Source organism: Mesocricetus auratus, unplaced genomic scaffold (assembly GCF_017639785.1).
Source record: "Mesocricetus auratus isolate SY011 unplaced genomic scaffold, BCM_Maur_2.0 Super-Scaffold_100694, whole genome shotgun sequence".
In the NCBI taxonomy this organism is placed as follows: domain Eukaryota; kingdom Metazoa; phylum Chordata; class Mammalia; order Rodentia; family Cricetidae; genus Mesocricetus; species Mesocricetus auratus.
The window spans coordinates 5,284,573-5,356,661 of record NW_024429268.1 but is presented as its reverse complement, the minus strand read 5'-3'; the positions used below and the strand labels follow the sequence as shown (position 1 = coordinate 5,356,661).

At 43.5% G+C, this 72,089-nt stretch overlaps 1 protein-coding gene and 2 gene segments (V, D, J or C); all 3 read left to right on the top strand.

Moving 5' to 3' along the window:
* Positions 1–44,842: 44,842 nt before the first annotated feature.
* Positions 44,843–48,194, top strand: LOC101835879 (anionic trypsin-2). The gene is made up of 5 exons (XM_005083087.4): positions 44,843–44,930; positions 45,892–46,048; positions 46,952–47,205; positions 47,584–47,720; positions 47,991–48,194. Exons 1-5 carry the CDS (start codon positions 44,891–44,893, stop codon positions 48,138–48,140), a joined length of 738 nt encoding a protein of 245 aa, XP_005083144.1. The 5' UTR covers positions 44,843–44,890; the 3' UTR covers positions 48,141–48,194.
* Positions 48,195–53,323: 5,129 nt separating this feature from the next.
* On the top strand, positions 53,324–59,632 carry LOC101836143. The segment is given in 5 exon segments: positions 53,324–54,024; positions 58,174–58,551; positions 58,913–58,930; positions 59,022–59,128; positions 59,381–59,632. Coding segments are annotated over 4 exon segments (450 nt in total).
* Positions 59,633–62,350: 2,718 nt separating this feature from the next.
* Positions 62,351–69,416, top strand: LOC101841750. The segment is given in 8 exon segments: positions 62,351–62,433; positions 62,793–62,854; positions 63,342–63,452; positions 63,600–63,620; positions 67,045–67,422; positions 67,894–67,911; positions 68,790–68,896; positions 69,190–69,416. Coding segments are annotated over 8 exon segments (801 nt in total).
* The last annotated feature ends 2,673 nt before the right edge of the window (positions 69,417–72,089 follow it).

The window sequence follows — 72,089 nt, the reverse complement described above, 5'->3', positions numbered from 1 at the left end:
AGTTTAATTCAGTGTTAAAGAATAATAATGTTTTTCACAGGAAAAATGAAGGGAACATGAGATTTTTTTCATGTGAGTGAAAGAAGCAAGCCTAAAAGCCTCAAATTCTACGTTGTTCACTCATAAGATAAACACACGCATGAAAGTAGAATGGAGATGATTGGAAAAAAGAAGGTAACCAATGGTAATGGAGATGATTGGTATAAGGCATGGACAATGATATACACGATTGAAAATGTCACAGTAAAGCCCACAGCATGGCACACTAACTGTAAAATTTTAGAGGGGGTGAAAGAAAAAGAAATGTGGGAAGGTGATTAAAATGATGACTCAGCAGAAGTACCCAAGCTTCGTCAGTGTCTCTCTGGGCTAAAGCAAAGCAGTTTTGTTAACTCCTCAGTGATACACAGCAGAGAGGCACCACAAAGAAAGAAAGAAAGAAAGAAAGAAAGAAAGAAAGAAAGAAAGGAAGGAAGGAAGGAAGGAAGGAAGGAAGGAAGGAAGGAAGGAAGGAAGGAAGGGAGAGAAAGAAAGAGAGAAAGAAAAGAAATGGAAAAAAGCCACCACATTTGTTTGACATCCTATCTAGATGTTCTGAACATTATAGTCATGAATGATTTTGTCTTCATGGATATTCAATTTAATGACTTGTCAACATTGTTTCTTCACCTGGTCCACTCTGCTGCCTTAATGCTTTTCACTGTCTTTTGTGTAGTTCAGTTTTTGTAGACCCAAGCTTAATTTTCCTTCCCAATTTCTTGCACTTTGTGAAATTTCTTGTCTAGTCTTGAATTGCCTTTACATCATCAGTTCTTTTTTTTTCCGAGACAAGATCTCTCCGTGGCTTTCAAGGCTGTTGTCCTGGAACTAACTCTTGTAGACCAGGCTGGTCTCGAATTCACAGAGATCCTCCTGCCTCTGCCTCCCGAGTGCTGGGATTAAAGGCATGTGCCACCACCGCCCAGCCATCAGTTCTTATTTTAATCCACTTTATGATGATAAACAATTTTTATGTAAATATTTCATACAGGTTATTTTGATAACATTCTTTCTCTAACATATCGTTCTCACCTCTCATTCACCAGACTTCATTTTCTTTCTCCTTTCCAAAAACATAAAACAGAAGGATTGAATTCAAACACAAGTGAACTATAATCAGAAAACCACTGAGAGAAACCAAACACCAAACCAAAACAAAAAGTACAAAAAAAAAAGGTGTTTTATGTGATCTTCTACTCATAAGCATGTGGCCTGCCCTGGAGTTTGGTTGGAATACTCAGTGACACTTCACTGGAGTAAACTGATTTTCCCCTTTCCCAATAGGAACCGCTTGCAAATAGCCACTTGGGTAGAAGCCATACACTGTGTCAACTTCTCCCTCCCTGTGCTTGGACCTTGTTTGTTACAGACCTGTGCGGGTCTATTGGGTGTGGTCACAGCTATGTGAGTTCCTATGTGCGTTAGTGCTTGCATATCTCTAAGGTGCTCTTTCCTTGGAGAAATCCACCACATGTGGCCCTTAAGACATGCCGGCTCTTCTACTACTACGTAGATCTCTGAGCCTCAAGAGGAAGGTTTGATGAAGACACTCAATTTAGGGCTGGATTTCCAAAAAGTTTCTCACTCCCTATACGTTGTCGGGTTGCAGGTACCTGTGTCAACCAAGGCAAGATGAAGTTTCTCTGATGAATGCTGAGTGATGCTCTGCTCCGTGGGTGTAGAAACATATCATAGGAAGTCATTTTTTATTGGCCTTGTTCAGTTAGCTGAGTTGCATTGCTGGGTTCCCCCTGGGTCATTAGACTATCTATTCTGGATGCTTGAACGCTTTAGATCTGAGTTCAGCCTCATGGGGAGGGCATTAAATCTCATCAAACTGTGGCTGGTTGCATCTGTACCATCGGTGCCTCTATTGAACCAGTACTTCTTACAGGCGCACCACTTTTGGTGGTTGCAGGGTTGTGGACCTAGTGATGCTGATGATAACTTTTATCCTCTGATACTGTACAAAGCAACTTCAAGCATTGCAAAAGCTAGTCCGTAGGGGATGAAGCTTCTATTTTGGCACTAGCTTAATTTGCCTATGTTTGAAGACAAGCAAGTGGCCTCTTCACTGATGGGTTCTTACTGTCAGGTTGCAGATGGTAGCTAGTAGCCTTTATGATAGCTTTTGGTGTTTGGGATGGGTCTATGGACTCAACAAGATGCAATTCGAGGAATTCCTGGAACTGAAGGTTTTGTTATGTGGTGTAAAATGTCCATGTGGGACATTGCCTCTCATATTCTATAGTGACTTCAGTCAAATTGCTTTCATGCATCTATTTCAGGAAGCTTCTAGAATAGGAAATTTATTTATGCAGTAAAAAGGACTTTAATGTAGTTGTCCCTTTCTACACTCTGTGCTTTAACTTGACTTCCAATCCTCTCCGCGTTTAATACTCCTATTTTGGAATCTCCCTTTCCTCTTTGAAAAACTATTCTATTTACATTTCCACGAGAACCCATCCTGCTTCCTGATTCCTTATACACTGCATGACCTCTGTGGTTATTCAGATTGCAGTACACATGCTACAGTCTTAAGAGCCAACCTCTACATGGAGTTAGAATTATGCAATATTTGTCTTTTAGTGAAGATAAAACCATGTAATTAAAATGGTAGAGCAAAACAAAAGAAAAAGAAACTGGTGAGGATAAATAAGACAAGGAAATTAGGGAAAGCATGTGAAGAAAAGAGAAAGGACATAAAAATTCAAATGTAGAATAAAGGCATATGTGGGTGAAATTAGATATCAGTAGGAATAAAGAATATAAACATAAAATAGTTGCTGTGAAATAATAGTAAAAATAAAAGTTTTAGAAGAAGATAATGACAAGAAATAAAAGGCAAACAAAAGACTTACATATGTTTTCTGATAGGTATTCTGATACCATTGTTGTTGGAAGGAGAGTGTTGATTCTCATGGGATGTTGCTACTATACTTCCTGTCAGTTACCAGCTCATTGGTTAGTGCTTTTAGTAGAATTCTGGCTTCCCAGTCAAGGTTATATTGTTATTATCAAGTCTGCATTTATTTTAGAGCTTCCTTTACTTTGATTACATGGATCTATTAATGGGACAGTGACTATGCACTTCATCAGCTGGGAAGTGTCTTATTCTTATTAGATGCATCCTTATTTACATAAAACTGTTTTTAAAAACCCAAGGCAAGAGGTGTGTTGAGTGTAGGTAAGGGGAGAAAAGATGACCAAAGCACTGAGGTCTACTCTGAAAGGGGAAAGCTGAAGGAACAGAGATTCTGCTGCCCAGTTTCCATGCATTCAATTACTGCTCAGCAATAATAACACAGCGGATGGAGAACTCTATGGAAATTAGTGACTAAAGGACATAAGCCCAGAAATCTCAATGCTTCCTTCCAAAGTTATCTGTGGGAAAAGAGAAACTCATGGACCTTGGAGGTCTTCCTGCCTCCAGTAACCCCCATATGAAAGGACTTACACTTTGCATTAGAGGACAAGACCAGAAATTGCATAATCTTCCATAGGCTCAGTTTCCTGCTGCTCAATCTATCCATTTTCCTTAGAGCTCATATATGCCTACTTAATGTGGTTATACTCTATCCAGACTATGAAGCAAATTGTACCTGGATTTGAAAGTTAAGACTGTTAACCCTATTTTCAAATCCTCCTAAAGGCTCAATATCAAGAATTAGGTAACTTCTCATGAATTGTGCCTAGCTATAGCCCTATGAGATATGGCCGTGGTGGAAATCATATCTTATCCATTACTGATTAGTTACAAAAGTCATAACTGTATCAAAAATTAATACAAGCAAAGATGTAAACACACACTGTGATTAAGTATTAAAAACAACACAGGTTTTTGGGGGTGTATAATTGTTGATATTTTTTGAAAAGCCATCTGTTTACTACAGGCTTGTTTTTTAGTAATTTTTATAAAGATACTCGAAGTTATATAGGGAAAACAATATATTTATTTACCAGAGAGAGAGAGAGAGAGAGTCGCACAGACCAGGAGTTAGAAGTGTGGCTGGCTTCCAGGCGAAAAGGGAAGCCACTTTTCCTTTCACTTCCTTTTATCTCTACCTTGACCCCGCCCTATTGGGCAGATAGCTTTGTGGGGTTCACTCCTACAAATTTTTGATGCCCATATGTATTAGTCAGGCTTCTCTAATGGACCAGACCTGATAGAATGACTATATACATATTGAAAGAGGATTGGTTAGAATGGGATGCAGGTTATTGTCCAGGTAGTCCAACCATGGCTGTCTAAAGTCAGAAAGGCCAAGAGTCCTATTCTATTCATTCCATGAGAATTGATATCTCAGCACACCCAATATGCAATTGATCCTAGCTCTTAGAGAAGTACTGGTTTTGAGTCACTACTGGACTCCTGACTTAGTTTCTATTGTTATAATGAAGCACCATAATCAAAAAGCAAGTTGGAGGGGAAAGACATTTTTTGGCTTATACTTCCATTTGACTTCACACCCTCGAAGGAGCACAAGGCAGGAACCTTGAGCAGGAGCTGGATCAGAGGCCAGGGAGAGGTGCTGCTCGCTGGCTTGCTTCCCATGGCTTGCTCAGCCTGCTTTCCTACAGAACAGAGGACCACAGCCCAGGGATGGCATCCCTCACAGTGGAATGCGGCCTCCTCCACCAATCACTAACTAGCAAAAAATGTCCTACAGGCTTGCCTACAACCTGATCTTATGGAGGCATTTACTTAATTGAGGTTCCCTCTCTGACTTTAGCTTGTGTCAAGTTGAAACAAAACTCTCCAACACAACTCTCAAGAAGTAGGCTTTGACATCAGTTAGGTAATACCTCAGATAGTACAGGATATGAAAACTTGTCGGTGAGTGAAAGCAAACAGGAAAAAAGAAAAAAAAATCTTTCTTCTATGTCTTTTTTAAGTGGGATGCCACAACAAAGTGTGACCTAGGCCTACAGTGGGCTTTTCCAGCTATCCAATACAGAAACTTTCTCATTGGCATACGCAGCTGCATGGATATGGTTTTAGTCAATGACACATGAAGTCAAACTGCCATACATGACAGCACCCATCTCGTCTTGGAGACCCAGCCTCCGAGGTTTAGCTTCCTCATCTGTCAATCCTTTTAGTGTTCTTTATCAATCCCGCCCCATGTGACCTTCTGCATTGCTTCTTTTATTCAAGTTTTGGAATGAAGACAGCCATTTGTTAACCTGGCTGATGAATTTTAGTTGTTTGGAGGAATCAGCAGTTGCACCACCTGACCTAGTAATTCCAAACAGTTCTTGAAACTTTAAAACCTGAAAAGTTCTCATTTAGCTTTAGATGTTAAATAAAACACTTGAATAAATAAAATTCCCAAATGACCTGGGCCATTATGATTACATGCCATGCACACATTCAAGGTGAGAAGGCACAAGAGGGATAAAAAGAATACATCTAAAACTACGTGGTTACCAATGAGCAGCCTTGGGATCAGAGGTATTGACTAAGATTTCACTATTGAAAAGGAAGACACAAGGGATTTCTTCACTAAACAGAGGAGAGGAGAAGGTGTCATATCCTGCGAGAAAATTTCACTAGATGAAAGTGTGACATAAAATAAATAGTAGCATAGGAAAAAATAATGGAAGAAAATAGTTAAGAATAGAGGGGAACATGTTCTTGAATTACAAAGTGGGCATATACTGTAGAAAAAGATGACAAGAAATAAGGAGTGAGTAAGGTGATCTGAGAAAACTGGAAAGTAGTTTAAATATGAAAACAACCATGCAGAGTCTATAAACTTCTGCCTTTACTCTACAGATGTCTCAGAGAAGTACCACTTAATGGGACCAACATAGGGACAATCTGGATTTCACACCCTCTGTCCTCAGATCGTCCCCTTTACACAGCGCGGCAAGAAACGGTGCACTATTAGGGAAAGTGAAAAAAATCCATGTTCAGGTTCTTCTAGAAAGAAAAATGCTGCAAGGAAGGAAAGTAGGTGTGTAGTTTGTCCCATTTGGGACTTCTGATTTGATTGTCAGCAGAACATTTCGCTGCCACCTGCAACCAGTCCCACACAGCTCTAGCAATTTCCGTATCTTCCTATGGCCTTGGGGAGCATGCCAGTTTTAGACAGTTTCTCAAGTGGAAAAGATTCCATCCAAATCATGTTTCTGAACACCTTGCACTAGCATGTTTGTGAAAGTGAAAGCATGTGAGTAGTCTGAGAAAACTGATAGACGTGGCAATGTGACAGTCCTTCCACTTAGGTATGAGGCCAGGAGGAAATAAACGAGAAACAGGATGCAAAGATGACAACTCTGAACAACTGTTTTGGTGGGCAAAGCTCACCCAGCCATGCCGGTAATAGGACCACAACATATGCTATGAATGCCATGTTGGCATTTCCTGCAGTTTCTTCTGAGTCCAAGTCCTCCACCTTCAAGTCAGTTTGCCCCCTCTAAACCAATTGTCACAATGGTAGCTAAGCTTCTCCTACACTACTGTGTAACTCCAGAAACATCACTTATTTTTAGAAAACTCAGTCATGATCTCACCTCCAGCATATATTCTCTGTATCTTGGATCCGCAGAGAGAAAAGCATCAGATAGGAAGGACCCTCAAATTGGGTCTTACAAATAGGCACAAGCTGACACACCTTCAGGTATAGACCTTCTATAGCTGGTATGTGCTCTAGCAAAATGTAAACTGTGTCTTAGCAGTGATTAAAGTTTAAAAAACTGATTCAATAAAAGAAGAGTCACCACTGGCTGAGCACAACATTATACTCATCTTACATAAATAATAGAAATATCCATAATCTTCCCATTTCTACTTACACCTCATTGCTGTTTATAAATCACATTGAATATTGCCCCAAGTCCTTCTCTCCTTCAGGGTGAGTCTAGACTTCTGGCACAAGCTGTTTCTCTTAGAATATGGGGCAGTTTTGTTTAATGTATCCAGGGAAACACTGACGAGCCTTAGGATCATCATGGTCTATACTTACAGTATTGTTCGTATACTCCCCATGATCCTGGGCGCCCTTAAATATGACGCGAGCATGGGAGGCAAATATCTTGAAACTGAGATCAAAGTGGGGCATTGCCCTCATGTTGTTACCTACTCCACTAACAAAGCAATACATTTTGTATGCAACCCTCGCCCATTTCCTTCCACTACGTCTGAAATCCAAGAGCCTTGTGAAAAGGCAGAGTATGTAAAAGCCCATACTTGTTAGGAACTCTACCACCTTTCTTAACATCATTGAAGTTCCAGTTCTGGTCCACAGAGTTCTTAAATTCCCATTTCCTATTAAACGGATTGGCCGGGTATAAAGCAAAGAAGTTTATAGAACTTCTGGGCCTGGGGTTTCACAGAAACTAGCTGTCTACCAGAACTAGACCGTCTTCAAAGTTCCTAAAAGCAACCTACATTCGGTTTTTCTGAGCCTCCCACAGAGTCTTCCTTTCCTAACACCCATGAATTTAGTCTAGTACCACAGAGCTGCATGGAGTTATTGACTATCACCGTTTCCTCCATCCCAGCCTCATTTTAAAAATCAGTTGTTTGATACTCTCTTTCTTGAGAATAAGATTTTTTCCTTCATACTTGAAGGTCTCCTACTGCCAAGAAGGCATAGGAGCAAAGGTGATGTAAGAATGTAGGAAGGGGAAATTTTTTGTGTTTACTAAGTTAGAGGTAATGAGACCCTACCCCCACTTCAACGAGCAGCCTTCTGTCACGTCTGCTGCGCAGTCTGTGTCCGAGAACGTGCGGAGGGTGTCGGGGATTGACAACACAGAGACTCGTTCAACGATATAAAGAAAACTTTTAACAGGCTCCAAAAAGGTTCAAGAAAACCTCCTAAGAAAAGCTCCCACCAGAGAAGCTTCTGCTCTCTCCTCTACCCTGGCTGGTTTTGCTCTGACTCCAGAGGTGGATGTGTGTGGGTTTTGAAAGTGGGTCTCTGCTCAAGGTCTGGTGTTCCCACAGCCTTCTCACTCTACAGAATTATAAAGGCAGGATCTCTTTCAGTGGTCATCACTTTCTGCCATAACGAGTGTGCTGCTTTTGGCTATTATGGAAGCTGTTGGTGAGTTCCATGCTAAACCTGGACCAGCTTTCCAATTAACTGGAATACATATACTCTCTTCCATCACAGCCAGCACACATACCTTCTCTCCAGTAGTCAAATTTGCTCTTGGTATACTATCTCTAACATTTCTAATCCCCCAGTCCCCACAGTCTCCAAAATCCTTTGTCAGATCCATGGCTGTGATCACTAAGGCTAAAATGCAGCCCAAGGAGAGGTTCCACAAAATGAACTGGCAAGCGCATTTCTCCACTGAAACAGCTCTGGAAATCCTTCACCATAGACTCTGTTAAGGGAAATGTGTCCAAAGGCATTTTAAAACTAATTCACCAAAGTCTCAAGCTTAGTAATTCTGATGAAAGTGGTCTTTTTTTAATTTATTTTTATTTAAATAAGAAACAAGCAAGCTTCACATGTTAATGCCAGCTCCCTCTCCCTTTCCCTCCCCTCCTCCCCTGCTCCCCACCACTCTCCCACCCCATCCCCTCTCTCCTCCCAAGGGAGATTGAGGTCCTCCATGGGGGAATCTCCAAAGTCTATATATCATCCAGGGCAGAGCCTAGGCCCTCCCCCATGTGTCCAGACTCAGAGAACATACCTCCATGTGAAATGGGCAACCAAAGTCCATTCTGATGCCAGGGATAAATACTGATCCACTATCAGAGGCCCCATAGATTGCCTAGGCCTCCTCACTGACACATACACATTCAGGGGGTCTGGATCAGTCGCATGCTGGCCTCTCAGCCATCAGTGTGGGGTCCATGAGCTCCCCTTTGTTCAGGTCAGCTGTTTCTTAGTATTTCACCAGCCCAGTCTTGACCCCTTTGCTCATTACTCCTCCCTCTCTGCAACTGTGTTCTAGGAGTTCAGTTCAGTGTTTAGCCGTGTGTGTCTGCGTCTGCTTCCATCAGCCACTGGATGAAGGCTCTAGGATGCCGTATAAGGTAGTCATGGGGAAGGCATTTACGGTAGCCTCCCCACTGTTGCTTAGATGGTGTGCCTTATACATAGGAATATAAGTTCCCAGATGACTTTAATATTAGCAGGTTGAAGTCAAAGTTAGTAACTACTGTTATTGGCCAGCTTCTGGGCACTCATCAGTTCTGCATGGCTTTCCTTGGGAACACCTCTCTCCTCTGGCCTCACAATACACATTTCAGTGGTGCAAGGAGCTAGGAACAATACAGTCTGTGTAACTTCAGCATTTTCCTGGGTAGCAATATCTAAATGATACCCTGAAAAGCCCACTTTCTTGTGGCATAAACAACTGATGGATTTCAGACTGAAGCAAACAATGGGTTAGAAAACAGACACGTAATTAGGCGCCACAGAGTTTTTCTTACGTCCTATAGTCTCTTCCATTCCGGAACCTTAAATTCCACGTTTCTTATTGCAAAGTGTGCATTTCCCAATTTCTCTCAGTCATTCTGTTCAGAAAACAATGCTGAAACATTAGGAGGGTGGTGTAGATCTGAGGACTCTACCATCTAACATCTATCTTATTGAGTTTGCTTCTCCTTTTATCTCCATTCTAGTGGGTTTGCGTGTGTGTGTGTGTGTGTGTGTGTGTGTGTGTGTGTGTGTGTGTGTGTTTTAATAATTTGTTTCAAGATCACAGAAGAATACACCTGCTGTTAGGGGAATTCTGTCTCCTACCAGTGTCCTTGAACTCTGGCCACCAATTCCGTGGAGGCTCCCTCATCAGTGACCAGTGGGTTTTGACTGCGGCTCACTGCTGCGAGATGTAAGTGATGGTTCCCTCAATGCGGCGCCCAGAAGGTGGGCATCTTTATGCCTGGCATGAGTATGCACAATCAGTAAAGTTGTAGGGGAGAAGGTAAAGACGTGTAAGAAAGAAGTCACCAACAGCCACTGATATCCATGGTGTTTGGGTGGCAATATACACACATTATGAAGCTTGAAACAAGGACACGGAAACAAAATATGGAGAAGAATGTGCCATGAAAGAAACCCCATTGTGGAAACCAATGAAGAATCTGGCAAGGGTTTTCACAAACGCTACAACATGGGTGTTATCTCAGGAAAGTGCAATCAAAGTTTTCAAGAAGAGGGCGGAAGACAACTTTATTCTTTGCTTTCTTCTCCTGTTTCTTTTGTTCTGTATTGGGGGAGGACAAACACTGCCCCCACAATTGGATCTTAATCTTTATAGTGAGAAAGATTTTTTAAAAACTTGTTAAAACATAGTCACACAGCCTCATAATATAGATTTTGATGTGTTTGGAGTTTGGAGCAAAGAATTGAACCTCTCCCAAGATCACGAATCATACTACTGCTGATTTCATGTCCATAAGATCTTACCCCCATGTGACTGAGGCCCAATAGTATAAGAGTTCTTACAAGAGAAAAGGGATGACTGAAAGTTCCTGTGTAGTTACCAACAGAGGATGAAGTTCACTTCAAACAACTGCTTCAGTCCACGCAGGTGGATCTGTGAAGGGCTTGTGGTAGCATAGAAAGAAGACCAATCTATACCTGCAGTCCTTCACTCCATCTCCTGATACCATCTCTCTATGAGTAATAAAGAGGTACCAAAAAATTGATGACCACTGGTACGATACAATATTTATCAGTCTTCAAGCCCACATATAAGTGGGCAGTTTCAGAAAGTTGGAGTCGGTTCCACTATAGAGAGAGCCTCTACTGTCTTTTCTCTTCCCAATAGCTGCATCAAAGTGAGACTGAGAAAGCATCTTGACCAATGAGCAGTTTGTAACTGCTGCCAGTATCATCAGGCACCCCAGCTTTAATGGGAAGACCCTGAACAATGACATCATGTTGATCAAACTCTCTTCCCCTGTGATCCTCAAAGCCCGGGTGAACCCAGGGTCTTGTCCATGTCTTGTGCACCTGCTGGCTCGCTCGGTTAACACCCAGATTAGGACCCACTTCCCTTTCTTTGTATTCCCTACACAACCAAGCAAGTACCCAAAATTATCCCACTGGCTTCTGAACTGCAAGTATTTTGAATTACGTGGTACACACAGATTCTGCAGGTATAAGAGAAAATTGTGCAGCAAATAAGCTGATCCCCAGAGTGGAATCATGACACATGCAGAAAGTGCTGTGGTCACTTCAAGGAGGGATATCAGAAATGGGTATTCTGGGATCAAAAAGCCATAGTTCCTGACTGGAACTTAAGATCTTTGGGAACACTCCACTGCTTGTCAGCTGTTTCAACACTGGACTGTTGCCTGTATACACATTCTTTCCGTTTCCTCACAGGCAATAAACCAGACATACTATAGGGTTTGGATACCCTACTGCTGCATCAGGCTGGCTATGAAGCCTCCTGTCCTGGAAAGATCACCGATAACATGATCTGAGTTGAATTAACATGATCACAGGGAGGGCAGGATTTCTGCCAGGTGATTGACTCTCTTCACATATCCAGACCCCTGTCCTCCAGGGATGTAAATGCCCTATGTTATGAATCAGAAAGGTTCCTGAAGTGGTTTCATGGTAAATAAGGTCTACCCTCAATGTCAATTTTTTTGTGAGGGTAGAGGATTATTCCTTGAGAGACAAATGAAACCACAGAATAGGGCATTAAGTTCAGAGTGAATGTGTCCCTATTTCTACATGTCCCTTCTTTACACAGTCTTCCTCCTTCCCAGGCTGCCTCTGGCAGCTCTGCGTCTCTGCCTGATCTCTTTAACTCCTAGATAGTAAGGAATATGCTTCCATTGGGGTTATCCTACTCTTGAGAGATCTCAAGTGCATTCTGTATCTCAAAATAAGTTCCATATAATAAATAGTTCAGCAGCATGTGGAGAGATGAAATGCTAAAGAAACATTATATAACAATGTCAGAGTGGCTGATTTTGGTCTTTAGAAAAATGCATTCAGAAAGCTGATGTGAAAAAAACATCTTCCAAAATAGCATTTTACAGTTATGTAATTTGTTCACAGTTCTGTTTTGCATTTTATTTATTATTTTTACATACCAACCACGTTTCCCCCTCCCTCCTCTCCTCCAGTCCCCCCATCTCTCTTCTATCCCTGCCCCATCCATTCCTCCTGTGCCTCCATTCAGAAGGGTTAAGGCCTCCCATGGGAGTCAACAAAGCATGGTATATCAAGTTGAGGCAGGACCAAGCTCCTCCCCCTTGCATCAAGGCTGTGTAAGGCCTCCCATTGTTGAGTGCAGCCCTCCAGCCAGCCTGTTTCCAGAGCCTCATCAATCCCAAATAAACACACAGGAGGCTGTATTAATTATTAAGCTGTTGGCCATTTGCTTGGTTTCTTGCTGGCTATCTATGACTTAAGTATTTACCCCATAATTGTTAATTAAGTATTTCTCCTACCAGAGAAAGGGGTCCGGACCTCTTATTTCTATGGCGACTACATCATGACTGCCTGTGTCTCTCTTTCCCAGAATCCTCCTCGACTCCTAGTCCCACCTATCTTGCTTCCCTATTGGCCAACAGTGCTTTATTGACATATACACAGGACTTCCTCATCATCCCATCATAAGGAATAGGATCCAAAGAGCCTGCTCATGAGTCAGCAGCAGGTCCTGGTTCCATTGCTAGGGGATCCACAAAAGACCAAACTACACAATTGTAACCCATCTGCACAGGTCAGTCCCATGTAGATTCCCTAGCTGTAGGTCCCTAGTCTGTGAGCTCCTATAAGCTCAGTTTAGCTGTCTCTGTGGGTTTCTCTATCATGATCTTTACCCAGCCCCATATAATTCCTCCACCCTCTCTTCAACTGGCCTCCCAGAGCTCAGCCCAGGGCTTGACTGTGGATCTCAATATGTGCTTCTTTCTGTTACTGGATGAAGACTCTGTGATGACAATTATGGCAGTCATCAATATGATTACATACAGTGGAAGGCCAGTTAAGACACCCTCTCCACTGCTGCTAGGAGTCTTGCCTAGGGTCATCCTTGTAGATTCCTGGGAATTTCCCTGGCACCAGTTTTTCTCCCTAACAACATAATGGCCCCTTCTATCAAAATATCTCTTTCATTATTTAATGTAATTTTTAAATGAACATTTAGTTGCATACCATAATAACCCTAAAGGTGCAAAAGGTGAACTCATATCTTGTTGATAACCAAAAGCTGTCTAATTGGACTTAAGGCTTTCTCACAAAAGGGAAATCATGCCTGGTACTAGCCAACTTCCCATGGCTAGTGAGATAATTTATCTCATAAGAAAACCACTGCTGCCTTACTATAGCTGCGCAACTCCAACTACATTCCAAAGTTTATTCTTAAATGAAGATATATGCATAGCTCTCACTGCCTATCAGAGTAGTTTCTCCTTAGAGAAAATACAGACAACTACATAAAAACATATGTGGCTACAAGGCAGACATCAATGGACCCTGAGGTACTTAGCCTCATTTTCCACACAACTAGTTCAAATGAAACCTTGGCTTTTTTCAGCACTGTGGAAGAGGAGAGTAGGGAATTGTAAAAGCCAGAGGACCAGGAAATCATCTCTGAGTCTGTGTCCTCCGGAACGGCTACCTGAGCAGGACCTGAACAATGACCATGAGAATAGACATTCCAATGGGAAAGAGAGCAGTCTGTCCATTTACCAGACCACCAAGGTCTTCGTAACCAAACCTCACTTTGATGTCAATGTCTGGGCTTGTTTTCATTCTGCTCTGTTATAAGCACCAGTACCAAAAGCAACTTGCAGAGGAAAGGGTTTATTTTATCTAGTGGTTACAATCCATTTTCATGAAAGACGCAAAGGGCAAAAACTCAAAGAAGGAGCCAGGAAGTAGGAACTGAGGCAAAGGACATGGAGGAATGCTGATCACAGGCTTATTCTCCGCGGTGTTCAGCTTGCTGTCTTATGCAACTCATAACTGTTAACTCGATTTGGCACCATCCACCGTGGCCTTAGAGCTCTTGCCTCAACATTAATCATGCTCCCATAGGTCCCATGTTCGGGATAGTTAGCAAACACAAAATTAATCCAATGGCATTTTATAGACCTTTAATCACATTTTGTATTTACTTGGGCAATTTTTCTTCCTAATGTGTCTTTTCCTTGTATATTTTGGTGTCCATTTTTGTGGGGTTATTGTAGGTATTTCTTGGTTTTGTTTGTCTTTTAAAAAGAGAGATATTGAAAGAACTTTAAGTTTGGTAGGTAGGGAGGTGTGGAGAACAGGGAGTTATTCGGGGAGGTGAAGTCATGATCAAAATATATTGTATGAAATTTTTTCAGTAAAAATGAGAGGAAAAATAAAATGTCCTCCAAAGAGGCCAGTCTGATTAAGGTGGCATCCCAATGCCCACAGATCAAATTTTTTTCTGATTTTTGTTTCTAACTTTCTCCAGGGGAAGAAAGTTTTGCTTTTCTTACTATTCCATTTTTCAGTCCATCGATAGTGGGAGTTCAAGGCCAGAAGTTCAAATCACATTGTCCAGTCAGAGCAAGTTGCATATGTCTTATACGTCTTATGTGTGCTTGATCTCAGCTAACATTCTCCTTTCTGATACTGTTTGAATTCCATGCCTAAGGAATTATGCCGCCCACAATGGACTGATTCTCCCTACATCAAATGACAACTAAAACAGTCTCCCACAGACACGTGAACTGGCTACCTCCCTAGTTGTAACTCTCTTTCCAGTTGATTACAGGATGTGTCAAGTTAACACTTAAAACTGACTACCGTGGTAGTCAATTTCTACAACATCCTCCCTCAATAGGATAATGGATAGTGATGAAAGAATTTCACCTTACCCCCAGTACAGACTTCAGAGTTCTGTTTGATGACTATAATCTTCAAAACACTTGGAGATCAAGGTGCATCTTCTATGTTAGATACACAGGTTTTACAACCTGGAGAGTCTTGGGTACAAGTGAAAACCTGTCCAGACCATAAAATGTGAAACTGATAAAGGCCAGCAGCAGCTCCTGGTTTACAAAATAAACTCATAGTGAATGCAACCCTGAGGGTAACCTGCTCTTCATCATTCTGGACTCACCAACTGTCCATGTGGCTATCAACACAGAAGACTCCAACATCACATGATAAGTCTTCACCTGTCAAACATCAATATTAAATGACTAAAAAGGAGTTGATAAATCATTGTCTTGGGGAGGAAGGTTAAAGGGTGGTTTTTATGTTGTATTTTTTGCTATACTTCTCTACTATAATAATTTTGTGTATTAAGTCTTTTTTTCAAAACCTATTGTTGGATTCATCTTTACTACGCAAACAGGTTTTGTTTTTTATTTCTTAAATGTTACTTTCTTGTTGTCTACTTTATTTCTCTCCTTTATTTTCCATCCTTTAATATAGGCTAGAGTGGCCTTTATGTTTATATTTCTGTGTGCCCTCCATTTATATTGTTCATTTATATTTTGATATCTAATTAATTACTTACTATAAATTTTTTGGCTGTTACTTGTTCTTTATAAAATTTAATTAAATGTATTTATTTTTGAGGATTCTTTTTTTATTTTAGACGCTCTCTTATTTACAATCTCTCTATTCCCTCACCCTTCCATCATCCCATGCTCCCTACCTACCCCCGCAACCTACCCCCTACCCACTTCCCCAAGGGTAGTGAGGGCCTCCAGGGGAGACCATCAAAGTCCATGTGGGAGAGGGCCTAGACCCTCTTTGCTGTATCTGGGCTGCAATAGTATCCCTCCATAGAGAATGGGCTCCCAAAGTCCATTTGTGCTCTAGGGATAAACTCTGGCTCCACTGTTAGAGGTCCCATAGACTGCCCTGGCCTCCTAGCTGCCATCCGCATTCAGAGGGCTTGGTTTGGTTCAATGCTGCATCCCCAACTTTTAGGCTATGGTCTCCGTGCTCATATTAGGTCAGGTCAACTGTTTCTGTAGGTTTCTCCTGCATCATCTTGGCTCCTTTGCTCATTCCTCCTCCCTCTCCACAACTGGATTCCGGGAGTATTGCTCAGTGTTTAGCTGTGGGTGCCTGTTTCTGCTTCGATCTGGATGAAGGCTCTAGGAATAGCAACCAAGGTAACCATCAATCTCATTATAGGGGAAGGGCATCAAAGGTAGCCTCTCCACCACTGCCTAGATTCTTAGTTGGGGTCATCCCTGTGGATCCCCTAACTTTTGCCAGACCTCTCTCCAAACCAAAACGACTCCCTCTATCAAGGTTTCTCCTTTCTTGCCCTCCTCTATTGCTCCCCTGTCTCAGTCCTCCGCAACTGGCTGAAACTTCTGTCACCCCCACCCCATTGATTGACAGGGTTGATTCTGCTGATCTGGCTGGCTAGTCGGATGCCCCCTTCCTCCCTCACCACTCCATGTGCATCCCTCCCAAAACTGAATGCTCAGTCAAAGAGGATGACCTTCCCCGAGCAGAGGAGGACCAGTCTATGCACCCCTGCTAGAACCTCTAAACCAGCTCTCAAGGTCCATTTGAACATTCCTTTTTTAATTAATTTTTTTCGTTTTACAAACCAACTACAGTTTCCTCTCCCTTGTTTTGTTACTGATTTTAGTGGAATTGCTTTGAGTATCTTTCCATTGAATTTTACGTTGGCTATTGGCTTGCTGTATGTTGCCTTTATTATGTTTATGTATGCTCCTTCTGTCCCTGATCTCTCCAAGACTTTTATCATGGAGGGTGTTGGATTTTGTCAAAGGCATTTTCAGCATCTAATGAAATGAGCATGTAGTTTTTTTTCCTTTCAGTTTGTTTTTATGGTGGATTACATTGATATTTTTTCATATATGAAACCATCCCTGCATCTCTGGGATAAAGCCGACTTGATCATGAGGAATGATATTTTTCATGTGTTCTTAGATTTGGTGTGAAAGTATTACATTGAGTATTTATACATCAGTGTTCATTAAGGAAATTGATCTGTAATTCTTTTGTTGTGATTGTTGTTGTTGTTATTGAGTCTTTGCATGGTTTGGGTATCAGGATGATTGTGGCCTCATAGAAACAATTTGGCAATGTTCCTTCTGTTTCTATTTTGTAGAATTATTGGCATAGTATTAGTGTTGACTCCCCATTGGAAGTCTGGTAGAATTCTGTGCTGAAATCATCTGGAACTAGGCTTTTATTCATTGCTGAATTTAAATGCCTATTTCTATTTCCTAAGGGTTTTAAGTCTATTTAAATTGTTTTCCTGATCTTGATTTTAATTTTCATATGTGGTATCTATCAAGAAATTGATTCATTTTTTTAGATTTTCCAATTTTGTGGAGTACAGATTTTGAAGTATAACAATGGTTGTCTGGATTTCCTTAGTGTCTGTTGTTAGGTCCCCTTTCATTTCTTATTTTGTTAATTTGCATATTCTATTTGTCTTTTAGTTAGTTCGTATGAGAGTTTATCTATTTTGTGTATTTTTTCAAAGAATCAACTCTATTTCATTTATTCTTATTCTCTTTTTCTTTTTTGATTTCAGCTCTCAGTTTGATTATTTCCTGCCATCTATTCCTCTTGGGTGTGTTTTCTTATTTTTGTTCTAGAGCTTTCAGGTGTGCTGTTAAATTGCTACTATTGGAGTTCTCAAAATTCTTTATGCAGATACTTAATACTATGAACTTTCCTCAGCACTGTTTTCATTTTGTCCTGTAAGGTTGAATTTGTTGTGCACTCATTTTCATTGAATTCTAGGAAAAGTTTAATTTATTTGTTCCTTCCTTGACCCAGTAGTAATTCAGTTAAGATTTGTTCAGTTTTCATGAGCTTGTAGGCTTTCTGTTGTTGTTGAAATAAAGTTTTAATACATGGTGATTTGATAAGATACAAGGGGTCATTTCAATTTTCTTATATCTGTTTAGACTTTTTTGTGATTGAGTATATGTTCAATACTGGAGAAGATTCCATGAGGTGTTGAAAAGAAGGTATATTTGTTTGTGTTTGTGTGAAATATTCTGCAGGTATCTGTTAGGTTCATTTGAGTCATAATATATATTAGTTTTGTTATTGCTCAGTGTAGTTCTTGTCTGGATGACCTGCACATTGGTGAGAGTGGGGTGTTGAAGTCTCCCACTATTAGTGTACATAGTTCAATGTGGGATTTAAGCTTTAGTAATGTTTCTTTTACAAATGTGGGTCCCTTTGTATTTGAGGCATGGATATTCAGAATTGAGACTTCATGTAGGTGTATTTTTCCTCTGATGAGTATGAAATGTCCTTCTTCATCTCTTTTCATTAATTTTGTTTGCCGTCTATTTTGTTAGATATTAGAATAACTGCAGCAGCTTGTTTCTTAGATCCATTTGATTGGAAAATCTTTTTCAGTACTTTACTCTGAGGTAATTTCTGTCTTTGATGTTGAGGTGTGTTTTATGTATGCAACAGAAGGATGGATCATGGTTTTCATAGTCATTCTGTTAGCCTGTGTCTTTTTATTGGCAAATTAAGTTCAGTGATATTGAGAGATAATAATGACCAGTGATTGTTAATTCCTGTTTATCTTTATTGTTGTTGTTGTTGTTGGTGGTGGTGGTGTGTGTGTGTGTGTGTGTGTGTGTGTGTGTGTGTGTGTGTGTGTGTCCTTTCTTTGGGTTTTGCTGTGTGAGATTACCCATTGTCTGAGTTTTCATAGGTGTAGCTAACTTCCTTGTGTTGGTGTTTTCCTTCTAGTACCTTTTGTAGGTCTGGATTTATAGGTATATATTGTTTAAATTTGCCTTTGTCATGAAATATCTTGTTTTCTCCGCCTACAGTGATTGAAAGTTTTGTTGGGTATGGTAGTCTGGGATGGCATCTGTGGTCTCTTAGAGTCTGCAAGATATCAGTCCAGGCTCTTCTGGCTTTTAGGAGAAGTCAGATGTGATCCTGGTAGATCTACCTTTGTATGTTACTTGGCCTTTTTCTCTTACAGCTTTTATGGGGTTTTTTGTTCTATGTGTTTATTGTTTTGATTATTATATGGTGAGGGCATTTTCCTTTCTGATCCACAGATGAGATGAGGACTAGACTTTTCCTATCTGAGGGGTGTCAGGAATAAACCACACAGGTTCTTACAGAAATTTTCTTTATTACTGCATCTCCAAAAAGCTCTGTCTCCACACAGTGGCATACCTCTCCACAGAGCTATGTCTCTTCTGCATAGACACACATCTCTACACACAGTTGCATCTCTTTCCTACATATCTCTTTCTACACACACCTTTACACAGATACTGTTCCAACTCTCTCTATACCACTCCCCTCTATGCTGATAAACGTCCATCTACACAGCTCTGTCAGCACACATCTCCCTCAACAGCAAAACTCTGAACAAATATAAGTTATATATATATAGTGTGTCTTAGCCATTCTGATAACACATGAGGAAAATCTCAGACTAGGAATGTCATGCTGATCAGCCAGTGAGTAAGCAAGCATGTAGCTCTAAGTAGTCAGTGCCCCCAATAGAGCATGATATTAAAATTCAGGACTTAAACAGTAAACAGTTAGTTGGCTCAACATTGAGGTTAGGAGTACATGCAGATAGTCAATTGTTGCACAGAGTTATGTCTTAATGTTATCAGCCTGGCTTTGGTTCAATAAACAGACACTTGTGAGTTCATCCTTGTGCATATTTTGCAGGGACAACTGTCTATTTTGAATTTTACACATTAGCTAATTATGTAAAAAGCTGCCTTAGCTACTAAGAATATTGTAATTTTCCTATGTTGGATTGGGCTATGAAAAATATCCTATTATTTCTATTCATCAAAATTATACAGTTAGGAAGAAGGCATCTTTCTGACTATCCACAGCTATATGTGCACCCATTGTATGGAATATATACATGAGATAAACACACAAGCTGTAGGGAAAAATACCCATAGCTGTTTTTAGGAAAGAAATAAATTGGGGTGTGAAAAAAATTACACAGAAGCAGTTTTCAGCGCTGTAAGCCTTGTTTAATGAGATTCCTCCATCAGCGAGTTAATCATCTGGTGGGTTGGCACCTGAATTATTAATTGTCATCTGTTGTATTTATTTCATGGCCTGTGACAGGTACTTACTGATTTCCTCCAATTTTTGATTATCTTTTTCTCAATTTCTTTAAGGGAGTTTTTCATTTCCTCTTTAATGACCTCTATCGTCTTCTAAGGACCATAGTCATCTATCATCTAAGGACCATAAATGTGTTTTTAAGGTCATTTTCTTATGTTTCAGCTTCCTTGGAAAATTCAGGTCTTGCTGTCAGAGGGTAACTGGGGTCTGGTGGTTGTTGATCGTATCTTAACACTGGTGTTTAGGAATCTGGTTTTGGTATGATTACAGGTCTAGGTCCTTATTTCTAAGTTTGTTTTTTTGCTGGATTGGTGTTTTGCTGCTTGGTTTCTGTTTCCTTTTTGGTCTTCTAGTCTTTGTAGCCCAGTTTTCTGATGGCCAGTGTGAGGGAGTCTCTGTCCAAGTTGGACACTGGTCTTCAGGTGGTTGGCTTGGCATTTTGCGTAGCAGGAGGTCTCTGTTCTTCTGACTGGTGTGGCACATTTTTCTGACTGCTGTGGTCTTCACCTGTTCTTTCAGACGGTATGAACTGTACCTTAGCAAGGAAATCTGCTGGAACTGGGGAGAAGGAGAAACAGAATGGTTCTTGGGGAAAGAGAGTCCCAGGAATGTGGACTGGTGTGGAGTGCACCAAGGCAATGGAATTCCATTGAATAACTAAATGTTCTGTTCATCATTTCCTCTATTGCCGTTGGTGATACAGACATTTAAATGCATTTCCATAGCTTCTTGTTTTTTGGGTTTTTTTTGTTTTGTTGTGTTTTTAGATTACTGAGGTTTAATGTTGTTTGTCAGCTAGACAAATTGCAGAATCACACAGAAGACAAGTTTGTGGATACCTTATGAGTGATTATGTATATTTTTCACTCTTGGCAGCCTTCTATGAAGAGTTATCCGCATGATGCTAATTGGTATAGGAACATCCATCCTGGACTTAAGAAAATTATTCAATGGGCTGTACTAAAGATGAAATCTAAAAAATGACAAGTTGAGCACAACATGCATTATTGCCTTCCACCTGAATGCAGATCCAATATGACCAGCCACCTCGTTCTCCTGTTGCTATAACACTAGTAATGTGATGGGTTGCCTTCACATTGTAAGTCAAAATCTTAAATTGCTTTAGTAAGAACATTTTAAATTAAACAATGAAAAATTAGCAGAATATTGTTACCATGACTGTGGAAATTTGTTGTTCTGTTTTCTTTTGCTTTCTGTAGGGCACCAGGGATAATAAACTTCTCAAGAGAAGGCCATTCATTAAGAGGATGCCCCCAAAATAACTGGGAGAGATGCCCATCCTTAAAAAACATGTATAGATTGTCACACAGTAACATAAGATCACCTAAAACACAAATAATATCCTTCAAATATATTAGTTCTGGAAATACTGAGTTCAAAGGCACTAAATTAGTTTAAATGCCCAAAAAGAAAAGGTAGAATCAATAAAATTCACTACTAAACTTTATTCCTTGAATCCAACAGCTCTGGGGCCTTCACTGTAACTGTTGTGACAGGAAATGTGTCTAGTGACACTGAAAGAATGTCACCATGGAAACACTGATGTAATGTGTCATCAGTGTAACCTACACGGGGGTTTAAAGCTTCCATGGGACTGTAGCATTAGCAGGTTCCAGTAAAAGTTTAGAACTTCGACTATCCTGGGCAGGTACTGGGCCCTGTTTTGTTCTGCCATGGTTTGCTTAGTAACCCTCCACATTCTGTCATCGCTGTGTGCATTTCAGTGATGTGAGAAGCTAGAACTGACACTACCCAGCTGTGGCACTTTTCTAGTCAGGCAAAATTAACTGATACTCTGAAAATCCAATATTCTTAGAGCATAGACAACTGATGAATTTCAGAGTGAAGCAGGCAATGGGTGATATGACTGCTTGTTTGTTCGTTTGTTTGTTTTTGTCTGTTTGTAAGATCATTTCTTCTGTCCAGCTTAGAGCTCAGAAGACATCTGAGCCCCATAGGCTCTAGCTTCCTGTCCTGCAGTTGCTTGCACTGTGGAACTTCAATCTCATGTTGCCTATTTGAGATAGTGTGCCCCCAACCTTTTCACAGTCTTTGTGCTCAGAAGTGCATAACAAAACATCAGGAAGTTGCTTTTCAGCAGCTGCTGGATATCCCTTCAACATCTTAATGAATTAGCTCTTTCTTATCTCCACTGAAGTTGCTTTCCCTGTTGACAATGAAAGCAAGACCAACAGAGGATATGCCTACCAGTAGAATTCCATTCCCTATCTGTTGTTTCTGAACTCTGGCTACCACTTCTAGGGAGGCACACTCATAAACTGTGTGTATGGGGGGGGGTGTGTGCAGCTCACTGCTGCTAGTTGTAAGTGCTGATTCCCTATCTGTAGTTTCCACAGCCCAAAATATCTTTAGAGCATGGCATCAGGTTGAGATAGTAGTGAAGTCACAAGGTGAAAACCTTAGAAAGAGAAGTTGTAGGCAGCAGATAATGTACATGAATTTTTGATTCAGCATTGACACATACTAGGAAGGCTCTCACATCACAAGCTAACACACAAAATATCAAGGACACTAAGTCATGAAAGCAAAGGATGCTTTATTTTTTTAATCATAGATACCAACAATGAACCAAGCAAAAACTATTTAAAGCAATTACCACGAGGGTCCTGTAGCAGAAAAATGAACTCATAGATTTCAGGAACACAACTGAATATTGGTTTATTCTTAGTTTTCTTCTCTAGTTGATTTTAGTCTACATAGAGAGCTGAGAACCACCGTCTCCACTATGGGATCTCAATTGTGAGTATAGACTTGTTATAATGTGGTGTTTACAGCCTTGTGTCCCAGATCATGATTCCATAATTTTGGAGTTGGGAGGAAAAAACTGAACCCTTCATAAGGCCCCAAGTCATAATGATGATGACCCAGACATGACACATTGGGTACCACTGCTTTAGATTCAACAGAAAAATAGTTCTTTCCAAAGTGAAGACACGAGTCAACATTCCTGTGTGATGTTGGCAAAGACATGGAGGATGAAGAGAGCTTCGAATCGCACCTGTGTCCAAAGTGCAGGGATGAAGAGGGATAAAGAGCAGTCTATGCTTTCAGTCCTCCACAGCTGTCCTTGTAGACTCTCTTCTCTGAGTAAGAAAGGGATAAGATGCCAAAGAAAACCGTGTCCACCAGCTCCTTTCTCTCTCCTCTGATACTGCAGCAGGCTCTCCCACAATCTACAGAGCCACACATGAGCAAGGAGTTTGAGAAACCTGTGCTGTGTTGAACCATAGAGAGAAAGCCTCTGTCATGCCTCCCCTTCCCAACAGCATCACCCAAGTGAGACAAACAGAGCACAGCATCAGTTGCCCTGAGGGCAACAAGCACTTCGTTATTACTGCTTCCATGATTATTAATTAGCTACACCAGTTTCACTAGGAAGACACAAAGCAATGATGTCATGGTGATCATACTCCCTCCTCTATAACCCTCAATGTCTGGTTGACCCCCAGTATCTCTTACACCTTCTTGTGCTTCATCTCTGTCTGAGAAACACCTCAAACTTTGGTGGTGAATAGGACCCTTCATCTGCTTTCCATTTCTGTGCATACATTTCAGAACGTAACTGTCGTCTCTAGCAGTTAAACTTTGGGGACTGTCCTTTAGGCACAATTCAAAACAATCTTTTGCAGTGGGTTCCAGGTGTGTCTATATACTCAGTAAGCTGATTCAGAGATTGTAAAAGGGGGAAAATGCAAAATGTGATATTATTACTTCCAGAATGGAGATGAACAGGGCCTATTCTAGGATCTAATAGCCACACCTCGTTGCTAGGACTTAATATCTTGGAGAATCACACAGTAGTTGCCCACAGTTCTTAATATTGGGTTGCTACAATCTAGTCTGGTCTTAGTCATATTTGTTCTATCGAATTATTTCCTCACAGTAAAGAAACCCTTACAAGTTGTGGTGCCTGGATGCCCCCTGCTGTCTCAACCTGGCTATGGAGCCTCTTACTTGGGAAGATTACCAATAACATGTTCTGTGCTAACTTCCTCCAGCGAAGCATGGATTACCGGCAGGTGGTGGTTTGCTTTGCATGTAAAGATACCTCTTTGCCTAGGGGTAGAAATCATAGGGCAGGAAAGTTAAAGAAGTGAAACTAAAGAAAAATGAAGAAGTCTTCTCTAGGCCTACACGCCATCTCCTCAGTAAAAGTACAGGGTGGGTCACCATGACAAAAGCATGGACACCGAGAACTAGAATAAATAACTAAGTGACCCTATTTCAAAGGCGCTCCTCTTTGCACATTCTTCCTCCTTCCTAGGGTCTGCAGTGGAGAGCTCCAGGGATTCATCTCTTACATGAGGATAGTCCTGGAGTAGGAGTACACACCAAGTTGTGTCTCTACATGGACTGGATTCAAGCCAGCATCGCTACCAACTAAAATGTCCCATCCCTCTAGTCACTATGCCAGTAAAGTGGATTTGTCCTGATGTCTTCTCTGTTCCCCTCTCTCTAACTTCTTAACATTGGGAAACATATTTCTCATTAGGATAATTTCTTTCTCCCCTTGAGAGTTCTGGAGAACATTCTATATCTCCAAATGCATCACATGAAGTTCAGCAGCGTGTGATGAAACAAAACTCAAAACAAGGAAAAATGGAAAAAAGGTACCTGTTTTCTTTCAAAAAAAATACGTTACAGAAAATTTATGTTACATAGCATTCTTGACAGCCTTTTATTTTTATATGTGATTTTTTTTTCAATGAGCATTATACTGGAGAATTCATTTTCATGAAACAAATATACAGGAAAACATGAAACCATTCTTTTGTGTGTGCTTTGAAAATGCTAACATGGGTATTCACGGGCATGGATGGCAAAACCATTGCCTCCTCTAACGAAGTTGGAAGCCTTTTTGTACCAACAGCAAACACTCTTAAGGATTGTTCATAATCCCACAGGGAAGATGAGGACTCTCTCTATCTCCCTATTTCTTATAATCTGAAGATATTTGCATCCATTAATAATAAAACATCTCAATTTGCTCCACCCTGAGACATATAGATACTTCACACATAGTTCACTATTTCTTACGAAATGGTTATTGTTTCAGTTCACATGCAGAAAGCAATGGTGCATAGGATATTGGCTCACGGAACATTTCCGCACAGCTGATGATAAATCCAGTCACTGCTTGCCTAGTTGCCTTTGTGCTTGCAATGTGCACAGCTTTCCAGCCTTTCCTACAATAACCACTCAAAGATGGTGACGGTGGATAACAAAATTTGTATGCCGAGAAGCAACAAAGCAGCATGATTATGATCTTCAAATCTGTGAGCAGACACACCTGTCTCTACTTCCTTATCGCTAGATGTCATCCTGGACAAGTTCTACAAGTTCTCCGAATACTGCTTTATTACTAACTAAATGAGAATAATAGTAACGGTTTCTCTAGAGGTAGGATCTCATGCAAGCCAAAAGCTGGCCTCTAACTCACAGTATGGTCTCCCTGCTTGGAGATTCTGAATACCAGAATTGCACATGTGAGCCACTGTGTCTGGTTTTAATAGTAAGATTTTTGAGTGAGGATTTCTTATAAAACTAATGTACTGCTTAACCAATTGATGTGTTCTCCCCTGGGGAAGGCTATTTCTCTTACTCTCAGCATTCCTTAGTTTTCTGAAGCTCTTTATGTAGGGTTGAAGCCTCATGGCCTTTCCTTATCCAACTTAGCGTGTCTATTGCTGCTGTCCTTGTTCATGTCATGTTTAGGCATTTATGTTAGGTACCATGAGACTTTACGGCACTGAAATGGAAGGGGAAGCTTCCCTTTTAAATTTGGAGAAAAGTTTCATTAAGATTAAAGATGCATTGCAAGCATATATGAAATTTTCAGAGTTAATGAGAGCATTATTTTTTAAAAACTGATGTAAAAGAATCCATATTAAATACATGAAGTTATATCTGATAGAGACAAGCAATAATATAGTAAGTACATAAATGTTTCTTACTATTATGCCTGAAATTTTCCTACTGTCCAATTCCTTTACAGGCTTGGGTTTTGCCTTAACTTGTAATGACACTTGACTAGAGTCACCTTGCTTTCTTTTTCATATTTTACTCATATAAAGTACACATTTACCACAAAATGTTCATATTATTAGCATGATAAAAAGAAACACTTCGTTATAATGTGACTAGATCATATACATTGCTTTAGTGTGTATCTTCTAATGACAAATGCAATTACCATTTCATGTCAAAAAGCACATTTTATAACAATAGGTCAGAGTATTGATGGCCATCTTTTACCTCATCAGTTTTAACAGTTTGAAACTAGTAACAAGGTTTCTATCTGGCTGATAGATTTATTTGATTTAAAGAAAAAATTCAGATGGATTGTGGGGGGGGGAGAAAAAGACAGAGGGAGTTTGGTTTGATCGTGGGGGAGAAAAAGACAGAGGGAGTTTGGTTTTGCTGTAGACCCAGGAGGGAACAATAGAAGTCACCCTCATTACACCTTTTCATACTTCACTTACTGAAACATCCTCCCTAAAATAGAATGCTCCCAATCGCTGTGCCTGTATGTTATGCCCCTTTAACACTTTAGTCTTCTTTAAGACCACCATAGCACATTCTCTGGTATAAACACATATTGTTACCATTACCTATGTCTGCTTTGTATCTGTGTCCCTCACATGCCTACGGAATCTTGCAATGCACAAACAAATGTCATGAGAACGAGGTCTTACATTCTTTTCTCTACTTAGATCTTCAAATTCCTAGAATCTTCAAATAATTCAGCATATATTTATTTAATTAAGAAGAAGGTTAAGTTCAGGTGGTGCTGGGGAGAAGTTCTGTGGGGCTGAGAACTGAACCCAGAGCCTCAGAAGTGTTGGGCAAGCATTCTAACAGCCAAGCTCCAGTCCCGACCCTATTTATATTAGAAGAAGAATTCTAGGAGGCACAGACTCCACCTGCACCAACTGGAGGAAAAAAACAGCAGCAGGCAGTCAGCAGAGGCCCCTGGAGGCTGCAAAAGCCTTCAACAAAATCCAACACCCCTTCATGTTAAAGGTCTTGGAGAGATCAGGGATACAAGGAACATACCTAAACATAATAAAGGCAATACATAGTAAGCCAACAACCAACATCAAACTAAATATAAAGAAACTCAAAGAGATTTCACTAAAATCAGGAACAAGACGAGGTTGTCCACTCCCTCCCTATCTATTCAATATCATAGTCTAAGTTCTCACTAGGGCAGTAAGACAAAAAAGGAGATCAAGGTGATACAAATTATAAAAGAAGAAGCCAAACTTTGACTATTTGCAGATGATATAGTATACATAAGTGACCACAAAAAAACTCTACCTAGGAACTCCTACAGCTGTTAAACACCATCACTAACTTGACTGGATACAAGATTAACAAAAATAAAAAGCAACAACAACAAATAAACAGTAACCATCCTATATACAAAAGATAAGTAGTCCAAGAAAGAAATCAGAGAAACATCACCCTTTAAAATAGCCATAAATACTATAAAAATTCTTGGGATAACTCTAACCAAACAAGTGAAAGACCTGTATGACAAGAACTTTAAGTCTTTGAATAAAGAAAGTAATTGAAGAAGATAATAGAAAATGAAAAGATCTCCCATGCTCTTGGATAGATAGAATCAACATAGAAAAATGGCAATCCTGACAAAAACAATCTACAGATTCAATGCAATTCCCATCAAAATGCCAACTCAATTCTTCACAGGCCTCAAAAGAACAATACTCAGTTTTCAATGGAAAAACAAAAAAGTCAGGATAGCTAAAGCAGCCTTGTAAAATAAAGGGACTTCTAGAGGCATCACCATCCCTGACTTCAAGCTCTACTATAGAGCTATAGAAATAAAAAAGCTTGGTATTGGCGTAAAAACAGACACTTCGCAGGGCGGTGATGGCACATGCCTTTAATCCCAGCACTCAGGAGGCAGAGGCAGGCGGATCTCTGTGAGTTCGAGGCCGGGATGGACCGATAGTCTCCAAAACAATACAGAGAAACCCTGTCTCGTAAAAAACAAAAACAAAACAAAACAAAAAAAACAGACACTTCAATCAATGGAATCAAATTGAAGACCCTGACATTAATCCAAACTCCTATGAATGCCTGCTTTTTGCCAAAGAATCCAAGATCATACAATGGGGAGAAAAGCATCTTCAACAAACGACTCTAGCACAACTGGATGTTGGCAGGTAGAAGAATGCAAATAGATATATATCTATCACCCTGCACAAAACTCAAGTCCAAGTGGCTCAAAGACTTCAGCACAAATCCAGGTACACAAAACCTGATAGGACAGAAAGCAGGAAGTAGTCTTGAACACATGGTCACAAGAGACCACTTCCTAAATATAGCACCAGACACACAGACCCGGAGAGCAACAATTAATAAATGGGACCTCCTAAAACTGAGAAGCTTCTGTAAGGCAAAGGATGTGGTGTGTAAGACAAAAAACAGACTGCAGAATGGGAAAAGATCTTCACCAACCCAACATATGATAGACAACTGATCTCCAAAATATATAATGAACTCAAGAAACTAAACATCAAAATACCAAATAATCCAATTTAAAAATGTGGTACAGATCTAAACAGAATTCTCAACAAAATAATCTCAAATGGCTGAAAGACATTTAAGGAATTACTCAATATCCTTAGTCATCATGGAAATGCAACTCAAAACTACTCTGAGATACCATCTTATATCTGTCAACATGGCTAAGGTCAAAAACACTGAGGACAGCTTATGTTGAAGAAGATGTATAGTAAGGAGACTGCATCTCCACTATGGGTGGGAGTACAAACTTGTACAGACACTTCGGAAATCAGTATGGCAGTTTCTCAAAAGACTGGGAATCCATCTACCTCAAGACCCAGACTGCCACTCTTGGGCATATACCCAAAGGGTACTCAATCGTACCACAAGGACGCTTGATCAAATATGTTAATATCAGCAATTTGTAATATCCAGAACCTGGAAGCAACCCATGAAGTTTTCAGGAAAATGGATGTAAATAGAAAAAAATCATTCTTAGTGAGGTAACCCAGACCCAGAAAGACAAAGATGGTATTTACTCACTTATAAGTGGATATTAGACATAAAGTAAAGGATAACCAGGCTACAATCCATAGACCCAAAGAAGCTAAGTAACAAAGAGAATCTTAAAAGGGATACATGGATCACCCTAGGAAGGGGAAAGAGATGAGATCTCCTGTATAAACTGGGGGCAGAGGGAAGGTGATTGGGGACGCAAACATGAGGGAACAGGATGGTTGAGTTGAGGGAGGAATGGAGAGGGGGAGCAATGAAAGAGACATCTTGATAGAGTCATTATGGGGCTAGGGAGAAACCTGGTGTTTCAGAAATTCCCAGTAATCCATGAGTATGACTCCTTCATTCAGAAAGTATGAAAAAGTACTATGGTAGAAAGAGACAATATCTTGCACAAAGAACATGTATATGATTATTGTTGTGACAGTGATCCCTCCTGTGTAACAGGCTAACATGAAGAATGGATACATTGTCACTCCTCATACTGTCGAAGGCTCTAACAAGATAGAATCTCGAGAAGGGAGTCTGTTGATAGAGACCGTGCTCCTCTGCAGCCATCAGAAACAGAAACAACCATAAGTGAAAGTATCAGGGATGCCCTACAAAATAATCTCTGAGAGAGATGGCTGCAAGACACAGTTGTGGACTATGGGACAGACAAATGTGGACACATTTAATTGAAGTAGCCAGGCACTTTGGCTATGAAGGACATCATGATTTGTGGAGCTACCATTTGTAGCAAGGATTAATCCCATCACCTTTGAATAAGTGGAGACTGGCCAAACAAGACAATTAGCCACAAGCCAGCATGACCTTCAAAGGTGTTTCTTTGATAATATTTGTTTTTTTCCTATTTTTTTATTTAAATTAGAAACAAGCTTGCTTCACATGTCAATCCCAGCTCCCTCTCCCTCCCCTCCTCCCCCACCCTCTATTCTCCCCACATCCATACCCCATCCCCCCCTCTGCTCCCCAAGGGGGGTGAGGCCTTCCAACGGGGATCTTCAAAGTCTATCATATCATCAAAGGCAGGGATTGGCCCTTCCCCATGTGTCCAGGCAGAGAGAGCATCCCTCCATATGGAATGGGCACCCAAAGTCCATTTGTACACCAGGGATAAAAACTGATCTACTATCTGAGGCCCCATAGATTGCCGAGGCCTCCTCACTGACACCCATGTTCAGGGGGTCTGAGTCAGCCCCAAGCTGGCCTCTCAGTCATCAGTCTGGGGTCCATGAGCTCCCCCCTTGTTCAGGTCAGCTGCCTCTGTGGGTTTCACCAGCTGGGTCTTGACCCCTTTGCTCATCACTCCTCCCTCTCTGCAACTGTGTTCCAGGAGTTCAGTTCAGTGTTTAGCTGTGGATGTCTGCCTCTGCTTCCATCAGTTACTGGATGAAGGCTCTAGGATGGTATATAAAGCAGTCATCAATCTCATTATCAGGGAAGGGCATTTAAGGTAGATTTGATGCCAGTTGATGTCATCCTTGTAGATTTCTGAAAATCTCACTAGTGCCAGATCTCTCCTCAAATCTATAATGGCTCCCTCTATTATGGTAACTCTCATCCTGCTCTCCTCTTTTATTCCCTTGACTCAATCTTCCTGGTCCCCCATGTCCTCTTCTCCCCTCCTCTTTTTCCCCTCACTTTCCCCAGCTCTCTCCCTTCCCCACCCACCATGCTCCCAATCCCCTCAGGAGATCCTGTCCCATTCCCCTTCTCCGGGGTACAATGCATATCTCTCTTAGGGTCCTCCCTGTTTCCCAGACTCTCAGGCAGAGGGATTGTAGGCTGGCAATCCCCTGCTCCACAGAGAGGAAGTCTAGCCTCAAATTCTCAACAATGTCTTCAACATTTAATGTCTTTCTTTCAACTGGTCTACTCTATTAGTAATGTTTTCCATTGTATTTTTGTTTGATTTATTATTTTTCCTTCTAATATTGAATTTTCACTTCCTAACCACTGTCTCTTTGCTGAGGTTCTTGAACAAGTCTCCAATTATCTTCACTTTATTCAATGCTCTACGTTAATCCTCCTTAAGGTTGCTGATTGCCTTTTTTTAATTAGACTTCTAAATTCTTTGCTCAATATTCCATTACCTTAGCAACTTTGAATATTATCATGTACTGAAGAGTGATGGATTTCTGGCATATTCATGCTGACTTGTCTATTTGTATTTCTTGTTCCCATGGTAAATTCCTGCAGCTATTGGTATAGATACCTCTTCTTGTGGTTTACTTATGTCTTCTGAGTAAACAGCTTTCTCTTGGTAGTATAAACCCCAACACTTCTCAGGAAGGAGAAAACTGACCTTTGAAATGAAAGAAAATCAAAATCAACCCGATACAAAATTATAATAAGCCAACTGAAGAACTCAGGGATCTATCCCAACACATTATATCCCAGGAGTCTCAGTGGTTCTGCCAAGGTGTCCGTCATCCAGTGATCTAATAGTGCTGGAAGATTATTGGAAAGATGCCATGGCATCCCAGAAGCCAGAAAATGTGTGATTCAAAATCCTGCGTGTGTCTCTAAGAACAAAGAAAATTAATACACTTGGACTCACCCCTAGTTGAAAATCTACAGTCAATGGCTTTTGAGAAAAAAAGAATCAGTCTTCCCCCAGGAACAAGTCCCCTGATAGATTATCCAATCCCAAGCAGTCAAACCTAAATGTATATACATTTGGGGATCACTGAATGAGCTCATCGGGTTTTATCTGCAAGTTCATTAAAAATTCTTAAAAATTAAGAGATCATAAAAATGAGAAGTGGAGGGGGGAATAAGAGGAGTTGGAGGAGGAGAGGAAGGGAACTTATGATAACACAGTACTCATATATGAAATTCTGAAAATACGGGTAAATTTTAAATAAGTGATAATAGGAAAATGAATCCCTATAGGGAAATGTTGTCCTTCAAGGATATAATCATGGCTTTTTTCATTTCCAGAGAGTTTTTCTGAGACCCTGATCAGTAGCATTTGTATAGGGATGTGCTGTTACAGAATTTCGGAAACCTATTTCCTCTGTGTGAAGGTACTTCCTACAGAATGATGAGTCCACTGTTGTCATTTCCTTTACTTCCACCACAGAATGCCTCATGGAAGCTTCTGTGTAGCCACTAGTGATCTTGAGATTCCTTTTTTTTCTTTTGTTTTTTTGAGACAGGATTTCTCTATGTAGCCCTAACTGTCTTCAGTGGTCTACTGTAGACCAAGCTGGTCTCAAACTCACAAAGATCTGACTGCCTCTGCCTCCTGAGTGATGGGACTAAAGGCGTGTGCCATCACTGCCCAACGAGATTCCTTCTTTAAGGAAACAGTAATGGACAGTTTGCAAGATAACATTCATTTCATTGCTTTCTTGATTTTTAACTCTCTCCTTTCTTAAGGAAGTGGGTATCCTTCCCTCTGAGTTTTAGTGACCATTTTAGAAATTCGTCAGCTCAAAATATTGTGATTGACACCTTAAAGTCTGATTTCATGAATGTAGCTAAGAATTGTCAGTAGTTGAGCTGGAGAGATGACTCAGAGGTTAAGAGCACTGGCTACTCTTCCAGAGGTCCTGAGTTCAAATCCAAGCAACATGGTGCCTTACAAACCATCTGTAATGAGATCTGGTGCCCTCTTCTGGTGGGCAGGCTTACAAGTAGGCAGAACACTGTATATGTAATAAATAAATTAAATAAATAAGTCATCCAAAAAACACTAGAAAAAAAAGGAATTGCCAGTAGTTGCAAGTGAGTCTGAAAATTGAAAATCTTTCATTTCAGGGAACATTTAGAGAGACAACTATAACCAGAGGTTTCTTTGCTTTCTACCTGCTATGCCAAATGTAGCTGGAGGTTTCTTTACATCCTACCCAGTCACAAAGCCACTTATAAAATAATCACTCAGAGGCTTAATAATCTTTTGTTGGTTTTTTTGTTTTTAATTTTTATTAAAATAAATTATGTCTTAGAAACATGCGTGCATGCTTCACTTGTTAGTCCCAGCCCCCTCTCCCACCCCTCCTTCCTGTCCCTCCACCAACACCCCTCCCAGCCCCCCCTCCCAATCCCCACACAGTTCCCCAGGGAGGGTGAGGCCCTCCATGGGGGAATCTCCAGAGTCTTTCATTTCATCCAGGGCAGGACCTAGGCCCTTCCCCATGTGTCCAGGCTGAGAGAGCATCCCTCCATGTGGAATGGGCTCCCAAAGTTCATTCATACGCCAGGGTGAACACTAATCTACTACCCAAGGCCCCAGAGATTTCTGTGGCCTCCTCACTGACACTACATTCATGGAGTCTGGATCAGTCCCATGCTGGCCTCTCAGCCATTAGTCTGGGGTTCAAGAGCTCCCCCTTGTCAGGTCAGGTGTTTCTGTGGGTTTCACCAGCTCGGTCTTGACCCCTTTGCTCATCACTTCTCCATCTCTGTCACTGGGTTCCAGGAGTTCAGTTCAGTGTTTAGCTGTAGGTATCTGTCAGAGACTTAATATTAATTATAATTGTTTGGCCAATGGCTCAGGCTTTTGCTAGCTAGTTCTTACATTTAAATTGACTCATTTCTATCAATCTGTGTATCACCATGTGGCCATGACATCACCTCATTTTCTGCAGGTCTCGCTTCCTCAGCAGCTGCTGGCATCCCTTTATTTTGCCTTCTTTCTCCCTGTGTGACCTCTGCTTGGATTTCCCACCCACCTGTATTCTGCCCTGCCAAAGCAGCTTCATTTAACCAGTAAAAGCAACACATATTTGCAGTGTACAGAGGACATCCCACATCAGGCTGTCTTCTAGACTTTAGAAAGTATAGCCTTTCTTCCCTGCTAAGCACAGTGCTGGGATGGGAAATAGTAGTAACCGAGAGACTCCCAAGCAAGCATCGTGATAATTTTTAAATAAAGGGATCTTGCTTTCTCTGAGTCATGCCTAGTCACATTCATGGACCAAAGAAAAGAGCCGTGGAATGTTAAGAGATGAGACAACACAGAATTCATATATCCGGGTGGGTAGGATGAATGGGCCAGCAACATAGGTGAGATAAGACGTCTGTTTCTGTAAAAATGACTTTTCTGAAGCTTAAATTTATTTCTCTTGCAATGATAGAACAACAACTCCTTATCCATGTCTTTGAAGTCCCGTAGGCATCCTCCTAACTCTCCCGTTGATGTCTACCACATTGACAGGTATAGAAAAAGTGGAATCCTCCATAATCTGTGGATTTTTTGCTGTTGTTTGTACTTCAGAATGTTTGATAAGCTACTGTGATATATTAAAGCATCAAAAACAAGTATTTAAATGTCTCATAATTTTGATCATCAAAATTGTCTCTTATGTTTATTCCATACCCCACTTTTTAATTGGATTATTTGGTGTTTTGGTGACTAGCTTCTTGAGTTCTTTGTAAATTTTGGAGATCAATTCTCTGTCAGATGTGGGGTTGGTGAATATCTTTTCCCATTCTATGGATTGCTGTTTGTCTTGTTGACTGACTGTGTCTTTTGTCTTACAGAAACTTCTCAGTTTCAGGAGATCCCATTTATTAATTGTTGATCCCAGTGTCTGTGCTATTGGCTTTATGGCCAGAAAGTGATCTCCTGAACCAATTCATTCAAGGGTACCTCCCAAATTCTCTTCTAAGAGGTTTAATGTGGATGGATTTATGTTGAGGTCTTTGATACACTTGGACTTAAGTATTATATGTGGTGATAGATATGGATCTGTCTGCAATCTTCTACATGTCAGGAACCAGTTACGCCAGCGCCATTTGTTGAAGATGCTTTCTTTTTTCCATTGTATAATTTTAGCTTCTTTGTTAAAAATAAGGTGTTCATAGGTGTGTTGATTAATATCAGCGTTTTCAATTCAATTCCATTGGTCTACCTGTTTTCATTACTATAGCTCTGTAGTAGATAGAGCTTTAAGTCAGGGATGGTGATGCCTCCAGAAGTTCCTTTATTGTACAGGGTTCTTTTGGAGAGGGAACAGGAATTGATATGTACAATAAGACTGTTTCTAATTTAAATGGAATTCATTAAAAAACAAACAAAAAATTGTCTCTTAAAAATAATTGTAATTGATTTTGTATATTTTCTGCCATCCTGAATTTTAAATGCATTCTTTTTATGGTTATGGTTTGAAATGAAAATTCTAATTGTCTAGGGGGATCTTCCTTTAAAAACATATCAGTGATTTTTTTTGGAGATTTTATAGATGAAATGTTCAACTTTTCTTCCTTTCAACTTCATTTTATACATTTTGCTTTTAGCATAAGATCCTTCCAATCAGGCAGACAGTGGTGGCCCACACCTTTAATCCTAGCACTGGGAAGACAGAAGCAGGTGGATCTCTGTGAGTTCAAAGCCAGACTGGTCTAAAAAGTGAGTTTCAGGACAGCCAGGTACACAGAGAAACACTGTCTTGAAAAACAAACAACAACAACAAAAAAGATCCTTCCTATTTAAAATTAATGCATACATTATGATTGGGTAGCAATTTTCATGTTGTGCACTCCAAAATAATGTATGATAAAATTAAAATATGTGTTTTCTATATAACTTTTTCCAATAAATCATTCATGTTCTTGTTCATCCACAACAGAAGGATAATTAAAGCCAAGTACTATACCACAAATAATCATAAAACAAAAGCCAGAAAAAAATAATGTGCTATAAACAGGGATGAAAATGATCAAAATAAACTGTATGCATGCGTGAAATTCTCAAAGAATAAATACATATCTTAAATGTAAGTTATAAGGAATAAGGGCACGAAAAGGAGGAACTGAGAATAAAAGAGCAATATATTTAAATGCAAATATAAAATATGTACATGGGGTCAGATGAAAATAACAAGAGAAAAATCCCAAGTATAAACACTTTTCAATAGAATAAATACTGAATGTGAGGATGGCAAGAAAAAGTAAGAGAAGTAATAGGACGGTAAAGAAGTAGGAGCTGGCTGGGTCCTCTAGTAGTGTAACGTATCTGAGGGAGAGTGTTACTAGTCAGTCCTGCCTGGAGTCTGTTGTACTTCATCTCTGTTGTCACCATATTGGTGACACTCCACTCACCTTGGGGGATGCTGGCTGTCAGACAGCCAAAGGATGCTGCCAGCGTCAGACCAGCATTCACTCTAGAAGCTTCCTTATCTTGTGGTCCTCAATCCTGGCCTGACCTCGGTGAGCTTTGTACCTCATGGGCTGGAATCATTCTCGGGCTCTTCAGGGGCTTTCTGGTTTTCATTCCAAAAGACACACACATCTAAGTCAAGGAGTGTCTGCTGAGTGTGTTTGGGTATACAGAAGGTAAGCAAAGCACTGACATCCACACTACAGGGGCAGCACAGGGGCACCTGGGTGCCCTGCTGGCTATTCTCGGTGCTTTTAGATTCTTGCCAGCGAGCAGCAAAACATCTCATGGAGCGGAGGAAGCCGAGGAACTGGGTGGTCTACAAGGCTTGGCCTCAGAACTCTCAGTCCTGCCTGATAGAAGGGCATGCAGAGGCAGCGGGCTACCTGTGTTCTAGAATTCCCAGTGACCCCAATAGTACTTAGGTCAAATATTTGCTCTTTGTCACAGTACAAGGCCTCACACTGAAGCACTTTCCAAATCCCCAGTTTCCTACTTAGCTGCTCACCACTAGACACAAGACCCCGTCCTCCTCTATGAATGACTCTCATGGCACTCTTCCATACCAAAAGGACAGCTAAGTCCCCCCAGTCTCACTGACTTATGATACTCCCGTTGGTTTTCAAATCCTCAAGATGGCTCACTCTCAATCAGTAGGCCCCTCCTCAAGTGCCCGGACCCACGGAGACAAGTCAACATGAGCTATCCTGCGGGGAGACAAATGGGGGACAGGAGACACAAGGAATGGGATCAAGACAGCATGGCTGATCAAAGCTCCCTTTATTGAGGATTTCATACAAGCTTATATAGGGGACTGATGTAGGGGGATTGGGCAGAGGAGTGCAGGATATTGTTAAAGGCAGGAAGCATTAAGAGATGGGCTATCTTGGGTTCATAGCTTGACTGCAGGGGGTCACCTGAGAAATGGCTTTAGGCTGAGAAATGGAAACTAACTGAGACCTGGTAAATGGGAACTTACTGAGGCCAGGATTTGTGCTTTGGTCTAAAGACTCAAGGTCCCCAACATCTCCTCCCTTACTTTTTTATCAATGAAGGAGCGGGCATCTGGACTGCAGGTCTGGAGAGTTGACAGAGGGATAGACAGTAGGTGTTAGTGGTTAACATTTTAGTAGGAGTATTCAGATGGCTTTTTTACAATGTCGCCCTTATTTTAGGGTCCTTTACAGGTAATGAATAACAAAGGCCAAAGGCTGGGATATCCTTGAGGGGGCCATGCCTATCTTAGGTCAGGGGGTCTCATGGACCAGTGGTGTTTAACAGCCTCTCCCTGTCATTGGAGATGACATCATATGATGAACACTCCTGTCTTAGGGGGCTATTGAGATGAAACACCCTCTGTCCTCCCCCAGGTTGCCCGTCACTGGCTAACCAGCCCAGCTCACCAAGGAGGAGATGAATCAAAGACGATTTTATAGCCACTTTTGCAAGCAACACGTGGCTAAGGTTCATCGCAATTGTATCCCATATCGGCATCAGTTTGTTAAAGAGAAAAGGCCCCAGTGACAGAATTAGTAAGCCAAGGAGGGGGACAAGCAGTGGGAGGAGGCAGGGCAGGAGTCCCCTCCAGGCACCCCAGATGGGCCGATTGAACAACTCTCTGGGGCGTTTTTTCCAGTTCCTCCTGGTGTCTCTTGATTCGGTCTCGAACAATGCCTGATTTGTTGGCATAAAAGCAGCATTTCTCCTGCAAAGTCAAACAGATGCCTCTCTTGCTTGCCGTGAGTAAATCTAAGCCTCTCCTATTTTGTAGGACAACTTCTGCCAGGGAGTCAACTTGGTCCTGAAGGTCTTGAACTGACCTGTACACGGTCTGTACATCATCAGCAAGCCATCGAGATAGCTTGGAACATGTCTGTATAGCTGCTCCCATGCCTGCAGAGCCAGCGGCTAAGGCCCCCAATACTCCACTAACAGGGGATTGAATTGGATGGCTCTCTATGTCTGGGAATAAGACAGTCTATGCTAGGTATTTGAATGAGCTCACTTCCTGGAATAAACTCTACATCTGGGAGAAGGGTGACTAACACACATAACCCTGTCCAATTTGTAGACAACATGGAATAAGCCATTCCGTTTCCACAAGTAAAAACTTGTCCAGGCCCAGGACAAAGAGCTGTGGAAACATTAATCATTGAGGAGCAGGAAGTGAATGATGCTTGTCCTACAACTATATCAAGGCTATTATTTTTTAGATGTTTATAAAGACATAAGGAATGATTAAATCCTGTGGGTTGTATCTCAAAAGGAATGCTAAGAGAGCAATTATCACCATCAACAGGTACAGAGGAAATTTGCAACAGGGAACCAGCCAGAGGCCAAGAGGTTCCCAAGGCCAAACACAACCAGCAATCCCTTGCCTTGCCAGGTGGAGATTAGTGACATTACTCTCCCTTTTTAGTTTTTAGAAGTTGCATTTTTAAAGAGCTATGAGTATGCTCCACAATTCCTTGAGGATTATAAGGAATACCTGTTGTGATCAATTTTCTATTGAGTACAAAACAGCTGAATGCCTTATTAGAATATCTAATTGTCTGTTCTTTATCACTTTCGGAACTCCCATGTGAGTGAAACATTTTAAACAGTGATTTATCATATGTTTGGTGGCTTTTTCAGTTTGTGCAGTGGCCATCAAGAAACCTGAATACCTATCAACTGCCATGTGCACATGTTTTAACGTGCCAAATTCTGTAATGTGTGTAACATCCATTTGCCATAAATGATTAGGATGTAGGCCTTGAGGGTTCACTCCCAAATTAGTTAAAGATAAATATTGTGGGCACACCTCATTGTTTGACAATTTTGATGAGCAGTCTCTCTAGTTAAACAAAATTGCTTTCTTAGACTTCTGCTATCTTAGACTTCTGCTATTTTGATGATGAAAGTTATGAGACTGCAGAGCTCTCTACCGGAGACAAGGTGACAAATTTTGTTAATCTATCTGTTGACTGGTTCCCTTTAGCCGGTGGGCTGGGAATGTTTGAATGAGCTCTTATGTTACCCACAAAATATGGCAATTGCATTTGAATTTGCTCAAATAATATTTTAACCTGATCATTACTAGTTCCAATGTATTGAACTGTCTCTATTGCTTGAAGAGCTTTAAAAACACAATGATTGTCAGTATACAAATTAACCATTTGTTAGAAGCTGAAAAACCATTGCGACAGCTTGTAACTCAGATATCTGAGCTGAAGCCACAGTTGTTTGCTCCACATATTTCTTACCATCTGTAGCATAAGCTGCTCTTCCATTGGGAGAACCACCAGTAAAAACTAGCACAGTATTTTACAGAACTTTTTTTTACTATTTTGGAGAATATAAAAGGATGTATTAGCTCAAACAGTAACAGCCTATGAGCTGTAAACTGAGTATCAGTTCTCCTTGAAAACTGAGCAAAAGCAGTTTCCCATGAATCACTGTTTTTAAACAACCAATCAACTTGTTGCTTGGAATAAGGAACATGCACCATACTTGATTCTCTGCCAAAATATCTCCTAGATTCCATATGGCATTTCTGCACCATAATGCTACTTCTTTAAAATAAAGGATTTAACAGTTTGGCTGGGAAGATGGCATAAGCTTTCCATGGCTTTGTATTGTTAATATAACATATCTGCTGGCGTTGGATTACACTCTTTAACAGTAGAAGAACTTGTCTACCCTCCTTAGCCAACTGTCTTGGTGAATTGGGATCACCATCTTCTTTTAGAATCTCATTGAAAGGCTTTAAATCACCAATAGATGGGATATAACCATTGAATATCTCCCAACAACTTCTGAGAAATCACTCAAAAGATTGCAAACTATCCTTTTTAATTTCTATTGAGGCTTAACTTCTTTAGGCTATAAGATATAGCCTAATAACTCTTGAAAATTACGTAGGGTTTGTGAGCAGTCTTTCCTAATCCAACCTGTAAAGTTCTCACGGGCTGACAAGACCTCATTTGCATCTTAGCTGATGTGGCCTAATTTGCATCTACACTGACACCTTTGTGGATGTGTCTAACAGGATGGCAGTTCCCTGAGACTTCTCAGAAACTCCCATTTTCTAGATTTTCTTTTTTAATCATAAAAAATTAGGAGGCTCTCTCTGTATCCTCTCCTCAGCTAAACTCTATGGAATCATCCATACAGATTTTCTTGGCTGCTACGTCGTGCTGCAGGTTTCTGCTATTTTTTCACCATCTGGCTGTGAGGCCTCAAATCACCAACCTTTCCTGTTAAGACATTGACTGACTGGCTGGATGCTCCTTTTGGCTATTTACAAAGAAATTTAGGTAGCTTTTTAACTGTATCTGAAGCAATTTAAATATCCTTTTAATCAAATTAAAGGCCATTCGAGCAGTTCCTTTTGTCAACATTCACGCATTCACAATCACATTCCATACATACCGGTGTGGCCGCACCACACACACAGGCCATGCACACATCTCTCATCTCTCCTTTTGCCTAGGTTATGATTGGTTAGTTGAAATGAAACTTCTCTAATTGAAATCTCTTGTGAACACAGCAGCTATAGCCAATCCTTGAATCATGAGCATCCAAAATCTGAACAAATCTACATTTATCCATGTTGTCTTTCTTTCTCTATTAAGGTCTTAAAACAGTTTCTGACTGGCTGTATAAATAGCATTTTCAATACATTTGGCTGGGCATCAGCCATGGCAGCAGCTCTCAAGGCTGTGAGCTTCCTAGGTTTTGGCCTTGTCCTTCCTTATCTCCTGTGAGAGCCATTTTATTAAATCTTTAAAGCCTCTTGGCTTCTGCTGAATTTCACCATTGGGTTTCTGCCTCTCTGTCTTTCTAGTTAAAAATGAGGGAGGTGAAGTCTCTCCATCCTGATATTTAGAAACTCTCTCTTATACTCACCCCAATCTCTCTGCCCTGTATGTTCTTTCTCATCTAACCTCTCCTCAGTTCAGTAGGTGCGGAGGTCTCTATCACACTGCTAACTAGTTCAGGGACAGATACTTTCTGCTGTCCTTTATGTATGCGTGGTTGAACCTTTATTTTCCCAAGCCCTGGTGCAGCTCTGATGCAGCTGCAGCGGTGGCTTCTCCTAGAGGGAGAGATCCTTTTAAAAAACTCTAAAATTTTCTGTAGTTGGTTTTGCTTTATTTCAGCTCTCCTGGCTACTAAAAAATATACACAAGTAAATATATGACCATCTGACCAATAATTCTCTGTCTCATATCTCTAATCATATACATTAAGATCCTTGAATTTAACCTGAGTTCCCGGTGTCTTGAGGGCCTTCCTTAAGGTCCTGGAGAAACATTTCATGTTTTGATACATGCCCGTCCCATAAAGGCTGCTCGACTCGCCTCAGATCTGTCTCACAGGTGGGTAGGCTGTGGCAATCAGGAGCAGAACTTCCTCTCTTCTAATGATGGACACCGAGGAGTTTCCAGAGTGACAGGTTCCCCTCTCCGATGCTAGGGGGACTGCCATCCAAATGTGAGCAACTTTGTCAAGGATCCTGTACCAGGAGTTCACGTTGGGCACCACTCTACCCCAACCCACGGGAACAAGCCAACGTGGGCTACCCTGGGGGGAGACAAATGGGGGACAGGAGACACAAAGAATGGGAGCAAATAGCATGACTGATCAAGCTCCCTTTATTGAGCTTGTACTGAGGTAGGGGATGGGGCAGATGAATGCAGGATATTGTTAAAGGCAGGAAGCATTAAGAGATGGGCTACCTTGGGTATATAGCTTGACTGCAGGGGGTCACCTGAGAAATGGCTTTAGACTGAGAAATGGAAACTTACTGAGACCTGGTAAATGGGAACTTACTGAGGCCAGGACTTGTGCTTTGGCCTAAAGACTCGAGGTCTCCAACACTCAAGATGGTGTCTGGCTATGCATTCTCAGAGATGGGGCATCGATATTTTCATGGAGGCTCTCCCTTATTACCCCGACTCTTCTTATGAATGTGTGCCACGGGGAGAATTCTAACATGCTGTCTTATCTGAAGCCTCAATCTATCCTTAACAAATATGCAATCAATAGAGACTTCTCCATTTGCTTTACTACGGTGAATTAAATCTGAGAATAAATACAATGTGCAAATGACGTTTCACTGGGCATGAAGCTTTTGTGTTATTGATAAACTCAAATGAGAGGTATTGCAGAAAGACAATGATCTAATCCAGTTAGCTGATCACCCAGGACTAACCTAAGCCCTTAAGCCTCTGTCTAAAGCTTCAGAATTTATGTGTGTGTGTGTGTGTGTGTGTGTGTGTGTGTGTGTGTGTGTGTGAGTGATAACACAAAGTACTCTTTACGATCCAAAGTTATTGAATGCAGGACAACTGGTTCAGGAAACAGACTTCATCAGATAAAGTGAAATTGTGCTGGAAGGAGAAAAATAATGGAGGCAATGAGTTGAGATCCAAAAGGGAGCGAGCCTGGAGTTTCGTAAGTAGCTTATAGAGCAGTAAATGGAATTGGAGCTCAAGAAGGAGCTAAGGAGTTTGGAGAAGACCTGGAAATGAAAACAATGATGTTCAAGCTAAAAACATCTGCCTTCTAAACCAAACAGACAACAGCAAGCCTCCACCCTATGCCAGTACGTCAAGTGCTCATTGATGTTCAAGTTTGAGGCACAGAAATGCTAATGTCCTCAGACGGTTTCTTTCACACGGAGTGTCAAGGACCAATCTAAAACTCACTTCAGCCAAAAGCATTTCTTAGATATTGCTGACCTCACTGCAGGCCACCTGTCAGGGCATGAGGAAAAGGGTAGACAGACACTGAAGCTAAAGCCTCACCTCTAAAGCAGTCGTCCTGCAGGACCACCACAGCAAGCAGCACACTAGCTACAACTGTGGAAAATTCCAGACCACAGATAAGTGAAATCCTTCAATTCTGCGATCCACCTGCAAACGCAGAGGTGCATGCACCCAGTCAGAGCGCACGGCAAGATAAGTGTCCGAGGCAAACTGCCCGCCCGGTGGAATGGAAATTCCGTGTCCGTGCTTTGCCAGGGAGGCAAGTGCCAACAGGAAAGTGGACGTGCAAATCGTTCCATGGGGACCTTCCGTTTGAAAGCCACCTGCAGAAAATCTCACACTCTGACAAGCCCCACGCTTTCTTGGAGTCTTGGGGAAGCATGCCAGCTTTTGGTTAATTTCTTGGGTAAAAAAAAAATGAATTCTTGCGAATCCATCTTTTCTGAATACCTCATGCTAAAGCATTTGTGAAAAGTAAAGATGCATGAATTCCAAGATAATCTGTCATACATGGTTCAGTATGATAGATCTTCCTTAGATGGGATATAGGGTGTAGAATGAGAGCACCTGATAGAGGGACTTTGTTGTAACGCTGGCCTGACAGTACCAGACATGGAGCTACAGCATAACCCTTGAACCCCATGGTGTCCTTCCCTGTGGTTCATTCTACTGTCTCCAAGCCACAGTCATCTTACCACCTCCAACACAATTGCCACAAGTAGAGCCAAGTCTTTCTACCTTTATTTAGCATCTCTAGAGCATCCGGTACCTTGCAGAAAACTGGTGAGCTCCGACTCACACCTCCCTAAGCCTATGACCGGAGTGGAGAAAGCAAAAGATAAGCAATTGATAGCAAGGCTTCTCCAACTGACTATATGAATAGATTCAAATTAACACATCATCTGTCAAATAAACTCCTCTGGTCAGATCTTTACCTCAATAAATTGAGGGCTGTACCTAGCATAACACCCTTGCTACACACAAAGTAGAAAATTACAGAATCCCTCCACATCTATACACAGCTGATACTCTGGTCACAGGCCAAATACTGTCCAAACATTTTACAAACATCATGTATACTCTTAGTTCAGGATGCATCTTCCTAGAATATGGGGTATTTATACTTAATGCAGTTTTCTAGGGCCTTGGTGACTCTTAAAAATGATACGTGATGTTAGTAAGGGGAAAAAAGATCACAGTTTTGGAGTGAGTATTCCATTCCTGTAATGTATCAAGGAAGAAACTACTTGGGTTCATCCATCCTCTTCAAGACACCTGCAACTCATGAGCCTAGTCAGAAAAGAGACAACTGAAAGTCCAAACTTATAAGGAACTCTGCATCATTGCTGTTCTAATTGCGGGACTCAGGGTCCTTTAATTTCATCTTCCCTTTCAGTAGATTGGTCGGGTTCACAGGTAAAGGTGTAGACAAGACTGAGTTCCTAGCAGGGAGTTTCCATACAACCCCACAAACTATCAGGTCCAGGCCACCCTCGACGTTTCTTAAATTAACATCCACAAAGTCACAGGATTCCTAATGATCCTAGATACTCTTCTTCCTTCCTAACCGTGGTCTCCTCAGCCTAAGGAATCCCACTGGGATTTGACATTCCCTGTCTGCTCTGTGCCAGCGTCATCCCAAGAACCGATTGCTCTTCCTCTCTGGCCTGAGAAAAAAAATTTCCCTTGTCACCTGTAAGTGTCCTAGTGACAAGGGAAGCAAACAGAGAAAAGCTGATGCAAGACCCTGGGAAAGAGAAATGTGCAGTTGTGTTTGTGCGGAAAGGACAATGACCTCCCTCCACCCCAACTCTACGCCCTCCTCTCCCTCTTGGGAGCTATAAAGGCAGGCTCCCTTCCCATGCTCAGTACCTTCTGCCACCATGAGTGCCCTCCTGATCCTGGCCCTTGTTGGAGCAGCTGGTGAGTCCCATACGTTTCTCCAAGCTGTTTCTATCCCGTTAACTAGAGTGCATGAACTGTCCCAGCGCTGTCTCTGTCTTCTGGCAGTCACGTCTGCCTCACAAGTCTTCTCCCCGCTTCCCTGGGCTCTCATTCTTCCCACTTTCTCACCCCCACCTTCATCTGCTCTCATCACCGGTCTTCATTGCCATCGGTGCCAAGAGCAGGGAGTGTTGAAAGGTAGACCTGGTAGAGGTTCCACGAAATAAACCCTCACAACCTGCCACTTGGCTCTGCCAACTCTATGATACTTCCACTATAGCTATTCTTAAAGAAAAGTGTGCCTGCAGGCATGGAAAACTTATTTTCCCCCAAGATTTGACCATTAGAGTTCTGACCTTATGTGTTCTGGGTCTTGTCTGTTTACTGGAGTTTTGGAGTCCCAAGGTGAACTTCATCTTACTGGTAGGGCGTGCAACGAAATTTTAAAAATGCTGTTACATTGGCCATTTGCTATGCCCTCCCTTTGATATGTCTAAGTTGGCTGGCTATTCCTTTCTGTTCTGGACTCCGTCTACAGAGCTGATTTCTGTGGGAAGCTGGCCTAGGTCAAATCGTCCTGATACTCTAAAAAGCCAGTGTTGGCACAAACAAGTAACAGATGTAAAAACAAAGCAGGCCTGGATAAAACTGACTTCTAGTGGGGTCACACTAAGTGCATACTTAGGTAGTTCTTGCTGTCCCAACCCTGATGCTCAGAAGATATCTGAGCCCTGTGAGCACTACCTATCTGTCCTACAGAGCCAAATACTGGGAAAGCCTACAATCTATGTTACCTATTGGAGACAGAGTGATCCAGACTTGCTTACATTCATTGTGCTCAGTAAGAAATCCTAAGGGTTTAAGCTGCCGTAGAGCCAATGACCTCAACCTCCAGTACCCTGATGAATTGGTTTATTCTCATTTCCTATCTCCATTCAAGTTGCTTTTCCTGTTGATGATGACAAGATCGTCGGAGGATACACTTGCCAGCAGAATTCTGTGCCCTACCAGGTGTCTCTGAACTCTGGCTACCACTTCTGTGGAGGCTCCCTCATCAATAGCCAGTGGGTGGTGTCTGCAGCTCACTGCTACAAGACGTAAGTGATGGGATCCTGAGTGCAGAGTCCACAGCCTGAGACACAGTTAGAACCTAGCACTTTCACAAGTGGTGAAGTTGTAAGGTCAGTTGGGAAAGCCATGAAGAAAAGAAGTTGCTGGCAGCGGTTAAATATCATGAGAGCTGAGTAAATTTGATGCAGGATAGGACGTCTCTCACTTCCTCAAACAAGTCCATAAAATAGCAAGGATAATGGGTCATTAAACCAAGAAGAGTTTATCTTGTTATCACCAACACCAGTGAGAAAGTCAGGCAAGATCTTCATACAAGGACCACCACCTGCAAAGAATAATGAACTCCAAGTATTCAGAAATGCAGCTAAATATTGGAGAAGTCAATGCAGTCTTTACTGTGTGCTCTCAGTCCTAAGGTTGTATCACAATGATAACGAAAGTTCTTAAACACTGATCCCAGGGCTAGATTCTGGCTCAATAGTTTTGGAGTTGGGAGCAAGAATGTGAACTTCTTTCAAGGTCCCATGTCACATTGGTGTGGGTCCTGGAACAACACTTTGGGCTCCACCAGATTAGGTCCCACATAAGGATAGTTTTTAACAAAGCAAGAAGTATTAGTCATAGTTCCTACTGTAGGCAACAAAGAACCAGAGAGTGATGTGTGCATCAAATGTCACCTTGGTTCTACATCCCTGGATGTGTGAGGAGCTGTGGTACAGCAGGTTAAAAACCAGCCTGAACTTCACTCCTTTACTTTATATGCTAATACCAACATTCTCTGCAGTTAAAAGGACCGGGGTGCCTAGCTAGAAATTGTCTACCACTGAAGAGCTTCTCCTTTGAGCCATCCCTGAGCATGAAGTTTTGGAACCTGGGGTGTCCTGGGTAACGTATAGAAAAATCTCTACCTTGTCTTTTCTTCGTAACAGCCGCATCCAAGTGAGACTGGGAGAGTATAACATCAACGTCCTTGAGGGCAATGAGCAGTTTGTCACTGCTTCCAAGATCATCAAGCACCCCAAATTTAGTTCGAGGACCCTGGACAATGACATCATGCTGATCAAGCTCGCTTCCCCAGTGACCCTCAATGCCCGTGTGGCCACCGTATCTCTGCCCACCTCCTGTGCAGCTGCTGGCACTCAGTGCCTTATCTCTGGCTGGGGCAACACCCTCAGCTCTGGTGGTAAGACCTTTTACCTACTAAGATCCCTTTCTCCCCATGTTTTCCAAAGCCAGTCACGTCTCTAGGTTCAAACTTACTGGCTTTTACCTTGCAAATATGTTTGAAGTACCAACTATAAGAAGAGTATAGCTGGTGCCAAAGGAATATAAAATACCAAGAGGTTCACTCCCTGTAACCTAAAGATGACACTGTGTTATTATACTGAAAGAAGTATTAGCAGTGGTCATTTTTTTCAGATTTAGAAAGCTGTAATTCTTTGCCACAATTTATACCCTTAATGATTTCTCTGACGGTTACCTAAGGTGAGGACAAATGGTTGATACTCAGGGTGCTCTAATGTATATTTTTTCTTTCTTTGATCCTTACCTTCCCTCAAAGTAAACAACCCAGACCTGCTCCAGTGCCTGAACGCCCCAGTGCTGTCTCAGAGTGCCTGTGAAGCTGCTTATCCAGGAGAGATCACAGCTAACATGATCTGTGTTGGCTACCTGGAGGGAGGCAAGGATTCCTGCCAGGTGATTGGACTCCCTCTGCATATTAAACCCCTCTTCTACCAGGATTTGCATTTGAACTTGAACGTCCAATGCTGTGTGACTAGAAGTGGCATCAAGGGGGAGTGAGATCTACTCTGGATGTCATTTCATCTCATTAGTAAGACTTGTAGGATGTGCTTCCATGAAAATCGAAAGGAGTCACAAAGTAGCTAGAATGGGGTCTTAAGGTAAGAGTAGATGTGATCCTTTTCTGCATGCTCCTTCCCTAAACACTGTATTTCTCCATTCCAGGGTGACTCTGGTGGTCCCGTGGTCTGCAATGGAAAACTCCAGGGTATCGTCTCCTGGGGCTATGGCTGTGCCTTGAAAAATAACCCTGGTGTGTACACCAAGGTCTGCAACTACGTGAGCTGGATTCAGAGCACAATTGCTGCCAACTAAGAAAATCCCCAACCCCTCCTCAGTCCCCGTATCAATAAAGTTCATTTGCCCTCACTGCCTGTTCCTCTGTCTGATCTCTCTAGTCCCCTAGCTCTGGGATGGAAGCTCTTATCTGAGGTCTTTCAGGTCAGGCAGAGATTCTCCACTGAAAGTTATCCTGGTTGTAAAATAGTTTTCATGGAATAATCATCAGCAACATATGACACACAAAAGTAAATTCAGTGGAACCACAACAGGGAGTTTGCATCATTTTTCTTTTTCAAGGAAAGTCACATCTGAAGAGTGGAGCTAAAGATTTTTCTTCTTTAGTGCATCAGTGCAGCTTGGAGCTGTAGCCTATGCGTACATTGTTGTGGTCGACAAGCGGCTAATTTCTTTGATTATAGCAGAAACACTTTATACCCAGTGTAAATCTTAGCAATGACTAACCATCTTGGCTTCTGAGATCCCTCCCTCATATCCAGTTTGCGGGCTTTGATGCAAAGCCTTGCTCCGTAATCCAAGCAGGCCTTGAACCTGGGATTTCCTTGCTTCAGGCTGCAGAATGCTTAGACCATAGGCTGAACCAGCGTAGCTAGCTCTCTACATAGAAATATTCATGTCATTGCAGTTCTACTCCATCCTAACAGCAGGTGTCCTACTTAGATAAGTTCTCACCGGTCATCCCCAATTCCCACTTGTGTTTCTATCGAAGAAATAAGAGGTTCTGGGTTTACATTCCCTCACACATCTGAGTAATTTGCCTTCTGTTTATCTCACGCAGTAATGCTAATATACATGTGCTATCTTGAGAATTTCCATAGACGTGATCACAATTACTTCATGTTCCCTTCTGTAATTGTTATTCTGGTTCCACAGGTAGAAAGTAAAGACTCAGAGAAGCTTATATACCCATCCCACACTTAGCAGGTGATAGATGTGTTTATTGTCAGAACTGCTTAATTATTTGCATGCCCACTAATGGCCTCCCTTCTCTTTCTACTGTGTGGTCTCAGATCAGGAAGAGTCCATCCTACTTGATCTTTGACATGTTTCCAGTCCACTTTCACCAACAAACACCCATGCCCACGTCCATTCACTTCCCGAAAGCGCTCCTCCAATCTCAGCCTTCCATGAAGTCCGTGTACTTATAGAAAGCTCTTGCTCATTAGATTCTTCCTGATTTAACATTTCCGTGGTTTCCCACAGTGTTCAAGACAGCACTTACAAGCTTCTTCTCAGGGAACGCAGGACTCCCTTTTGTCTTTCTTCTAGCTTCCTTCCTTCCTATTGGTGCAATAAAAACTCTCTGACCAAAAGTAACTTAGTGACTTACACTTCCAGGTACGGTGCATCCCTGAGAGATGTCAGGGAAAGAACTCAAGCAAGAGCTGAAAGCATAAACGGTGGAGAAATGCTGTTAACTGGCTTGTTTCCAGGCTCATTCTCTTATTAAAAAAAAAAGAATTAGTGCTTTAAGAATTTCATACATTACATTTTGATCGTATTTATGCTTCCAGTTCTTCCCAGATATACCCTTCTTCCCTACCTATCCAGCATGTCTCCTTTTCTTTTCTTTATTATAACCATCAAATCCAATTTTTGCCACACATATATTTTTGCATGTGTGGTATACCACCAGAGTATGGGCTACATTTATGTATATGTAGAAATAATTTAAGAAGTTTCTGCACTAGTAAGCATCCATGTGACATTTCAAAATGTCTTTAGTATTAGCAATCCCTTTCCATTATCGCCACCCCACCCCAACCCACAAACCCTACACACACACACTAAGTCTTCTTGTCATCTGGCACCCTTTTCCATTCCTGCCCTGACCAGCAGGGCACAACGGGGTCAAGTCCACGGGAACCTGGAATGGTGGAACAAGAGATACAAAGAACTGACAGCAAGACAGACCTTCTGATCAAGCTGTGTTTAATGAAAGATCCGTACAGGCTTAAATAGGGGAAATGAGGTAGGGGGATGAAGGAGAATAAGAGAGGGGCCGTTGCCTAGTAACCGGGCCAAAGAGTGTTCTTGGTCACGTACCAAGGAGTGTGTTTTTGGTCACATACTGAGGGGTGCTGGCAGACCACCACTGAGGCTGAGCAACAGGAATGAAGAGGTGTTAGTGCTAAGTAGCCTAATTGCAGGGAGGAGGGTTGAGTAAGTAACTTAACTGTAGATTGGACTGAGTAACCTAACTGTAGATTGCTGTCAGCAATTCCTGTGAGCCCAGGTTCTGTTCATTAGGAAGCTGGGGAGGGGACGGACTGTTCTTAGAAAAGACTGACAATATTTGCAAGAGGTTCTAAATAACGATGATCGCTCCCAACACACTCCCTTCTATGCAGGCACACCAGACTCACACTGCCAACTTCATCCATCCCCGACGAGTGCTATTTTCCCTGTCTCTAGGTAGAAAGACTTGTCTCCTACCACCAGCTCTACCCATCCTGTCTCAGTTCTATCTACACACGCTCTAAGTCCTTGACCTTGTCTTTATGTAGACATCCTGGCAACTCTACCCATTCTTGTGACACAAGGGCCACCCTCTCCAGGTAGGGGCCCCAGACTTACACTGTCAACTCCATTCATTCCTGTGACCTGGCTCAGGACAAAAGAATAAAGTGAAAAGCCAGTTTAGGGCTACATGCCTTTAATCCCAGCCCCAGGGAGGCAGAGGCAGGCAGATTTCTGTGAGTTCCAGTACAGTCTGTTCTACACAGTGAGTCCAGGACAGTCAGAGCTACAAGGTGACTCCCTGCCACCCCCACCCCCCCCACCCCCACTCCCGGGAAAAAAAGAAAACAAGAAAAGAAGAAATTAAATAAGGAAAGGCTGCCCCCTGCTGTCCATGTGTATGAATGACCACAATCTGATTGCTGCTCAATTGAGCTGTGCTGTTTGCACAGGTAAAAAACAAAAACAGTGAATTGATGAATGAATTATTGAGTGAGAGAATAAAAGAATAGAAGACAGAAGACATATAGATGACAGACAGATAGATTTTTTTAATGTTTCTGCCATTACATTTGGTCTCAATGCCTAGATGAGCAAACTAAAAAAAATCAAAAACTGTGACACTAAGAAACGTGGTACAGTAGTACCATGTTTAAGGCCAGATGATATTAAGTTACCCAGCTACTTCATTAAAAGGTTTAATGAGTAAATCATTGCTAGGGATAAGAATTGGGTGAGAAATCAACAGGTGAAAAAAATTGATCAAAATAAAATGGGGGGGGATAAAGAATAGACTTTACTGTCTTCCAAATGACTGAAAGTGGTTGGCTGTTTGGCTCGGGCTTGCAGTAGAGTTGTGAATTGTGTATTGTGAATTGTCAATTTTGTGAATTGTAAATAATTGCCACTGCTCTTGACTCAGGCTGTCTCCCCTTTGCCCAGCAGCCAGTTCAAAGAGCACCACTGTGAGTCTCCTTAGCTAATTCTTAAACCTGGCTCCATTGGTTAAACAAAAGGTCGCATACACCCATGCAGGCCTGCAGCACCTTCTTCCCCAGCTAACAGTGAGTGTGACAGAGCACACCGACATGACACCGCTATTCCACACTCAATTAAACCGTTTTCATTCTTAAGCTTTCTGGACATTTTTTGAGAGAAGCTCTTCCTCTGTAGACCAGGAGGGCCTTAAATTCACAGCAATCTTTCTGCCTCAGCCTCCCAAGTGCTAAAATTTCATTTGTATCCAACTGTACCTACAAAGTAAATTTCCCAGAGTGAGATTTCCGGATGAAAACAAAAATGAGAAAGCATTTATAGCTTCATTGTTGTTTTCTAGTTATTTTTTATATAGGCTGTTTTCATCATTTTATATTCCTACTAACAACAGATACACTAAAGTCTTTATTGCACTTCAAAGTCCCCAAGAAAAGAGTCCCTAAATAGCCCAATTTTCCACACTGCTGCAAGGCATTCTTTCAAAGTAGCTTTTCTTATTATTATCCTGGTAAGAACTTTTCCCTGCACTTAAGCACTGTTTTGATTTCTTTTTCTCTAAGACATCTAAAACATCTGCTATTTGCCTTTGTTTTTTAATTGAGCTGTTGAATTATCTAGCCCTGATGGTGAGAATTGCAAATATTTCCCCAAGTTTTCAGCTAGCTTTTGATTCTTTTTCTATTTCTTATACAAAGGAGACACAATTACATAGTTAAGTCTATTTTTTCTTCATCTTGGTTTTAAGTCACCGCTTAACAGGCAATAAAAGGAAGCATCAATGGGATTGGGGTGGGGGGGGCATGGATACCCAGGACATTCAAGGGCAGGTTGGATTTCAGAGTCAGTTTGTCTCAAAGGATAGCCATGACTGGCCTGGAACTCTGTATATAGACCAGACTGGACTCAGACTCACAGATCTGCCCATTTCTGTCCTACAATACTAGGATATGTGTGCCTCCACTCCCCTCCAGACTCATCTTGAACCAGGAAACATCTACCAATGCTTCAAAATGTCTTCAGAGAAGACTACCATGCAGCTATGATCGCATGGGCCTGTGATGGTATTAGAATGATTTCCAAACTGTGTCTCTGTGCAACCTCCATGGAGACTTGTCCCCATCTCCCTTTGCCCAAATGGATGAGTAACAACACAACAGCATGTGTGGTCACTTTGCCTCATACCCATTTCTGGAAATTACGGTGCGTCTACACCATCATTCTAAGAAGTCCCGAGTCCAGGTAACCCCCTGAGAAGGCTGTCCCAAAAGGAGAAAGTCTGCATACTGCAGAGTCTTGTTGTTGGAAGGAAGACATAACCTTAGAGAGACGTACAACCTTGGGGCAAGGGCAGAGCCAGGATTGGGGGCTGTTACTTCTTCATAGGGTGGGTGGTCCCCTTCCATGACGACAACCAGAGAAAGGCGAATACTAGAGGGCACCCAGCCCCTTGGGCAAACAGCAGCGTTGCAACTGTGCCCAGCTCCAAGAACAAAGGACATTCAGAAGAAAGCCAGGGGGCGAGGAGGAAACTCCCCGTATTGTCTCATTTCTTATCACCACCTTGCACAATGGGGGCGAGGTCACCTTCCCTGACTTCAGCTGCCCTCAGAGGAGCAGCTGCTCTGGTGGTTTCTTCCAGCCTTCAAGGGGTGGATCTATGGGTGGGTCGTTTTTGTATAAAGCTGTAACATTGTGGGGACAGGGGGCACGGTGATTCAATTCTATGGGAACCCTTTACAAAAACCTTTCTGTCTGTACCAAGGCCCACAGTCTTCTGCTTCTCTCCTGGGCCCCGGGCCTTGATGCGTTTAGATCCAGAATGCTTCCGCTTCACCCTGCTGCCTGCCAGGCCAAGATCACGGGGAAGAATTGGGTCTCATCAACAGAAGCCTCCTACGCAGAGAGAGCGCAAGCGTAAGAAGAACGGCCTAGCGGGCCCCAGAGGCCAAGGCTGCAGGGAGGCCCCCTTCAACCAAACCTTATGGGACCAAACCGCAGTCAATGGAAAGGTGATCCAGAGATGAATAGTTCTGCAGATTGCTCAAAGGAAGCCAAGGAGATCTCAACTCTGGTCCTGGTAACCTGCTCCCTGCAGGCCGACCTCACTTTGACAGACCCTCCGAGAATATATATACATTCCTTCATGAAAGGGATGTAGGTCCCACTGGATGGAATCTACCAGGCTCTACATCCTCACAAGTCTAACATGAAAATGCTCTGTGGTGCAATATCTGAGAGCCTAGCCTTTAACGGCTGAACCGTGTCTCTGGCCCTTGGTGCAGCATCTGTAACACATGCTTGGGTGTCACTCCTTCCGGGGTCCTCTAGGCATTAGCCGGGACCGTTCTCTGTTTACACGTTAAGCTGGCTTTCCTCCTGGCACCCAGGCACTGTGCAAACACAGAAGCTTTCTTTGGTAAAGGAACCAGGCTCACCGTTGTAGGTAAGATATCTTTCAGGTACATTTCCAGGTCTATCTTAGGGCAAAGCATGTCCTCTGTGTCCATTTTTCGAGTTCCTGTATTCTGATGTGCAAACTACGACTACACCTTCGGCTCGGGGACCAGGCTTTCTGTAATAGGTAAGGCCTAAGTGTCATTGGGTTGTGGGATGACAAGTGTGACTCTGTCCTGGGAACCAGAAGGATCTAGCTCATGGATCTTGCTTGAGGGGGAAGTGGGCTGGTGTCTGGGACTACATTCTAGGGAGGCAGAATCGGCGAGGGTGATCTGAAGGTTCCTGGTTGAATCAAGATGAGCCTGGGATGGAGGACAAAGAAACAAAAAAATCAAAAAAAAAAAAAAAAACGAGAGGGGGCTCACAGACAGTGAGGGGTTTTTGAAGTGGACCTGGGAGGCTGTGTTCTGGAAACACGGTCTATTTTGGAGAAGGAAGCCGGCTCACTGTTGTAGGTAAGTTAGAACCAAATGGTTGTGTACCAGAGGCAGCCTCTCTGGGGTCCCTGTGTGGCAGTGCAATTCTGTCAGGAAGCTCTAAGCCCCTGTGCTCATGCTTCATGCTTGCAAGAAGGGAAGGGTGTCCATCTACAGTGTTTCACAGGCTGGCTATGCCAAGCCTGGGCACCCTGCTAAGTGCAGACAAACTCTCCTGGGAGTCGCCCTCATAGGCTGCTCACAATCTGGCTCTTTGGTGCTCTCACACAGACAGAAGATGCTGGAGAGGAGGAGGCATGGACCCACCAGGAAAACTGATTGCCAATTATATTAGTTAATAACTCTTAATTGTCCTTCCACTCCCCAGAGGTAAAACCATCCTCAGGAATGAGGGAAGCCAGCAGGCAGGTGGGCATGGGGAGGAGGGACAGAAAACAGGCGACAGTTTTACCACCAGGCTTTAATGTTGTGTTTCCAACGAAAGATTATTTTTCGGTCATGGAACCAAGCTGTCTGTCCTGGGTATGTAAAAGGTTTCTTTCCTTCCTGGGAGGCTATATTGTAAGCCTAGGGGTGCAGGGAAGCTCCTTGGAGAAGGCAGGCACTGGGAACTCAGCCTAGGTTGCTGCTCAGAGAGGATGAGAGGGTAGAGAATGTACTGGAGTCCCTGGGGAATGTGTGGGGTCAAAGGAAGGCTCCCCACAGTGCCTGCAGGGGTAGTGGGGAGAGGTTTGTCACTCTCCTGTTGTACTGTGTAATAACCAGGCTCTGCATTTTGGAAAGGGGACTCGACTCTCTGTTCTAGGTAAGCTATAGGACTGAAAAGGTGGGACTGCTGTCCCTTGGAGCCGGAGTGCCTGTCCCCACACCCCCAGCGCTGGTGGAAGGGACACCGAGGAATTTAGCTATTCCTTCACTTGTTGGGGATGAACCAGCAACTGTTTCTTTACCCCAAAGGAAGTCTTCAGTCTATGAGAAGTCTCCTCCTCACCTCTCTGGGTTATCTTACCTTCTTGTTTGCACGGAGTCCCTTCTGAGTCCCTTTCTCCTGCCCCTCTCCCGTGGTGTGCCTTACGAAATTACTGTAGTCTAGAATCCTGCCTGTAGGCAGAGTGGCGGCCATCCAGCTGCCAGGGAACTGAAACCCGCTCTCTGACTTGGGACAGCTGGTGGGTTTTACCAAGGCCACCTGCAGCTGTGTTCCTATAATTCGCCCCTCTACTTTGCAACCGGCACCCGGCTCACTGTGACAGGTATGGGGGCTCTGTTCGTGACTGGGGGGATGATGTGTTGGATCACAACGGTCTGGAAGAGGAACTTGGGTATAAGATTGGGAGGCAGAGTCACCCGTTCCCATCTGGAACCCCGTTCCCTCTCCTGCTTTCCCCAGAGCCTAGTAGATTGCGGATCCCTGGGTCTGTTTTCTCCTTCTTGTCACAGAGTGCCTTGGTGCGGGGCTTTGAGTCATCTCTCTTATTTTTATTATTCTTTGGACTCCAATCGTCCGTACTTTCTGGATGGATGAATTGCTTGGTTTTCTTTCCGATACCATTTCTCCATTCTCATTTTCCTTCTGCACTGTTGACTTCTTTTGGTACATGGCTCTGTCTTATTTAAAATATCTGACCTCCAGTGCAGACTTCTAATCCTGGCTTCATCTGTTTTCCTGTTTCTATCGGCCTCTGTAGACTCACTTTTGTCTTCCTGGTGTGGCTTAACGGGTCAGACAGCAGAGGGGACCAGGCTGGCGATATCAGGGTGACTCGAGGGCTGATCCCGGGCAGCAGGTACACGTCTTTGTTATATAGCATTACAGGAGTTGTAGCTGTCTGCATGGGGAGTTTGCAGGACCCTGTACTTGTTGGGTATGCCAGGCATAGATATGAATAAGCTTACAACTAGAAAAATTATGCATTGGCAACAAATAACTTATAAAGAAGAGAAGTTAGATAAGCGGTCCTCATATTCCAGGTCTGTCTTTGGATAGTTGGCGAATGTATCTATCATGCAAACCCAGCGTAACCAAGACCACGCAGGGGAGGAAGCAGACAGGCTGGGAGATCAGGGAGGGATTCGGTGAGGTCTGAGAGATAGAAAAAGGTGGAAAAACGAGACACCTCGGTCCTCCCAGGCCTGGAAGCTTGCACAGATATTTTCTTGTAGATAGGACTCATGCCATGGACGTTAAAGGAAACTACTGAATACTGGATTCAAGGGCCTAGGGCTCAGCGGAGTAAAGTTGGGGGAACTGTCTGGGGTGATATTGCTAAAAAAATTAATGCTAAGCTGTCCCAGGCTCTCTAAGACACATAAAATAGGAAATGCTATTTAAAATTAACTTTAACTTAAAGGACCAAGCTAAAAAATTATTGGTTTTGCTTTTTACTTTTGAGAACTTCGTAAATGAGTATTGACTCTACATCACTCCCATCCTGACTTCCTCCTCTCTCACTCCTCCCATACCCCTTTCTCTCGACCAAATTATTTTAAAGGTCACCTGGTGTGACTTCCTTTATTTCTCTTACTGACTGTCCTTCAAGTCACTGTCTTTTTCCAAACCCATTTCTCAATTTCCCCAATAAGTCCTCAACTTTGGACACAGAAAGGAGATCTCATACTGTGTTTCTGCATCAGGACCTTGCTTTGTGTCAGAACAGAGCCAGAGGGGGAGGACATTAATCTCCACATTAAGGGAGGATGCTTGGAGGTTGTTGCATGGGAATTCTTGCATCTCTCTTGTCTTCAATGGGATCTATTCTCTTCAATAATTGCAGAAGGCTTTTTCTGTCCCATCTTGCAGCGTGTGAGTGGGTCCAGTGGAGACCCACTTTTGAAATGACCTATGTGCTTTAGATTACTTTATGGGAGCAGTCAACCTTTCACTGTATTGAAGAATACATTTTTGGGCTGTGAACTAGAATTCTGAAACTCATCAAGGAGCCTTGCTGAGCGCAGAAAAAATAGAAGAGTTCAGCCTATGAATAATATCTTCCACAGGATTGTAGTTTTCCTGAGCAAGCCACCACAGCCCTCTTACACCTCAGTGTAGGAGTGAGCATCGGGCATCAGCTGGGCTATCAGCCAGAGACGAGCCAGAACCTCGCAGCAAATCACATGCAAAGGCAGAGAGGGTGGGAAGAGTTGAGCAAGGTATTCAGAAACTCAGAGGCGATAGTAAATGTTGATAGTATGCAGAATCACCCAGACACATTAATACATTGACCTCATAAAGGAAAACAGTCATAAAAAAATCACCTTCATTCTTAGGATCATGATGTCAATATGACACTTTTGCCTCAAAATTCAGACTCTCCCAACTCCACTAATTTCAAATCTAAAAGATCAGATAACCATGCATAGATTATGGTTTAAAAAAAAACAACCTGGGTCTATTCTTTTCAGCAGGTCATCAAACAAAGTCACAGTATGTGAGGCATTACGAGAAAGTGCAGAAACTCAGGGTACAATTCCACCTCAGGAAAATGGGGAAAGAAAGTACACAGAACATATATTTAGATAAACGCATAAAAAAGAGGGAACATCAAGGACACCCACAGCAGAATTGCAGAATTAGTGACAGAAAGCAGGACCTACTACTGCATGGTTGTCCATTATAATGACCATTTCCGGCCCTGCCTCACACAGACCAAACAAGGTCTAGACAACTGTCAGAGCAGCCCTCCTCTCTTCATTTCCAGAGGATCTGAGCAAGGTGAGCCCGCCCAGGGTCACCTTGTTTGAGCCATCAGAAGCAGAGATCGCCGACAAACAAATGGCCACCCTCGTGTGCCTGGCCAGGGGCTTCTACCCTGACCACGTGGAAATGAGCTGGTGGGTGAATGGCAAGGAGGTCCTCAGCGGAGTCAGCACAGACCTTGAGCCCAAAAAGGAGAGCAACGGTGTCACCTACAGCCTGAGCAGCCGCCTGAGGGTCTCTGCCACCTTCTGGCACAATCCCCGCAACCACTTCCGCTGCCAAGTCCAGTTCTATGGGCTGACAGACGAAGACGAGTGGAGTGAGGCCTCACCCAAACCGGTCTCCCAGAACATCAGTGCCGAGGCCTGGGGCAGCGCCGGTGAGTGGGGACCCGGGGAGAAGCTGGGGAGAAGAATGAGCATCACCAGTGCCAAAGAAAAATGGAGAGATTCGGGCAGAAGCCAGGCAGTCTAGACACGCAAAAAAGCAGTAACAGGACAGCTACAGCCAATCCTACCATGAGATCCCCTGCCCAACATTTATGTGTAGGGTCTCCTTCCCAAGGCCCAGTGCAGCTCAGCCTCGGAATCATTATCTTTGGTGTCTAAGCCGTGGGTTTCACGATCAACAGAAGACAGTGGGTTCTGGGGCCACCTGGGGAGGCTCAGTGCTGACTTAATATTCAGTCTCCTCTATAAGAGGACATCTCATCCATTTTTCTGGTCTCTCTTTTCTTTCAGATTGCGGTATTACCTCAGGTAAGTTGACTCCCTCCTCACCTCTCATGGCCTCAACTGCAGAGCTAACTGCCTGTCCAGGCATTTACCTGCTCTCCTCTCCTATCCACAGCGTCCTACCAACAAGGGGTCCTGTCTGCCACCATCCTCTATGAGGTCCTGCTGGGGAAGGCCACCCTGTATGCTGTGTTTGTCAGCGCCCTGGTGCTGGTGGCCGTGGTAAGGAATGGGCAAGCAAACCTTGCAGGGGCTCTAAGGACTCTTGCAGAACCAGAAGTGAGCCATAGAGAGAGTTTTGCTGTCACGCCATAAAAGGCAAGCAAAATCTTGGAAGGACTACAGTGAATGAGCCTTACAGAGGACAAAGCTGTGGTTACCCCAAAACCCCAGGGACATGGCCTTCCTACTTCCTCTCAAGCCCCGTCATGCATGGCTCTTGGTAAATCTAAAACCCTTGTCTTCCTTCTTCAGGTCAAAAGGAAGAATTCCTGAGTCCAGACCCGGAGGCGGAGTCCAGAACTTCCAACCCATTGCGGTGTTAATACAGGTTCTCTTTTTCCAGCACTTCTGAAGAGCTGCTGTCATTGGTCTGTGGGCCCCAAAGTCCCCTTACTAGCCGTGTGCTTCTGCATGCACATCTGAAATCCCTGTGACCTGGAGTGTGCCTAGCACGCTTACAACAATAAATATATAACCAATAAACATGTTCTAGAATGACTCTCACTCATGTGTGTAGACGTCTTTATTTCTCGTCTGCCTGTGAACTCCCTGATCAATCATGAAAGGAGAGATATTAAAAGACAAACAAACAAAAACCATGGTACCCCTTAGGTAAGGAAAGTGAGTAACAGAAGAGGCTAATGGGTGGTTATGGGAACTAAAAGTTTTCAAGCAGGAGAGGAGTTCTGAGTACAGGAATCTCCGACCCTGGGAAAGGCACTCTAGTGAGCAGATAGTTGTAGGTTACACAGATGTATCCATCTGCAACTGGTCAAGTCCCGGTTGCTCGCAAGGCTTGGTTCCCCGAGTGTCACCAGTCTTCCTTTCAGCTTCTCACTGAACACAAGTGTTTGTTCGCCAAGCGTCTCTCCCGCACCATCACACAATTGTACACCGTCTTGGAAAACTGTATTTCAGTGGGAGACTCGTCTTTCATTTAAGATACGAATCTGTTGGGAAATTATTACCTAGTGAATTAAAGGTGTTGTGCCAGGTTCTCTGAGCCCAGAGAATATCCCAAGGATTTGACACTCTGATGCAAAAGCAAAAGGCTTTATTTATTGTTCAAGGTGGCCAACTTGGATCTCTTTCCATGGCGGAGGAAATGAGATGCCAACCAGCCAAAAAGAGAAGCTTTTAAAGGGGCAGACCATCAGGTTGAGGGCCACAGATTTCAGGGTTTCCATGGTTGCTTAAGGTCATACCAAGTACAGAGTCAAGCAGTTACTATGTATTTTAAGCAAGATACATTTGAGTGAGATAAGACATGGCATGGGCTTGCAGGGTTACAGTGTCACAGGGTCTGTCAGTTATCTCCTGGGCCAGGGAATCTTTACAGCTAGCAGGGGACCTTCATGACCAGCAATTAGTAAAGGAATATTAGCAGGAGTGGTGGACAGTTACCTCCCCTTCTCTGAGAGCAGGGGCTCAGGAGCCAGACACGGCACTCCTGATTGAAGGAGTTAAATTTCCTTTACCATTCATTAGAAGTTCCCTTTCTCTGTGTAGATTCAGGACCCAGTTTTTAAACTTTTACTAATTTTAATTGTTGGTTCCTCAAAGCAACATCCCAAGGTTGCTCTTGGAAGCACAGAAAATACAGATTCCTAGCAAGAGCGAGCCCAATCTCTACACGGAGAGACCCCTTCGCAAGCTCCCTGTGTCCTCGTTGTCACCATGGTGGGGTAGTCAGCATCCCTAAGATGGCATAAAGACCTGATGATTCATTTCACCTCATAATCCCGCATACCCCGCTCCTCGAATCCCCTCCGTGCCATTCTGTAATGGCCTTCTCCCTGGTCTCTAAGGGTTTGGTTTCTTCCTGGAGCCTTCTCTAGCATTTTTTGTTGCTCAGTCCTTAGTTCTAACCCCATATGACTAGATCAAGCACATCCTGTAGTTCACCGTCTGGCCCCTTGTGAAGACCTCCCTCGTGACACTCACCATGCGTCATGGGAACCGTTTCTTACCTGGCACCTCCCATGTAGCAGGTGGCTCCTTCATAACTGGGCTATTATTTGTTATAGTACCCTGGGATACCGCCTGCTATTTTGGTTCAGGATAGACACCTGGTGGTAATTTTCTAACAAGCCTGTGAAAGGTAAGGGAAATAAAAGTGACTCAACTTTAGATGCAGCCATCCCAGTGGGGCCTCCAACGTCTACAACAGCCCCCCCTTTCTGTTATGGATGATTTCAGAGTTCAAGCTATGCAAACGCGCATATTTACATGTACATTCACATCACCCACTCACTAGACACATATGACTGACCACCCAGGGGCCAGAGGTAACTAAACCGTAGTCCCCAAGAAACCCATACGTCCATAAAGGGACTAAGTCACTATGGAAAAGAACAGAAATGCAAGCCAGTGCTTTGAAGACGCTGTGGGAACTGTCCACCAAAAGCTGCACTCAGCAGCTGGTAATCAGACAAAGGCATGACAGTATACAGAGTCTTCAGAAGTGGCCCCATTGGTGTGCTCAGGGCCACCCTTACCAGAAGCAGGAGAAAAAAAAAAAGCACACACAATGTGGCTGGATGCTTCAGAGTTTAGCCGTTTTACTTGGGTGCAAGAGTCAGGGACAGAAATAGCCAAAAATCAAGGCTGAGAAACCCTTATCGGCGCACGCCGCTCTGAGAACGGACTCGCTTCCTGGCAAACAGAATGTGACCTAACACATATTCAGTGCCCACTAAATACTTGTGGGATAAGTGAATGAGGAAGCTGAGCTTTCTCTGGGAAGCAACAGGAATGAATGATGGCGGTTTCTGAGCTACTTGTCTCTGCACTCTAAGATGTACCGACTGCTCTGCAGACTCTCCTGTTGGGGGCCTTTCCGCGTCACTCCTCCCACCCCCATCCCCCTACCTCCCCACCAACCCCTCTCACTATAAAAAGCCCTCCTGAGCAGGTAGGTGGGCACAGTAAGTCAAAGAGGGGAGACTCTGTGACACAGGCGCCCTCGCAGTGTGAGAGTGCGTTCCCAACAGGGCCTCCCTGCCCCCACCAGCAGCAACACCATTAGTACCATGATCTTCTCCAAGCTCCTCCTTTTCTTTAAATTTACCCAGCTTTAGTCTTTTCCCAGGCCCTCTGAGTCAGGCTAACCTCTCCGCCACCTGGGCTTCCTGCCCCTGCTGGGGGCTGGGGGAGGGCGCCTGTGGGGAAGAAACTTTTTTGTATCGTGGTGTAACATTGTGGGGACTGGGGGGGGGCACGATGATTCAAATAGAAGAGGAGCTTTTACAAAAAGCTCTACCCCTGAAAACGTCAACTCTCAGCCCAAGGAATGCATCTGCCCTGTGAGAAGGGGGGGTCTCTGTGAGTGGTTCCACAAGGTCTTACAGTATCCGTGCAGTCCCATGCCCCAGAGAGCGTCCCATGAAATGCAAAAGCCTGTCCAGGGGAGCAGGATCACCGCTCCTTTCATAAGGCTTACTCTCGGCCAAGTATCTGTACATGCGTGGTAAAAATTAAGAACTCATCCAAAATATTAAGTAAATGAATAAACACTCTGTGGGAAAGGCGTTACAAGTCTTTTCTCATCAGAAGCTACTCAAGGCCACCAGGAAGCCTTCAGACTTCAAGTTCACTGTGTCGGTCCCAGGGTGAATTGGATGGATATTAGTTGCCGAGCCAAACGTTTGCATCTTCTCTTCAGATCGAGGTCGGCCTCATGCAATGCCCAGATTGCCTTACCAATTCCGGAATTAGATGGAGAAAGTGGGTAGCCCTGGGTCTGTGCTAAGGCGAGGAAGGAGGACGGATTCTTGGCAGCCCTTTTCTGCTGTGTTCATATGCTGAACAATTCTTCGGACCAGGGACACGACTCACCGTGCTGGGTAAGAAGACAGTGGCCACACAGGTGGCAGGGGAGATAGCATAATTAGCCAGAAAGACCCCCTGGAACCAGAAAGCCTTAGCAGAACGGGCACTTTAGTTACCCAAGACCCTGCATGGGGGAAGCCGGGGTTTTTGCCAGCAAACCCAGAACTGTGCAAACACCGGGCAGCTGTACTTCGGAGAAGGCTCCAAGCTCACAGTGCTGGGTAAGCAGGGCAGATGCAGGGGTACCGTGGGGGATTAGATGGGCAGAGTAGGAAAAGCAACTCAGCTTCCTCTGGGTCTGAGCTGACCTACCCCTGCCGGGAGGAATTCTGGACTGGATGCTGAGATCAAGAGAACACTCTGGGTTGATGGGAGATTTGAGCCAAGGGCTGGAATAGCAGGAGTGGGCAGCACCGGGTTTTTGTCCTGAGCCTGGAGGCTGTGAGCGCAGAAACTCAGTATTTTGGCCCAGGAACCAGACTGACCGTGCTCGGTAAGTCTGGAGCTAGTGATGGGGCCGGGGCTAGGGGTGGGGGTAGGGGGTATCTCCTTACCGAGATTCCCAGGTAAGGGTGGTCAGGACCAGTTTTTGTGCTGTACCAAGGGGCTGTGAGTCAAAACACCTTGTACTTCGGTGCAGGCACCCGACTGTCAGTGCTAGGTGAGTTGGGGTGTTTTTGTGCTGGCCTCTGGTGCCGTGAACCAAGATACCCAGTACTTTGGGCCAGGCACGCGGCTCCTCGTGTTAGGTGAGCTGGGGACCCACGCGTGATGGTGGCGACGGGCTGGGGCTGCAGTGGGCACGGGTGCCTTGAGTGGGTTTCTGGGGGGGAATCAACCGGTTGTGCTTCGCAGCCCTTGCCTTAACTTTCGGGACAGTGCTACGTGAGTTTTTTGGCAACTGCAGCGGCGAGCCCCGGGGGCTGCTGGCGTCTTTACACTGGGTTCCCAGGCCCTGCGGGAGGCTGAGTAACCAGGGTTGTCATGAAGCTGGAGACTAGCTCGGGTTTGCATTGCGCGGGTTTGCGTGTGGGGTCGCGCCTCTGTGCTCCTATGAGCAGTATTTCGGTCCAGGCACCAGGCTCACGGTCTTAGGTAAGATTCCGACATCTCGCGCGCGCTCCCAGCCTTAGTTCCTGGGTCCCTGGAGGAGTTTGGGGGTAGATCGGGGTTAGGGCTCCCTGGGGTGTCTGCAATATGATACAGCCCTCAACTTCACCTCTTCTGGGAGGGCTGCGCGAGGCAGGGTATTGGGTGCTAAGCGATGCTCTTGCAAGCCAGGGCAGATTCCGCTTAGTTCTCTTTTCTCTGAGGTTTCCATGCGCTGGGTGGGCGGTGGAGAAAAGGATTTATCAGGACTCTGGAACAAACTTGTTTTTGAAAATAAGTAACAGGAAAGCAAAGAACTAAAAGGCAGACAGAGGCAGCGAGGATCCCAGAGGCGGTGCCGCTGACCTCTAGGCTGGTCTCCTCAGCAAAAGTTGTTCAAACTATGGTCTTTTGAAAGGAGAAGAATGCCAGGCAAGAAACCAAGGGCAGGCAGATAAACATGAGCCGGGACAGAACGGTCAAAAGCCTGGTGGTGTTGGTGTTCTATTGATTTTTAAACTCCAAACCCTGTTTTTCCTCTAAACTTGGGATCCCTTGATGCGGGATGAAAACCCACCTAGCACCCACGTCTTCTCGTGGCTAGTCAGCCCCAAATCGGGGGAGGGGGTCTTATTCACAGGGGTCCGATTATCCTCAGGTTATTCCCCTGAATCCTGACCTAAAACCTTCATTGTGTGAATTCCAGGCTAGACAGACCAGACCGTGAAAAGAGGTTGTTGCTTATCAGCACACGTTCAAGTTCCAATATTTAGCCTGGGAGATGGGGGGGGGGGGATGCTTGAACAACCTTAGGCTCCCAGTACTAGAATAGACTTTAACGAACATTTGGCAATGGGGACCAAGGTTATAAGAAGAGAAATAACTCACAGCCTGGGAATGTGAAACCTGTATTATTTGATAGCCATAGCAACAGTGGACACCCTTTGTGGTTAGAATGCTAGGCTGGATCCAAGGGGACTCCGCCATGTTAAAGTCTGTTGTGCCTAAAGGAAATACTGGTTTCCTGTGGTCAGGTGGGACAGAGAAAAGAGCCAGGCAAGGCTGAACTCAGGTAAGACTAGGTAAGTTAATGTGTGAGCCTCTTCTATGGGTACCAAAATGGAGGTGACTTGGAAAGAGGGAGAGAGAAATTCTATAATTTTTAATCCACAACTAGTCCACAGGAAAATCACATGCCAGCAACAGCTTCCTATATTCTTCCTCCCAGGAGTCCTTAGGGACTCACATACCCAGATGTGGATGTGGATGTGTAGCTACTCCCAGCCTCCCCATGGAGTGATATGAGTAATACTTAGGTAGTAGTGAGTATCTGCTTCTTATTTGTCCTGACTATGGTATTAGTTAATACATGCCTGACTCAGGCAATTCTTTGATTTTTCACAACAGGGACTAGGTGATTGCCAAGTGACTTGGTCAGAGAAATGCATTCCATCGTTCCTATAGAAGGGAGGGAGACTTTCAAAGCCAGTATCTCTGAGACAGAGTGAGGCTACTCAGGACAAAAAGCAGGGGAATTGATAGCCAAGTACCACAGAGAGAAGAAAGCATGTTAGCATTTCCATGGAGGTCCAGCCCACAAAGTCCTAGCTACTTTGTTAAGTAAATTGAGGCAACTGGGGAATAAAGGCTGAGCCCAGGCAGCTGTCAAGGGTCAGCTAGGACACTTTCATGCTGAGCCCAAAAGGAAAATGTGGCCAGGTGTGGAGCTCAACATCTGCAATCCCAACCCTGGGGAGGCTGAGGCAAATGGGATGCCTTAAATGTGAGGCCAACCCAGGCTGCATACATAATGAGTCCCAAGGCAGCTTGGACTCTGTAGGGAGTTCTAGGCCTTCATAGGCCACAAAGGAAGACCATGTCAAACAATCAAAAAGAAAGAAGAAAAGACAAGAAAAATGTGCAGACTGATACTAAAAAGAAACAGAATTTCAAAGTGATGGCTGTAGAGTTTGAGGAAAAGCACTAAGCCTTTGATCTCATGTAAGAAATATGAAGGTTGGAAGTCATTGCCATAAGCTCTGGAATGAGATGATATCCATAGAAATATAAGAAAGGGTTAGAGTAAAATTTCTCCGTTATCCAGAAGACTGTGGTTTGCTGAAACAAAGTATGTTTATCTCTTTATCGTCACTAAATTGCTTGGAAGCAAAGAACAGTTAGAAAAATACAAAGAGCCGGTGACATTTGGAGGCCGAGAAGTGGATAGGTTTATTTCACACACCACAAAGTTCAGTGAACTTTGGCTTACGTCCTCCTGAACACACTGTAGACCAAGATATCTTCACATGCATGAATGAAAATAGTCCACCTATAGATTGTGATCTGAGGGAAGCTTCCTTATGCCAAATGTCTATATCATGCTTAATTATCCTTCATTCCTCTGCCCCTTAGCTCCAGTTACAGATAACCCAGCTATGGCAGGATATCCTGAACCCTCCTGCCAGTTCTGGAAATCAGCTTTTGCATTCCACTTTGCAAGCAGAAAATGAAACAAAGCAAAACACACAAAAAGCCAATGCAGAGCCATTAAAGAGACACTCCCATGGGCCCATGGGCACGGAAGGTCATTGCTGGGATTCAGTTTCTGTAATTCAGATTTCTGTGGCAGGCTCCTTTTAGCTGCTATATATCAAGATCAAAAGTAACCTTCTCTTGATGGAGGATGATTAAAACAATATTAATGATTAAAACAGTATTAATAAAGGGACATTGTGTATGGTGTTGGGCAGGACCATTTGTAGTGTCCCCTTATGAGACAGAAGGAGAGGGAACATTGACATCCACTATATGAATGTATATAACAGACAACGGAAAAAGAGAAGGGGAATAGTGATTCCAAGGCAAATGGGACCTGCCACAACATGCTTGCTTTTTCAGAAACTCTCTCAGCACCCAGCCTTCTCAGATGCATATGGCCTCTACCAGAACCAGAAAGTGGTCAGCAAAATGCTAATGCCACCCTCTTCATTTCCCAGAGGATCTGAGCAAGGTGAGACCACCCAAGGTCACCTTGTTTGAGCCATCAGAAGCAGAGATCGCAGACAAACAAATGGCCACCCTCGTGTGCCTGGCCAGGGGCTTCTACCCTGACCACGTGGAAATGAGCTGGTGGGTGAATGGCAAGGAGGTCCTCAGCGGAGTCAGCACAGACCTTGAGCCCAAAAAGGAGAGCAACGGTGTCACCTACGGCCTGAGCAGCCGCCTGAGGGTCTCTGCCACCTTCTGGCACAATCCCCGCAACCACTTCCGCTGCCAAGTCCAGTTCTATGGGCTGACAGAGGAAGACAAGTGGAGTGAGGCCTCACCCAAACCGGTCTCCCAGAACATCAGTGCCGAGGCCTGGGGCAGCGCCGGTGAGTGGGGACCTGCGTGTTGGTGAGGAGATTGAACAGCACCCCAGAGAGATGGAAAGATCTATGTACAAACACAGAACTAGGAGAAAATCCGAGTGCTGGGAGGGACGATCAAGAACAGTGTTAGAAAACCGTAGCGTCTATGTCCTCCCACAGAGCACTTAAACTTAATGGGGCAGCTCAGACCTGTTGGGTCCCAGGTTCTTTAGAGCCTCTGCGCTGGGCTGTGTTCCCTCATGCCGTCCTTGAAGCCCAGCATGTATGTGCTACGTCTCAGCTCTGTCCCAGTGACAGTGTCCTGTGCTTGTCCTTCAGCATAAGAAAGACAGGGTGTGGGGAGCTCACATCCTCTGACCTTCATGCGTTTGTGGCCTTCGAGTCCAGCTTTAAGTTTTGTTGTTGAGGGCTCAAGATTCCCAAGCAGTGGCATTATATTTCACCCATTTTTCCCCTCCCTCTCTTTTCTTTCAGACTGTGGCATCACCGCAAGTGAGTAAGCCTCCCCCTTTCTCTAAGCCTTCTGTGGTCTGGGCTCTGGAAAGTGAAGAACCTTACGACATCAAGGACCAGGGTTCCCAGAACTGCCTGTTCACGGGTGTTGGGAGCGATCGTTGTTATTTAGAACGTCTTGTAAATATTGTCAGTCTTTTTTTTTTTAAGAATAATCCATCCCCTCCCCAGCAACCTATGAGTAAAACTCTGGGCTCACAGGATTAACTGATAAGACAGGAATATTCATCGTACAGTGTCATCTCCAATGACAGGGAGAGGCTTTTAAACACCCCTGTCCTAAGACAGACAGGGCCCTCTCATGGATATTGCCACCCATGGCCTTTGTAATTTCGTACCTATAAGAGCCCTAATATAAGGGCGACATCGTAAAAAGCCATCTTAATACTCCCACTAAGATCCTAATAAATAACACCTACTGCCTATTCCTCTACCAACTCTCAGACCTACAGTCCAGACCCCCTCCCCTTCATTAATAAAAAGTAAGGGAGGGGATGTTGAGGACCAGGTCACTGAATCTCTTTCTTGACCCAAGGCAGTTCCCAAAATGCAGGCGCCTTCCCACAGATGGCCTGGCGCCATAGAGATAACCCATTGCTTAACAATACTTCCTTAATACCTGCACTCCCTGGTGAGATCTCTGGTCTAACAACCTCTGCCCCATGGCCAATGCCACATTCCCCTGTTTAAGCCTATACAGAATTCTCATTAAACGCAGCTTGACCAGAACGTCTGTCTGTCTTGCTGTCCGTTCTTTCTAGCTCTTGTTCCACCATCCCAGGTACCCGTGAGCCCAGCCCGTTGTGCCCTGCTAGCCAGGGCAACGGGCACTACTCATTCTCCTTTCCTGTCCACAGCGTCCTACCAACAAGGGGTCCTGTCTGCCACCATCCTCTATGAGGTCCTGCTGGGGAAGGCCACCCTGTATGCTGTGCTGGTCAGCGCCCTGGTGCTGATGGCCATGGTAAGAACGGTGGGAGGGGACAAGCACCTGAAGGGAGGATGTAGACTACCGCACATGGAAGGACAGGGGATCTCACAGGAGGACCCAGCCTCCAATATGTCCTGTCATCTCAAAAGGGTCATAGGGGGCACTGACCAAAGAGAAAATACAAGAATAACTATGTATGCCCGCCCAGAGGATGAAGAGAATTCAAGGAGCTCTCTTCAAAACCACACTCAAGAATCTACCTAATCCGCCCTCCTCCCCTCACTCCGTGGCTTCTGGAGCTCTAACGAGGTCTTTTTCCTCCTCAGGCCAAGAAAAAAAATTCCTGAGACCAGCTGGTTGTGCGTCCTGGGTTGTTTGTTCTCCATCCTAACCCTGATTCTCCTGCATCTGCTTCTCAATCCCTTCCTGAGGAGCGGTTCTCTATCCAGAGCTTCTACTCTTCCTCCATGGATGTCCATCCTTCCTCACCGCTTCCCGTGGACTGATTTCTTGACTCTGAAACAGGCTTAACCAATAAAACTGTTCAGCTGGGCCTGGTTGTGCTTCAGAAGCATCTTTGGGGCTACTAGTCTGGAAGATCAAAGAGTAGCAAATCTGCTTCCTTGCCAAAAATGCATCTTCCCCCTGCACACTACTCAAAATCCTCCCTTGAACCATTTTGTCTGAAGGGCAATGACCACACTCTGGAACACCAGCAGGATATGGACATGGAAAGAAAAAATACCCCTAACAGTAACCTCACCCAGCACAGAGCAGAGGCTAGGCAGATTTATAGATTACAGAGTCCAGTGCCTTTTGTTATATCTTTGGGTTTTATCTGTATGTGTCCTTAATATCTCTGGCCTGCCTTGTTTGAAAGTTTTAACTTAAGGTCCATGGAACTCTCCATGTCTAGCCTGTAGTCTTAAAGAAGACAATGAGAGTAGGAAAACTGACCTGTGATGTCTAGGAACAGTGGGTCTCTCCAGGACCACGTACACAGGGTCAGAGTCTGGGGAGGGGAGGTAGGGACTAAAGAATTATACATGAAGTGTAACCCTTCCAGTGTGTGAATTTCCCTCTCAGCCTGAGACCAGACCACCCTGCATTGAGGATGTTGGCGGCAGTTCCTCAGACAGAGACAATTGCCTTAGAAGTGTAAACTGTGTAGCTTAATCATTATAATAGGAAAATACACTTGGAAGATACTGGAGAATACTTAGCACAGAACAATAAGAAGGGGTTACATTGAAGTTAGTTGTTAGTGTTTGGTTAGGAGCAAAGTCTAAAAGCAGAGAAAGGAGAGGATGGTGAGGAAGTCCATGAGAGACCGCGCACTGTCCCTGGGTCTTAGGTTGGGCGGTGGCATGCGTTTATAACTACAATGACACTATAAGTAAATTATTTCCATAATTCATAGCTTTGGAAACCATAGTCTGCGGATCAAATAGTAGCCATTGAAACTGCAGCATGTTTTTCCAAAGGTAATTATTCCAGAATTTTCATCCTCCCAGTAACAGGATGGTGTACTTACTCACGGTGTCATGGTGACCCTGGAGCAGCTGCTCACAAGGTCTGGAAAAGGACCTCTAGAAAGCAACACACTAGGGCTGCCTAAGTTCCACAAAAGGCCAGTTTTCCAGGATTGACAAGACAACAGGTTATACAACAAAGTGCCACTGAGTGGTTTGGGGCAGTGGACATCAATCTTGCTGCTCCGGGGGGCCCCTGCGCCCAAAATCATCACATTGTCCGCAGGTCAGCACTCTCTGGCAGTTTCAGGGGACAGTGCTCTCTGGCAGTTTCAGGGGACAGTGCTCTCTGGCAGTTTCAGGGGACAGTGCTCTCTGGCAGTTTCAGGGGACAGTGCTCTCTGGCAGTTTCGGGGAGGGCCCTGTCTTGCTCCTCCTCCTTTCCGTTGCTCTCAGCACTCTTGGCCTTGCGTCTGCTCCTCTCCATCTCTGCCTTGGCCTTCACACGACATCCTTCACGTGTTTCTGTGTGTGCATGCCCCTCTCCTCTCTTTCAAGACATAAGTCTTTGGATTTGAGACTCGTCTTAAACCCTGAGCGTTTCCGTCTTGAGCCCTTAACCAACTGCAGTTTCGGAGACCTCTTTCCAAATAAAAGCCTCCTTCGGAGGGTCTTGGGTAGGATGACTCTAGAGGTTACGCTCCCTTGCAAGACATTATGTGTCCAGAAAGTAAAGTTGAAGGGCTCTATATTGGGAGTTTTCACAGCCCAGAAAGGATGAGTTCCACATCAGGCTCAGCCTAGGAGATCATAATGTTCTAGTTGCATCTATAAAGGATGACTTCTGGATGCCTCAAATTGCACTGCAGCTTTGTGGTTTGGGTTTTCTACTGGTCACTTGTGTATTTCTTTTTTTGCTGTAGTTGTTTCGATGATGGCTAAAACGTATAATAACAATGGGGATGGGTTCTAAGCCCTACACCTGAATTCACAAAAGGATGTCTTCCAGTGCCTAGATCTATGGAGACAATAACACATTCTCACAGAGGGGTGGGAAAATGAGAACACAAGAGGAGAGAGCAAATGCTTTGGAGTAAGTGTAGGTGTTATGTGGGCCAGCAAGGTCAGAGTAGGGAGGGGTGTTGGGGAGCAGGGTGTGAATAAACAGACCTGTGAAGGACTAAGAGACTTTAGCCCTGGACAAGGAGTGGAAGAGGGGAGATAACTGGGTCTGAAGGCTTGGTGACTGTTTTCTTTTGGGTGCAGAAGGCAGGCACAGTAAGAGGTGGGAGGCAGTGCTGGATAATACCCTAGAGCTTGCTAGCAGGTCCTTCCTCTGGAAGACACAAGGCCAGAAGCAGATCACCTCCCAGTCCAGGGGGCATAACAGAGGTAACTTTACAAACTCTGCCTCAACCCCCATCTAACACTTTGCACGAAGCCTCCTAACCTCTCTCCAAGTCTTAACTGCAGTTTCTTTTTTGTCCCAAATAACACAATACACAATGTTCACAGCACTCAGAAGTGGAGCTCTTCTGCCTCTGTCTCTTTCTCTAGAATCAAAGTGGATTCTTTTGGACAAGTCCAGGCATCTTTTCCATTCTCTCCGAGGGCAAGCTGAGCAAAAATATTTGAGATGGGGCTACTTATGTTTGTTGTAGGATCTAAGACAAGTGAGCACAGACAGGCTACTGAAGAGGTGGGATCCCAGGACGCAGAGAGTAAACTGTGACTGTCCTCGTAACACCAGAGCA

Excerpts from the sequence above, each read along its gene's own strand:
- LOC101835879 (XM_005083087.4), top strand. The coding sequence starts at position 44,891 with ATGAGTGCCCTCCTGATCCTGGCCCTTGTTGGAGCAGCTG. Across the intron at positions 44,931-45,891 it reads GGCCCTTGTTGGAGCAGCTG|TTGCTTTTCCTGTTGATGAT; the intron begins GTGAGTCCCATA and ends TCTCCATTCAAG. Across the intron at positions 46,049-46,951 it reads GCAGCTCACTGCTACAAGAC|CCGCATCCAAGTGAGACTGG; the intron begins GTAAGTGATGGG and ends TCTTCGTAACAG.